This window comes from Nilaparvata lugens, chromosome 3 (genome assembly GCF_014356525.2).
Source record: "Nilaparvata lugens isolate BPH chromosome 3, ASM1435652v1, whole genome shotgun sequence".
In the NCBI taxonomy this organism is placed as follows: domain Eukaryota; kingdom Metazoa; phylum Arthropoda; class Insecta; order Hemiptera; family Delphacidae; genus Nilaparvata; species Nilaparvata lugens.
The window spans coordinates 97,153,759-97,225,847 of NC_052506.1; the positions used below are offsets into that span (position 1 = coordinate 97,153,759).

The 72,089-nt window shown below is 35.0% G+C and overlaps 2 protein-coding genes across 2 annotated transcripts in view; both read left to right on the forward strand.

The window, feature by feature from the left end:
* Positions 1-837: 837 nt before the first annotated feature.
* Positions 838-29,427, forward strand: LOC111052712 (PCI domain-containing protein 2). Its single transcript, XM_039422982.1, has 6 exons — positions 838-882; positions 1,956-2,197; positions 8,911-9,128; positions 13,785-13,885; positions 19,218-19,417; positions 27,188-29,427. Exons 1-6 carry the CDS (start codon positions 838-840, stop codon positions 27,399-27,401), a joined length of 1,020 nt encoding a protein of 339 aa, XP_039278916.1. The 3' UTR covers positions 27,402-29,427.
* Positions 29,428-33,745: 4,318 nt separating this feature from the next.
* LOC111052708 (adenylate cyclase type 9) overlaps positions 33,746-72,089 on the forward strand; it is a 76,485-nt gene continuing 38,141 nt past the window's right edge. The window contains 12 exon segments of the mRNA XM_039422983.1: positions 33,746-33,930; positions 35,053-35,272; positions 36,146-36,279; positions 41,930-42,255; positions 47,062-47,336; positions 49,111-49,296; positions 52,313-52,541; positions 63,582-63,845; positions 65,874-66,302; positions 68,034-68,123; positions 68,931-69,356; positions 71,062-71,147. Of these exon segments, the coding sequence (XP_039278917.1) occupies positions 35,099-35,272; positions 36,146-36,279; positions 41,930-42,255; positions 47,062-47,336; positions 49,111-49,296; positions 52,313-52,541; positions 63,582-63,845; positions 65,874-66,302; positions 68,034-68,123; positions 68,931-69,356; positions 71,062-71,147 (2,619 nt within the window). The 5' untranslated portion in view covers positions 33,746-33,930; positions 35,053-35,098.

The window sequence follows — 72,089 nt, forward strand, 5'->3', positions numbered from 1 at the left end:
ATTCCTTTGCCATTAGTAAGAGTACATTTCTATTATATAATTCACAAATCATATTAAAATCTATAATATTTCACAAATACAGAGTGAGCATAAATTATTGAACACATTTCATAGGTGAATAAAAAGTTACAAATAGCCTATAATTATCGGCTATATTTACGCCTACTTTGGTGGCAAACATTGGTGTAGCTTCTACAATCTGCGATGATCTTCAAAGATTTCGAAGAAACACAGTTGACTCAATTGTGTGGGGAGACAGAGCGCCAGGAGAAAGCTATGTGCGTTCTGTGATTTCAAGAAAGCAGATAATCGGCTATTACCGTTTTAAGACTTTTTTGTTTGGAGTATGGCCGTGAAAAATGAGTTGTATGCAAGGAAGGTATGTAATATTAATGAACTAAAACGAAAAATTGAAGACATCACTTTAGATGGACAATGTTTGGTGTGAAATTGAATATCGTCTAGATTTTTATTTTTATTTATACATTTCTAGTCCACTGACCACCTGTAAAAGGGGTATAAGAATTTGTCATTAATCAAACTGTAAACTGTTATCTACTTCTTAAACCACCATCTTGAGGTTTGTAAAAATCTTTGTACAGGGTCTTTCTAAATGATGGACCCATTTTCAAAAATTGGTATTAAAGTAAAAATGCAAAATGGACAACCTTTATACCAATGGAAAGAGAAAGTTTCAAGGTTTTTTTTAATACCTTACAAGTGTTCACTATGGTCTCCGGCTGCTGCACGATCTGCGGAACTGTATCACTGCTGCCGTGCACTCAATAACACCAGATACGCTTTCTCGCGTGTGGGACTAGTTTGGCTACCGCGTAGATGTTTGCCGTGCAGCAGCCGGAGGCCACATTGAACATTTGTAAGGTAACTTATTGAAAAAAACTTTGAAACTTTCTCCTTCCATTGGTATAAAAGTTGTCCATTTTGCATTTTTACTTTGATAAATACCAATTTTTGAAAATGGGTTCATCATTTAGAAAGACCCTGTATTCTTCCACTGAGTAGGCACATATGGATAGTAGCTCTTTTTCAATAAAAGTTTGAAAACTTTAGCTGACGTTTCTTTTATGTGAGAAGGCAATAAGTTGTACATCCGGATACCCGAACTCCTTACCCCTCGCTCATGCATAGTACTTCAGTGTGCATCATCTCTCAAATTATTTCTGTATCTGATCGTAGATATTCTATGAGCAACAGAAGGTGCAAACTTGAACTTGTTGAACTTGTCTTGTGTTATGAATAAAACTATTTGAATTTGGTTTTCAATAAATCAATATCCATGTAAGTACACTTATTCGTTAATTTTATTCTCCTATCAAATGTGTTCAATAATTTATGCTCATTCTTTATAATTCACAAATAATATTAAAATATATAATCATATTATATTAAGCGAGCAATTTCTGTATATCTGTTTATATTTTTATATCTGGTTATTTATGTTCAACGGATCTCGAAAACGGCTCTAACGATTTTCACGAAATTCGGAACATAGTAGGTTTATGATATAAGAATTCGATTGTACTAGGTCTCATCCCTGGGAAAACTCGCTGAAGGACATGCAAAGGATAACAATTATTCATCCTTGGAAAAACAGATGATAATTTCGTCGTCTGTCGAAACAGAAGATGAGTGTGTGGGAGAGAGACAGAATTATTTCCAGCTGTGTAATCATCAGCGAGAAATTTTAATCGACTTGATCAAAATAATCTGATTTGTTGACATGACATGATAATCATTCTAAACTAGAGTATATAATAATTTTCAAAGTTATTCATTATTTGACAATTTTAAGTGATTAGAGAGTGTTATTCAATTTGGTTTGTAAATAATCTAAACTAGAACTTTCTTGTTTTTAAATGTTTGGACTGAAAATTTAACCTGAATTCAAGTGTATGGGGAACATAACCTACTTTCTGGACTATTTATAGTGTCTAAATCAAAATTCGAGGAAGAAACAGTTTTGGGCAGCATGCAGCTACCAACAGGCCGTGATGCAAGCACTGGGCAAACAGTTGCAGCAGCTGAAGGACGACAACTGGCTGCTGCCCGTCATGGCCACCGTCTGCCTCGACCTGCGGCTGACCGCCATCAAGGCCGACCACAACAAACCGCCGCACTGCCTCGAGAAGGCCGCAGAGGCGCTCATGACCTGCTTCCGCATCTGTGCGGCTGACAAGTGAGTCACCAACACCATCCACATAACAACACATCCCATGGTGTCACTGTGTATCAAGTTGAGATGATACTGTTATGTATTATATTGTGGTGATTCTGTACATTTATACTGTGGTGATATCATACAGAAAAGATAGCTTAAGAAGACATCCCATGGTGTCATGTATCAAGTTGAGATACACAAGAGAAAAGGTAGCATAAGAAGATATCCCATGGTGTCGTTTATCAAGTTGAGATGATACTGTAAAATTTTTGGTTATACCATACATAATCTATATATATAAAAGCGAAATGGCACTCACTCACTGACTGACTGACTCACTCACTCACTCACTCGCAGAACTAATAATCTACCGGACCAAAAACGTTCAAATTTGGAGGGTATGTTCAGTTGGCCCTTTAGAGGCGCACTAAGAATTCTTTTGGCAATATTTTAACTATAAGGGTGGTTTTTAAGGGTTTAAAGTTCGTATTTAGCATGTATATTCTTCTTATTCTCTTAATTATAATTGAAAAATGTCCATACCATATGTTAATATAGAACTATAATCTAGAGAGAGTACCTCTTCGAAACAGTTGTCAACTGATAACTAAATTAATAATTTTGTCAGGTTGGCATTAAGTTGAGTTGACTTTGTTAGGTTGGCACCAAGTTGAAGATTGAAATGCATTTATCGCGGAAAAATTGATTGGGCACTGCTACTTCAATCAGAGCTATTCCTGGGAATATTATATTACTAGCCGTCAGGTTCGCTTCGCTCGCCATATCCGTTTAGCCAGACGTTTAGTCTGGACAACCGAATGAACATATGATAAAAATGCTCATTCGCTCGCCTGCTGATGGCTAGTGTATCATAAAATCACTTCACTTATGGGCTACTTTATTCAAATAAATAAATAAAATCTTGTAGTACCCTTTTTAAAGTTTTTAATAAAGGGTACTACTAGTAGTTCTGTGAACAGTAGACCTCGCGCAGTTATAAACCGCAGCCTCATCTTATACTGTCCATCAGAGTAAATCCTGTCTGTATGTCGTGTTGGTGAGATATGGGTTTCCCCAAATATGTCTCCTCAACAATAAAAATTGTACAGATACAAAAGAAAAATAATACGAAATTATGCAATAATAAATAATACAAACAACGAAAATACCACCTAATTCAAAAATGAAAAATACAAAGATTTCAAATACTTATGAAAAAAGTAAAAATAAAACAAATTGAGGATTCAAAATTCCAAAACTTATAAAAATCAAAGAATATAATAACAAACAATGAACAAAAATTTTATCAATATAATAAATAATAACATTTATAACTGAACGACATCCCAAACCATATGCACATATTATTATTATCAAACTGATACACCAACTATTTATTCGATCAGATCATGCTTACACAAGATTTAATTATTATCATAATAACGCTTTCCGGAATTTAGCGCGAGAAAACCAGAAAACATCTAGGCGCCCAGACAAGCTGTTATAAGTTCTTTGCATCCTATTTGATAGTGCAAAAAATTGCATTCATTGAGGCATGCAATTTATAGTCTACACAGCTGCGGATTTTTCATCAAGTTACATTGAGATATTGAATTGCATGCGTCATGGCATGCGATTTATAATCAACTCGACAGCTGATTTATGATGAATAATTCTATAGTCTTATTTTACTCTAATATTGGCGTATGAAGGTGGCTCCTTTTTCCTTTTATATTATCCTTGAAATGTAAAATTTCCAAAAACCTTGTATATACGTCGACGCGCAATCTAAAAAGGCACATAACTGTCAAATTTCATGAAAATCTATTACCGCGTTTCGCCGTAAATACGCAACATATAAACATTTGAACATTAAGAGAAATGCCAAACCGTCGACTTGAATCTTAGACCTCACTTCGCTCGGTCAACAAGTTTTTATATTGTTTTTATTGATAATGTATCATATTGTGGTGATACTGTATCATATTGTGGCTACTGTATCATTTGTGGTGATATCATAGACAAAAGATAGCTTAAGAAGATATCCCATGGTATCGTGTATCAAGTTGAGATGAAACTGTATCATGTTGTGGTGATACCAGAGAGAAAAGATAGCATAAAAAGGTATCCCATGGTAAAAGGCGTTTCTGTTCCAATTTCCACTGTTAACTCAAGCGATAGTCCTATAGTGAGGTCCACGTTATAATGGCAGTGGAAAAAGATAGGAGAAAAACGTTGCCAAACCTCTGTCTTGTCAATGCCTTTTATAGACGGTAGCTGATACAGGTTTATTGATGTAATATTAACTGTTCATTCTTGTTTAAAATAATCAATTATATTTTATTAAGCAAGAAATTATTTATCAATTTCATATTAATGAATTTACATAATTCAGATGAAATGTTTTGTTAATTATTAATTCTACATTGTTGAAAGACGATCTGGCAACAGAGCAAAGTGAGAAAGAGATAGCGCTATCCGCTGTGTTGAATGATAGACAAGGATAGCAATACCATTGTCAATCAAACACTATAACGTGAACATCACAAAATCGTGAAGCAATGTGACGCTGTAGTCTCTCATAGTGTGCGATTCTTCGATACACTCTCACCCGGCCAAAACAGTAATAATAGACAGTAGTCGACAGTGATCGGCTTGAGTTAACAAAACGTAAAGTAGACTTGATATTATTTGGGACATAAATAACAACTTATACTATGGGATATCTTCTAATGCAAAATGAGATATCTTTGCTCTATGACATAATCTATAAGTTCATCAGATTCGATGACACATTGGATTTTTATGTTCATTCCTTAGAACCAGTCATATCATAGTATATCATAGGTATCTATGGTGAGGTCCACGCTATAATGGCAGTGTTTGATTGGCAATGGTATTGCTATCCTTGTCTATCATTCAACAAAGCGGATAGCGCTATCTCTTTCTCGCTTTGCTCTGTTGCCAGATTATTTTTTAACAATGTAAAAATATGATTATTTAACAAAATATTCAATATTGATTATGAAAATTCATAATAAAAATATGATTTTTTATTGAAAAAATATAATTGATTATTTCCAAACGAGAATGAACAGTTAATATTACATCAATAAACCAATATCAGTTACCGTCTATAAAAGGCATTGACAAGACAGAGGTTTGGCAACGTTTTTCTCCTATCTTTTTCCACTGCCATTATAACATGGACCTTACTATATAGTGTGATTCACTTTATAAAGGACATAATGTGTGATAGATACGCTTCTAATTTCTGTGTTAGTACAATAATCCATCAAAGTAGATCCTTTCAAATACAAATTGGTTTATATAATAAGAGAGAGTAGGGTTGTGTTTGTTCGTTTGTTCGCATCAAAACATGTCAACTTGTGGATTGCATACCGGAAAAACGGGAATGATTTAGATCTCCAAATTTTTCACATAGATTCTAAAAATATCAATCTCGTGCACCTGGAAGCCCAAATTTTAATTTTCCTTCTAGATTCTTCAGAATTAATGTTTAAATTTCATTAATGGTACATTCGATTTCATTAAAAAATCACCAAATCGTATGGTCGAAATTGAAAAAGGAACATCTGTTTCTATATTGCTTTCTACCTGGAAAACATAGTTTTGAAACTTCGTTTTCCTGATGCAATGTTTAAGGCCATTCCACACAGCAGTAGTAGTGATAATGAGTTGGTTTTATTGTATTCGGTGACAGCACGGGACCAGTGGGTACATCCAATCAATAAAAAAAGGAAGACCTATGGCGAATTCCATCATTTAATGCGCGACCTTGAGGCTGACAATGATAGTATACGTTCTATACGATAGTATACGTCTAGTATACGTTCTGCGCATGCTCGGACCAAAACGTGGCCGGACACGTTTGAAAAGATCGCTCAGAGAGCCAACGGTAGCCACGCGTGGCTAGTATAGCAAGCGTTGCCGCGTGGCCGTGGCTGCTATGTGAATTGCTTCATTTGATTAGCTAGGAAGCGATGTTTTGAAAAGTAGCTAGCGTGCGTCCAGCCACGCACGCCACGTGCTGTGTGGAATGGCCTTTAGGCCTACATGTGGCATGGATTATTAATTTTTTAGCTACAACAATTTTTGAGACAAAGTGCTAAATAAACGTCTACAGTTTCATCAATCCTGTATCGGCAATATGAAAACGCATGCAGTTAATATGTCTTTGAATGAAGGTGTTGTTATTTACATAAAGAAATTGTATTCTTCCATTTTTATTTAATTAAAATTTCAAAATTGTTCGAGCCCTGATAGAATGACTGACTCACTGTACAGTCAGTCGAAAATTTTAATATTGGAATGAGGGGTATTTTGGCAAGCTGAGCAAAAAATAAGGTCATATATGTACCTTTTCGTTATATCTTCAAATTTTTTAGCTACAACAATTTTTGAGACAAAGTGCTAAATAAACGTCTACAGTTTCATCAATCCTGTATCGGCAATATGAAAACGCATGCAGTTAATATGTCTTTGAATGAAGGTGTTGTTATTTACATAAAGAAATTGTATTCTTCCATTTTTATTTAATTAAAATTTCAAAATTGTTCGAGCCCTGATAGAATGACTGACTCACTGTACAGTCAGTCGAAAATTTTAATATTGGAATGAGGGGTATTTTGGCAAGCTGAGCAAAAAATAAGGTCATATATGCACCTTTTCGTTATATCTTCAAATGAAAAATGAGTTTTGTGGGTTGTCAAAACTCCCTCTGAAAGGGAAACTATTCAACTTATTCTATATTTAGTGAAATAACAATGATCATCCATCCATGTATCATCTTCTATACTATAATAAAGGAAAGAACTGGATTATAAACGTAGCCTATACAGGTGTAAAGTATAGGGAAATTATGTTTGACGCATTATCACGTCAGAACTACTGGACTGATTAACTTGAAATTTTGCATATAGATTCTTGCTTAACCGAGGGTGGTTGTAGACCAATTTTAAAATCTTCAAGATTTGATTACATCAAGTTTTCAGTTTGTCAAGTTTTCAATTATTTGTCATGCTTCCAGTTAGTATGGAAGCAGCAGAAGATTTCTCTTACAAGGGAAATTAGAAGATAGATATGATTGGGGATCCTTTTCGAATGATAAAAACAGGTTTTCCGTCACACCCAAATTTTTTCCGCCATTTTGAATCTAACTTCTTTTTTTAATTGAAAGGTGGTCATACTGATTTACTTGAAATGCAGCATATAAGTTCTTAATCAACCGAGGATTCTTATAGGCCTATTTTGAATTCTTCTAGATTTCATTACGTCAAGTTTTAAGAAAGACCCTTGCGAAGCACGGGTCACCTGCTAGTATTCAATATATTGAACTTTTCACATTATTCCAATCAATATTGCTTAATAAAATATAATTTATTATTTAAAACGAGAATGAACAGTTGATATTACATCAGTAAACCTGTATCAGTTACCGTCTATAGAAGGCTTTGAAAAGACAGAGGATCGGCAACGTTGTTCTCCTACCTTTCTCCACTGCCATTATAACGTGGACCTCACTATAGTTGTTTGACTGTCAGATTTGATTGTGATAATATAAGTCATTCATGCTTCTTCTTTTGGTTACTTCTCCTATCGGAGGTATAGTGTTGTTTTTCTATTTGCCACTCAGCCAAGGCAAAATAGCACGGGACAATTTCACATCCAATGTTTTTACGTGACTATCTCACTTGACATTTCCCTGCAGATCTTCTTCTTCTTTTCCTAACCCAATGTGCCGTTTTCACAGCGTTGGGTGGTCGCATCGGATCCATCTTCTCCACTGCCTCTGTCCGTAGCCATTCTCTTCAACTTATTCACGGTCTTGCCTCTTTCTGCTGCTATCCGTGAAACAGTTGTCTCCCATGTCACCCGTGGTCTTCCTGTCGGTCGTCTGCCTTGTGCCCTGGCCTCCATGTATTGGCGAGGCTTTCTATTTTCATCCATTCTCAGGAGATGCCCATACCAGGAGAGTATCCGTTCATCGATTGTTCTTTCAACCGCTTTAATGTGCAATTCTTCTCTTATGCGGTCATTTCTCACTCTGTCTCGTCTTGTTTTTCCAACTATTCTTCGGAGACATTCCATTTGCACCGCATTTATTTGGCTCTTTTCTTTCTTATTGACTGTCCAACTTTCACTTCCATAAAACAGGATGGGCTCAATGATTGAAACATTAACTTTTGATTTTACTCTCCTACTCACCTCAGCCTTTCCGAAAATGCTTCTACTGAGTGAATAGTATGCCTGCTTAGCTTTCGAGTCCTTTGTCTCACTTCTTCTTGCAGCTTAGCAGTGCAGTTTATGTTTGTGCCCAAGTACTGTTAGTTGTCAGTCTGCTTTAATAGTTGGCCATCACACTCAATTTCGAATTCCTCCACCTGCTGTTCAGTTCTCCTTACCATCGTGACCTGGCTCTTCACTCTATTAACATGCATGCCTCTTTCCTTAAGAGTTTCATTCCATTTCATTTCATTGTAACCGCCATTTGCATCTTTTCAGCCGAATCTGTTATGAGGACTATGTCATCTGCATATGTCAGAGCCTGACACTGAACTGGCCTGAGGTTTCTCATGCCTATGGTTGACCTCCCTGTTCTTCTTTCCCTGCAGGTCAAAAGGGACCAATAGGGTGTTGAATGTTAGAGCTCACTTTGCTCTATTGATTGTGATTATTGCGAAAACATTGATGTAATGTAATGATTACAGCCGAGCATCGGACCGCAACACAAAGAAGTGGGGTATGCTGGCGCTGGTGAATCAGCTGTTCAAGGTGTACTTCCGCATCAACAAGCTGCACCTGATGAAGCCACTGATCCGCGCCATCGAGTCATCGCCGCTCAAGCACCGCTACCTCATCAGCCAGCAGATCACCTATCGCTACTATGTCGGCCGCAAGGCGCTCTTCGACAGCGACTACACTTCAGGTATCACCACTTCATTAGACTAGTTGACCGAGCGAAGTGAGGTCTAAGATTCAAGTCGACGGTTTGGCAACTCTCTTAATGTTTATATGTTGCGCATTTACGGCGAAACGCGGTTATAGATTTTCATGAAATTTGACAGGTATGTTCCTTTTTAATTGCGCGTCGACGTATATACAAGGTTTTTGGAAATTTTGCATTTCAAGGATAATATAAAAGGAAAAAGGAGCCTCATTCATACGCCAATATTAGACTAAAAATCAGACTATAGAATTATTCATCATAAATCAGCTGTCCAGAGGACTATAATACTACCCGTTCAAAAACATCGAACATCTTGAAAATGTATCTTTCCATCAACGTTGTAGACAGCAGTTGCAGCAGGACCTGATAACAGCGCTCACACTCACATTCCGGGACGACATGTCACGGTACGATAGGACAGAAAGCTCTATGTTCATTTAGGATTTTTTCTTGACATTTTAAATTGATAAATTATATATTATTTTTTTAAAAAACATAATAACAGGTCAATGTAACTTACTGAGCGCGAGTTCTACTGTTCACAGAACTACTAGTAGTTCTGTGAACAGTAGAGCTCGCGCAATTATAAACCACAGCCTCCTCTTTTACTGTCCATCACAGTAAATCCTGTCGGCAAGATATCGGTGTGAAAACGGCTTTGGTGTATCAAAAATGCTAACATCAAAAGCTAATCTCCTAAAGACATACTGGCAACAGGTCAGCCCGAGTTGAAATCAGAGAAAGGTCGAGAGAAATATGCTATTTTATTTATTCATTTATTTATACATTGAAACATACACTATCATTCTCAACTATGAATGATTGGGAGAGGAACAACAGGCTTGAAGCCCAAAACTGTTCCTTCCCCAAATTTAGATAGAAATTGTCCAAAAATAGGTTATGTTTACATGTCACGATTTTTGTACAATTTTGAGTCCAAAATATTTATAAACTAGAAATTTAGAATTTAGGAAAGTTGAAAACCAAATTAAATAAGAATACTTTACTAAATCATCACTAATAACTGAAATATACTGTATTAATAATTGAAAATTCTAAAACGTGAAAAGAAACTCAAACTTACTCCTAAAACAATAGCTGTCTATAGGTCTATGTTAGACTCTGTTGAGATGTTATTCTAGTTATTCTAGTTATTAATTGCATGCAATTATTAATAAGCCACTTGAGAGATAATTCCATAGTCTGATTAATCCTATCTTCAGAGTAGATGATATTTATACTATAGTGATATCGGAGTATGGAAGAAATTCCTTTTTCTTTCATATTATCCTTAAAATGCAACATTTCCAAAAACCTTGTGTATATACATCAACTCGCAGTTAAAAAGGAATACTCGTGCCAAATCTCATAGAATTCTACCAACGCGTTTGGCCGTAAATGCGTTACATACAGACAGACAGACAGGCGAAAGAAAATCCCAGTTAAAACATAGACCGCACTGTGTTCGGTCAACAAAGCACATGCTTTGTACAGTCCGGGTCCTGTAGCTTTGCCTATCGACGGAGGGCCACTATACTACAATACTACCCAGACAAAAACATCCAACATTTTTGAAAATGTATCTTTCCATAAGCAACATATGCTCCTCTGTATCTTCTCAAAAGCAACGTGTTGCATCCGAAAAGATACACAAGGAGCTTTAATGTATCTTTTCATAAGCAACATATGCTCTTCTGTATCTTCTCAAAAGCAACGTGTTGCATCCGAAAAGATACACAAGGAGCTCCAATGTATCTTTCCATAAGCAACAGTTGCACTTTTGTATCTTCTCAAAAGTAACGTGTTGCATCCAAAAAGATACACAAGAAGCTTTTTGAAGCTACGTCCTTTTAGCATAACACAGCCTATCAGCTGACATTTTCTTTCCATTGTTGGTGATACGTTGCAACTATCTCATTCATGAAGAATCCCTGTGTGTAGGGAGCTTCCTCCATCAAGGGATCTAGGGTCTCTGAAGCCTGATGTTTTTCAAAATTCCCCAGTGAACCATACCTTGCCTGTATGCCGTTTGAAAGTGACGGAGGCAAAGCTACGGGGCGCGTGCTGTACTTTATTTGACAAAGCAGATAGATCTACCACCGCACTGTTGCCAAATCGTTTGTTCACTATGAATCAACACAATGAACTACAGTAATATTTAATCTCAATAACTATGGAAATTTATTTTTAAATACTAAGAAAATATTATTTCAGGTATAATTATTGTTCCTCACACGGTAATGTAATACAGAGTGAGTCATATGCTTAGGAACCCTTCAATAAATTGGAGACTGTTGTTGACATAATACGGTAACTTTCAGGATAAGTAATTGGTCAAATTCAAATCAAATCAAATCAAATTCTTTTATTCCTCATCCAAAAAACAATACAACAAATAAATAAATTCTGTCACCCACACCATCAGAAAAATGTTTACAATACAATAATGTTACTTACAAAGCATAATCATAATAATAAATATAATAATAATAAAGCATAATAACATAAAGACTTTCTATTCTACCATTAATGTTTTATTATTCCTCTAATAGTGCAAGCTGACAGGCCGTACTTGAAGGAATTTATCCCTGCATGGACCTAAGGTCTGTGAGCAAGGATGAGCTCCCATCAGTCAGCCTGACGAGAATGAAATTTTATTATTAAATTACATATAAATTCATTAATTTATATTGGAAAAGGATGTTGACGTATCCTAAGATATTGAGAGGAGGACAGGGAAAACTCGAAATGAGAAACAAAGCACAAACCCCGACGATGTTGGATTTCAATTAGAAAAAAATAACTGTAGAGCTATTTTAGGAGTGATACCTTAATTGAGGTTCTAATAAATAATTATGAATTGAATGAGGAGCAAAAATTATCTTAAGTCTGATGCAAGACACTAAACTCATAAAAAGATTATGAAAAAAAAAACTATCTGTAGGATGAGATTATAAGTTCCTCTGATTCATCCAGACCGAGGACTGATAATAACCAGTGTGTGTTCTTTTTGAATGTGTCAATAGACAAAGATTCAAATAAGTTCAAGTTGGCAAATCTACTGGAAATGTTCCTATAAAGAATTTGTGAAATATATGAAGGGTTGGTAGTTGAGTAAGTTCTGTGCAAATAAGTGGATGAGACAGTTGTATTCTGTGAGTAACGGTGTTATAAGAGTGTGAGACTACTGAAAGATTGAGTTTTGATGTTTGTACATGTGAATAAGAAGAACTTTTATAAAAATTTGTCTTACTGTAAGAATAGATGTTTCATTAAATAATAAATCTGACGGATGAAATCTTGATTTCTTGAAGGCTACCTTTATGACTTCTCTCTGTACCACAGCAACGGGTTCGAGAACCGTTTTATAAGCTCCCCCCTAAGCAATGATGCCAAAATTCTCTACCTTTTGACGTACAACTGAATTTCAACCCCTCATAAGGGGGTGACTTAGGGGTTGTAACTCGAAGATTTCAAATATAAACACCTATAATTTGTGGTACATAATTTCAAAAGCCTTTTTGAAACAAGAAACAAGAAAGATAACATCAATTATAATGCTATATGATACTTGTATCCAAAATGGTGTCTGATTGAAGTTTTAGTTTTTAAAGAAATAATAATTGATAAAGCTCAATCAGCCGCCATTTTGGATAAACGCATCATAGAACATTTTTATTGATGTCATCTTTCTCGTTTTGAAAAGGTCTTTGAAATGATGTATCACACAATGGGTTTTCAAAATATTTGAGTTACAACCCTTAAATCACCCTCTTATGAGGGGTTGAAATTCAGTTGTACGTCAAAATGTGGAGTATACGACCAATAACTTATCCTGAAAGTTACAATAATATATCTACAACAGTCTCCAACTTATTGAAGGGTTTCCATACATATGACTCACTCTGTATAAACAAATAATTTAAAAAGAAATTTTAAAAATCAATTTTGCAACTTATTTATATTTACCGGTACTCTTTTATCATTCCTTTGTAAATCTATCTTTTATTCTCTTTCTATTATTCATTCTCTATTTTGTAATCGACTGGGGTAGATTACCGTGCTTGTGACTGTAGAGAGGTAGGCAAACGATGAATCATATCATACGAAATTTTAGCATTCGAGCCCATCAAGGCAGTTTGGATGATTTCAAAGCAGCTTCTCCACACGCTCCTTTGAAATCATCCAAACATTCAAATCACTTTTTTTGTTTTTCTAATGTGACGATTGCCATACAATTTTATTGTTGTACATGCAATGAACTCAAATTCATGCAGTAGCCTACATAAAAATGACCTCGACATTCAAGTTTGTTCCTTTTCTTCATTGCACTATTTTGTTGTTCATGTTTTCATTAGCATTTTATAGATAGTAAAATAGAATTACTTTACTTATATGGGCTACTGTATTCAAATTAATAAAAACAATATAAAACTTGTAGTGCCCTTTCATCAAAACATTTTAAAAGCTTGATAAAAAAGGGTACTACAAGTTTTATTTTGTTTTTATTAATAGTAAAATAGTTATCAATTTATTTTATATCAAGTTGGCGTAGTTCAATGATCTGAATATTTTTGTGAGTATGTGTGTTTATTTGCCATACGCTAATTATTTTATTTTTTCTGACATTTTCAGCTAACGAGTACTTATCATTTGCCTTTGAGAGATGCCACAGAATGTCGAAGAAAAACAAAAGATTGATCCTCATCTACCTTGTGCCTGTCAAGATACTGCTGGTAAGATATGAATTGCATTTCATCTTTTATATAACAGTAAATTAATTCCAGTTTGAAATTGTTACTTGAAAGATGAATAATAGACTGATAATAGTCTAATAATCGAATTGAATTGAATTGAATCAAGAGAACCCGAGTTCGAATCTCGATGGGAGCAAAAGTTTTTTGACCACAGCACAATCACATCAATATACGGCCACTCCCGTGTTATCGGATGGGCACGTTAAACTGTCGGTCCCGGCTGAAGTATGACAGTCGTAAGGCCCATTGACGGCTTAAATTATATATTCAGGCGGTGGGACCTTCCCGCAAGGGACTCCCCACCAACAAAAGCCATACGAATTTACTTTTTACGGCCACTCCGTCTTTCGGAGGAGACGATAAGCCGTCGGTCCCGTCCACCTAGAAAGTAGTCGTCATCTCTCATCATCATCATCATCCCTCTCACTCATTACCACGCACAAGCCTAAGAGCTTATGTGGACATCACCCTCAGTATTATCATTATTATTGAGACCGGGGCCCGCTAATTCTCATTGGCATGTGGTTAAATTGAAAGTGAATAAGTTACATCAATTTGATGCAAGTAATGATAAGCTGGGTATTACAATTACAGATGAAAACTCTCAAAACTATCTGGATCATTGCCTCATCACGCAATGAAGGCCAATGTCGACCTGTCGACCAGCGCCAGGTTAATCAGGTTGTGGCTTAATAAGATGATCTCACCATAGGTACAGTGGTTTATTGTTGAAACATAGCCTTATACAATGGAGAGCAATTAATCGATTATTGTGAATGAATGGCTTGTCATGATGTAGTATTATGTATGTTTGTATCTTCCAGTGGCGGCTGGTGTAAATATAGTTGCAGATATCAATCCTAACTTTCATTCTCTATTTTGTAATCGACTGGGGTAGATTACCGTGCTTGTGACTGTAGAGAGGTAGGCAAACGATAAATCATATCATACGAAATTTTAGCATTCGAGCCTATCAAGGCAGTTTGGATGATTTCAAAGCAGCTCCTCCACACGCTCCTTTGAAATCATCCAAACATTCAAAGCACTTTTTTTGTTTTTCTAATGTGACGATTGCCATACAATTTTATTGTTGTACATGCAATGAACTCAAATTCATGCAGTAGCCTACATAAAAAATGACCTCGACATTCAAGTTTGTTCCTTTTCTTCATTGCACTATTTTGTTGTTCATGTTTTCATTAGCATTTTATAGATAGTAAAATAGAATTACTTTACTTATATGGGCTACTGTATTCAAATTAATAAAAACAATATAAAACTTGTAGTGCCCTTTTATCAAAACATTTTAAAAGCTTGATAAAAAAGGGTACTACAAGTTTTATTTTGTTTTTATTAATAGTAAAATAATAAAATCAATTTATTTTATATCAAGTTGACGTATGTCAATGATCTGAATATTTTTGTGAGTATGTGTGTTTATTTGCCATACGCTAATTATTTTATTTTTCCTGACATTTTCAGCTAACGAGTACTTATCATTTGCCTTTGAGAGATGCCACAGAATGTCGAAGAAAAACAAAAGATTGATCCTCATCTACCTTGTGCCTGTCAAGATACTGCTGGTAAAATATGAATTGCATTTCATCTTTTATATAACAGTAAATTAATTCCAGTTTGAAATTGTTACTTGAAAGATAAACAAATAGACTTATGAATAATAGGGTGGCTCGTTGGAGTAAGTGATAACGCGCCGGTCTAATAACCAAGAGAACCCGAGTTCGAATCTTGACCGGGGCAAAAGTTTTTGACCACAGCACAATCACATAGATACGGCCACTCCGTCTTTCGGAGGAGACGATAAGCCGTCGGTCCCGTCTACCTAGAAATTAGTCGTCATCTCTCATTATCATCCCTCTCACTCATTACCACGCACAAGCCTAAGATCTTATGTGGACATCACCCTCAGTATTATCATTATTATTGAGACCGGGGCCCGCTAATTCTCATTGGCATGTGGTTAAATTGAAAGTGAATAAGTTACTCTTACATCAATTTGATGCAAGTAATGATAAGCTGGGTATTACAATTACAGATGAAAACTGTCAAAACTATCTGGATCATTGCCTCATCACCCAATGAAGGCCAATGTCGACCTGTCGACCAGCGCCAGGTTAATCAGGTTGTGGCTTAATAAGATGATCTCACCATAGATACAGTGGTTTATTGTTGAAACATAGCCTTATACAATGGAGAGCAATTAATCGATTATTGTGAATGAATGGCTTGTCATGATGTTTTATGTATGTTTGTATCTTTCAGTGGCGGCTGGTGTAAATATAGTTTGGAGGTTGCAGATATCAATCCTCACTTTCATAGTAAATAAGAGAGCAATAAATAGGGATTATTGACCGAGCGAAGATTCAAGTCGACGGTTTTGCATTTCTCTTTATGTTTATATGTTTTTGTGTTGCGCATTTACGGCGAAACGCGGTTATAGATTTTGACCGGTTTGTTCCTTTTTAAATTGCGCGTCGATGTATGTACAAGGTTTATGAAAATTTTGCATTTGAAGGATAATATCAAAGGAAAAGGAGCCTCCTTCATACGCCAATACTAGATTGAAAATCAGACAAAAGAATTATTCATCATTAATCAGCTGTCGAGTGGATTATAAGTTGGATGCCACGACGCATGCAATTCAATATCTCAATGTAACTTGTTAAAAAATCTGGTGTGGTACACTCACACAACTTTCCTTGCTCATTGAACTGGGAGCCTCATTTTTAAACGACAATAATTTAGAGAAATAACATAGTGACGATTGGCGGCAACATAATTATTTGAAACTACGATCAGACTACTGTATATGTGTGTATATAATTGTTTTCAGAGTACTTTTTCCTTTGTGTAAATTGTGTAATCCGATGATTTTTTAAAAGTCGTCAAAACAGCTGTTCTACAGATGAAATATCTCGACTATGTGTTATTTTTATAGACTGCTCTACCTACCTACCTCATGCACGTGAAGGAGGTTACAAAGACCATTTCTCAAGGATGGGGTGAACCCCCCATTAGTTTCCCAGAAAGGAGACTCATGCCAGTTGATGGAGCTGATAAATAACTATACAGAGTATGAATTTGAAATAAATCAGTCGAGTAATTTTTGAGAAAATCGTGAAAAACATGGTTTTTCAGTAATTATCCGCCATTTTTCTCGAGAATATTACGCAGCTCCTGCAATTTTCCTAGAAATGAGACTCATGTCAGTTGGGGCTTATAGATAGCTATTCATGGTATAAATTTGAAGAAAATCGTTAGAGCCGTTTTCGAAAAAACCGTGAAAAACATGGTTTTTTAGTAATCATCCGCCATTTTTCTCGAGAATATTACGCAGCTCCTGCAATTTTCCCAGAAATGAGACTCATGTCAGTTGATAGGGCTTATAAATAGCTATCCATGGTATAAATTTAAAGGAAATCGTTAGAGCCGTTTTTGAGAAAATCGTGAAAAACATGGTTTTTTAGTAATTATCCGCCATTTTTCCGCCATCTTGAATTGAATTTTATTGAATTTCTTATTGTCGGGTCCTCATGGTATAAGGACCTTGAGTTTAAAATTTCAAGTCAATCGGTTAATTAGGAATGGAGTTATCGTGTTCACAGACATACACACATACACACACACACACACACACACACAACACACACACACACACACACACACACCACACACACACACACACACACAACACACACACACACACACACACACACACACACACACACACACACACAACACACACACACACACACACACACACACACACACACACATACACACACACACACACACACAAAGACCAACACCCAAAAATCATGTTTTTGGACTCAGGGGACCTTGAAACGTATAGAAAACCTGAAATTGGGGTACCTTAATTTTTTTTGGAAAGCAATACTTTCCTTACCTATGGTAGTAGGGCAAGGAAAGTAAAAAAGCAGCTGTGTAGACTAATAATTGCATGCCTCATTGAATGCAATTTTTATGCACTATTGAATGAACTATTGATTGCGTGCAATAACGCATGCAATTAATTAACATAGATTGTCTCTCGACCTTTCTCTGCTTTGAACTCGGGCTGACTGTTGCCAGTATGTCTTGAAGGAGATTAGCATTTTTGATACACAAACCTCAACAGTCATTAGCCGTTTTCACGCCGATATCTCGCCGACACGACATACAGACAGGATTTACTCTGATGGACAGTATAAGAGGAGGCTGTGATTTATAAGTGCGCGAGGTCTACTGTTCACAGAACTACTGGTTAAGTTGTCATTATATAGAACTTGAATTATATCAGTTTTTCAACAAAATTACAAGTCACTGTAAGAGATAATAAGGAAATGAATAAGTTACAAGATTCAAACAATACAATAGAAATAGAAAGCCCAAAACTATTTCACATCTTTCAGTCTTAATATTATTAGCCTGGAAATACAATAGCACAAATATATTTTTTTCAACTACCGCTTGTACTTACGCGCTCACGCAAACCCTTATAGATTGTGTGGAATTTTCAAGATTTGGAGGTCCTACAATACAAACTTCCCAAGTTCAGTTTCATTCTCAATTTCTATTAAACTAAATAAATCATCCATTGAATTTTCAATATAATAAATATCCTATAGCTTTCGTTTATTCTATGATAACTCATATATCCTCGTTTATCAACACACGTTTATTACGCCATCACTAACAATCCTCAAATCAAAACAAACAAAACTTTTCAACGTGGTCTGTCGTCTGTAGTGTGATACTATCGAATATCGATACAAACTACGTCTTCATAGATCGATATTGTTGGTATTGTATCGTTAGATTCCATAAAATGACTGGTTGTAGGAACACTGCAACCATGCGATCCTCAAAAAGCCTTCCGTTGTCATAGCAACCAACTGGTTTGCCAGCACTTTAGGCTTCCAATGTTATTCTCCCATATAAGTGACGCGTGATAGGGGGTTGCAAATGCTATGCGTTCCTTCTTCGGACCGCGCAAATTCATAATGTTGGACTATCTGCTCTGGCTTTCTGCTGTATGAATTTTGTCGGTATTGAGAAAAAATCATTTTCAATGATATGACCATCAATTTGAGTTGTTATTCGAACGTTTTAAAAAAGGAAAGTCTCTTTGTATTGTCTAATTTGTTGGGGGTTGTGTACCCTTGCAGCGTTAAGAGGAGCCGTTTAATTATTAATTCATTAGCATTAGAATAATTGCAATATATGAGTAGTTTCCATCTGTAGTATAGCTTGATATCTGCATCGAATAATAAGTGTTGATTATTGGTTTCAGGGGTACATGCCGACGAAAGCAGTGCTGGAGAAGTACGAGCTGCTGCAGCTGTGGGAGGTGGTGGAAGCGGTGAAGTGCGGTAGGGTCCGCCAGCTGGTCCAAGCCATGCAGAACCATCAGGCCTTCTTCATCAAGTGCGGCATATTCCTCATCTTGGAAAAGTTGAAGATCATCACCTACCGCAATCTCTTCAAGAAAGTGTAAGTACTACTTCGATAATCGATATATCGAAAAATTCTATCATCGATATATCGATAAATATCGAGTATTTATATATCGATCAATCAATCGATAATTTTATTCAATTCAACACAAAATACATGGAAGAAATCAAAATACAAAAACTCACAATCAAAAATAAGTTTCTAATAAAATACAAAAACAGGCTTCATGGTGGGGTGTGCTGAAAAGAAAGAAAGGAGGAAAAATACCTAGCCAACTATGGTTTCCCATGAAATAGGCAGGTACCTAGAGGATATATAGCGAATGGCATTTTGCTTTTTTTTGTAAGTCCTTGTAATTTCGCACTGTTTACAAGTGCACGTCCAAATTTAAAATGTACTGGATCGCCTGAGGGCTTGCCACAGTGAAGTCATTAGGTAGAGGGTATAAAAGTAAGAAATGAAGGGTGGAGAGGAGTGGAAAAGGGGAATGTAGAAGACAGGGAAAAAGAGAGAAAAAATATGAGCAAAAATTGTAAGCGAGTCCACTTTCAACAAATGTATCTAAAAGAAAAGGCCTTGCAAACAGTAGTTAGAGCAGAAATCTCGAAACTCATACGTCGATATGAAAGAAAAACTACTAGGTCCAGGTTTTAATTTCGATAGGTAAGTTTGATTAATCAAATTTCAAGTTTTATTGGTTTTTTAATACTATAATCCACGTTACAATGGCAATGTTTGTTTCGCAATGGTATTGCTATCCTTGTCTATCTATCGACAAAGCAGATAGCGCTATCCTTTTCTAGCTCTGCAACGTTGTCAGATTGTTCTTTTAATTGTGCACGATAAATCGGGTGAATAAAAACGAGTAGAACAGGTTATTGACTATAGTGAGGTCCACATTATCATGGCAGTGCTTGATTAGCTAGCAATGGTATTGCTATCCTTGTCTATCATTCATCAAAGCGGATAGCGCTATCTCTTTCTCGCTTTGCTCTGTTGCCAGATCGTCTTTTAACAATGTAGAATTAATAATTAATTAACAAAATATTTCATCTCAATTATGAAATTATTGAAAAATATAAGTTCTTGCTTAATAAAATAAAATTTATTACTTGAAACAAAAATGAACAGTAATAGTCGATGAAAGCCAGAGTGGTGTAAGTCATATTAACCTTCTTCTGAGAAATTAGAGGTTTTAGTAGAAGCTATTCACTCAATTCCCAAGTGAGAAAGTGATGAATTTAATGTTTTCAGGGCCACAGGCATGTATTGTTCTCACTAATGACTATTGATTTGACCAAGAAAATAATCAATTAACATTTTTGTAGGTGTGTTAATTGCATGCACCACTCTGAACACTAAGATGAATATGACTCTCTCTCTCTCTCTCCGGACAGTTCCTTGAACCATATGACTTACACCACTCTTCTAGTAATAGATTTATAGTTCTAGAACCCTTAACTGGACTTAACTCGAAAATAATAAAGAAATTACTTCTACCACTCTGACTTTCACAGACTCTATGTAGTATTAGTTACAGTTTATAGAAGGAAATGACAAGACAGAGGATCGGCAACTTTGTTCTGCTATCTTCCTCCACTGCCATTATAACGTGGACCTCACTCTATCCATGGCATAGGTCGTTCAAAGGTATGTTCAAAAACTTCAAGCCGATTTTCTGTTAACTCAAGCCGATTACTGTCTATTATAACTGTTTTGGATGGGTGAGAGTGTAAGAACGGCACAGTATGAGAGACTAACAGCGTCACATGGCTTCATGAAAAAGATCTACTAGAACTATCGGCTTGAGTTAACATTGAAAATTGGAATATAAACGCCCTATCTCCTTTCCTTGTGCTATATTTTCTGTATGGTTCATCTGTAACACTGGAGTAACTAATAATCTACAATATAATAAAAGAAAGAACTGGCTTATACACGTACTGGACTCAACAACTTGAAATTTTGCATATAATTACCGAGGATGGTTATAGGACTGTTTTAAATTCTTCAATATTTCATTAGGTCATGTTTTCAGTTTGGTAAGTCCCCTGCTAGTCGAAAAAACAGACAACACAAGATAATCGGCACAACTGTTTAGATATATTCCCCTTTTTAATTTGAATAATAATTACATAATTTAATTCAACTAATTTCAATCATGACAATGGTCTTATATGCTTGTGTAATGTTATATTTGACCGAACGTTGTGAGGTCTATGTTTCAACTCGATTTGCTTTTGTCTGTCTGTATGTAACGCGATTACGGCCAAACGCGTTGATAGAATTCTATGATATTTGGCAGGAATATTCCTTTTTCAACTGCGCGTCGATTTATACACAAGGTTTTTTTTTTTAATTTTGCATTTTAAGGATAATATGAAAAGAAAAGGAATTCTTCCATACTCTGATATCACTATAAATATCATCTACTGTGAAGATAGGATCAATCACACTATAGAATTATTCATAATTAATCAGCTGACAATATTTAATTGCATGCATTAAACAGATATATGGCCGTGTCTATCCTTCACTATTAAACGAGCAATTTCTTTTTAGATATTTATATGTTTGTATTTCACCGGGTCTCGAAAACGGCTCTAACAATTCTCACGAAACTCAGACCATAGTATTTATAATTTAAAAATACGATTTCACTAGGTCTCATCCCTGGGGAAAACTCGCTGGAGGATAATTAAAAGGATAATTATTATTCATCCTTGGAAAACAGCTGTTAATAATTATTTCGTCGTCTGTTGATGATGGAAGTGAGTGAGCGAGTTCATGTGTGTGGGATTGTGTCAAAATTATGACTCAGCTGTTGAACTTTTGTAATCTTTCAATCAGGTACTTAGTGCCGGTTGCAAAAAAGCCGGGGTATTTTTAATTCTGATTAATTCCAGTAGAACCATCTTTTTGAAATGGTCTTCTCTGATTTGGTTCACGTGAAATTAATCAGGATTAAAATTTAACCGGATTTTGTGCAACCGGGCCTTTGTGAGGGGAATTTTTGCATTACTCTGAGAATTAATCTCAATTTACTGTGATTAGATAGAACATTTCTGTATGAACTATAAATATTATTATAATTTCTTCTTTCGTAATAAATTTGTTATGCTTTTGTACTCTAGAGCGAAGCTCGATCCTCGATATTTTTTATAAGTTAGGGTTTCAATATTTTTCATGATGCGTGCTCAACAATATCAATATTCTCACATTTGAAAAACTAATTTAATAGGTGATTGAAAATAAAATAGAAAATGATTAAATGAATTGAATAATGCTGAAGAAATTATGATATTCTTCATTGAAAAAAAAAATAATTTTAAAATAGTTAAGAAATATTTTTATCAGATGGAAAGATTATCTCGAAACTGGATAAATCATCATATGGGATACAAATTCAAGCGTGAACTGAGTTTATCAACATAAGTGAGTTTTTGATCTTGGAGAAAACAAAGAACAGTTTTTAAGAGTAAATTATGATTCAACTGAATCAACTAGAACAGCTGACATCAGATACTTGTGGATGAGAAAACTGCGTGAGGTCTACTGTTCACAGAACTGCTAGTGTTATATTGTAGATTATTAGTTACTCCAGTGTAACAGATGAACCATAGAGAAAATATAGCAGAAGGAGATAAGGCGTTTATTCTCAATGTTAACTCAAGCCGATAGTTCTAGTAGATATTTTTCTTGAAGCTATTTAATGCTGGTAGTCTCTCATCCGCTCTTACATTCTCTCCCGGCCAAAACAGTAATAATAGACAGTAATCGGCTTGAAATTTTTGAACATACCTTTGAACGACCTATGCCATGGGATATCCTCTTATGCGATATTTTTCTATGGTTTATCGCATATCTATTGTGAGATTTTTGTTATGAAGTCAACACCTGATCAACATTGATATGCTATTATTTTCTGTCATGTTCTATTCTGTAGGCCAATGAAGGCCAGCGCTGGTCCACACTCCACACTAGTCAACCAATGCATGCTGTTTTCAGTTTTGTCGTCCGCTCTGCTGGTTTTTCTGTGTAATTGAGTTGCTATTGCCTAATTGTTATTTATAATAACTATAGTGAGATCCTCGTTATAATGGCAGTGGAGAAAGATAGGCAACAACGTTGCCGAACCTCTGTCTTGTCAATGCCTTCTATAAACGGTAGCTGATACTCATGTTTATTGGTATAATATTAACTGTTCATTCTCATTTGAAATAATCAATTATATTCTATTAAGTAAGAAATTATATTTTTCAATAATTAATTTTTATAATAAAGATGAAATATTTCGTTAATTGTTAATTCTACATTGTTGAAAGATGATCTGACAACAGAGCAAAGCGAGAAAGAGATAGCGCCATCCGCTTTGTTGATTGATAGACAAGGATAGCAATACCATTGCTAATCAAACACTGCCATTATAACGTGGACCTCACTGTAGTATCCTTCATTCATTTTTTTCAAGTCACGTTCAATTTACAAATCTTCTTGTGGTATATTTTGTCTATGGTGAATCGTTGGTGGTGCATAAGTACTGTATTATTTCCCTTTTTTCTCATCACTTCTCTCTTCTCTTCTTTGCCTGCCTATTACATGGGAAACCATAGTTGACTAGGTATCTTCCTCTCTTTTTTTTCTCTTCTCTCTCTCACTCTATTATCATTTTTTTTTGTCATCTGAAACTGTATAATTTGAGCATAGCTCTAACAGTGTATTCTTTAAATGACACGTCAATTAAATAATATTAAATTACATCTAGTTTTCCCGGCCCTGAGGTCACAACAATTTCAAAAAAATCTTAATACTGAAACACTCCATTTACGCACGTTGCGCGCATCTTGTCCTGGCCCAAGACAAGCCCAACAAAGCCGCGGAGACCAGGGCGTGTTGCTAGATTTACAATTTTCACATTTATCCAGCAGCAAAACGCCCGGATAGAGCACTGTCTTCAAAGTCCACAAGCTATAATGAGTCATCCCGTTCCCCGACTGAAAGTACAACTAGTATTTCTGAAAGATATATTATTTATCTTCAACTAATAAAGGGCTTAAAAGTAAAATATTTAATTTGAGAAGAATCTTAACCAGTCACAGATAAATAGGTAAAGAAAAAAAATCTGGTGTGGCGCACTCACACTACTTTCCTTGCCGTTATGAAAATTGATCACCTGACGGCTAGTGTTCACGCGCATCTCAATTCAAAGATCTGAGCCAGCTGGTGTCAGGACAATAACGCTGGAGACACACGAAGTCTGCTCATAGTGAATGATTTAATAGAATCAACAGTTTGCAATTGAATAATCACATTTTCTCGAATTTCAAGCTTATTTTAAAATTTAGGTGAAAATGTTACTGAACATTACTTGTAGAGATTTTCATGCTTAGTCTATTCCACTTGAAATTTTTCGTTTAAATTATATCTGAAGCCTGATAATTGGGAATATAAAATCAAAATTTGCATAGATGGGGCGGAGCTCCTAAAATCTTTACAGATATGGGACTTGTGGCAATTGATAGTGCTTATCAATGACTATTTTAGGTATAAATTTGATCAAAATCGTTGGAACCGTTTTTGAGAAAATCGCGAAAAACCATGTTTTGGACAACATTTTCGCCATTTTAACTGCCATCTTAAATTGCATTTGATCGAAATTGTTTGTGTCGGATATTGTAAGGACCTTAAATTCCAAATTTCAAGTTATTCCGTTAATATTGGGAGATGAGATATCGTGTACACAGACACACACACACACACACACACACACACACACACACACACACACACACACACACACACACACACACACACACACACACACACACACACACACACACACACACACACACACACACACACACACACACACACAAACATACAGGCCAATACCCAAAATCCACTTTTTGGACTCAGGGGACCTTGAAACGTATAGAAATTCAGAAATTGGGGTACCTTAATTTTTTCGGAAAGCAATACTTTCCTTACCTATGGTAATAGGGCAAGGAAAGTGAAATATTTAAGGTGAGAAGAATCTCAACTAGTCACAGATAAGTAGCTAATGATAAATCTGAGTCGGCTTGATACTAACTGGCCTAATCATGATGAAGAGCTGGATATATAGTAGTCTCATTAGCTTGGTTTTATTGAATTGTTGACTTCAGGCGAAAATTAATTGGGAAATAAATTGTAGCACTCTCTTATTATACAGGGTTTCCCACCAAAGTTGTTACAGCCGTTGACCACACTTCATCTACTTTGAATTATTATTCTATGAATAAATTTTGTTGCATCTTGTAAAAGTGTATGATTAATATTATATAAAGGATTTAGGCCATATGCTACAAAAAATAATGCGAAAATCAGGCTATTTCACCCTTAGGATCACCACTTGATGCATGCTGTTTGTGAATTTCCTCATTTTGAAGGTGTTCATTCCAGATATTAGCATTTTTCAACACTTTATCATGGAACTTACCTTTTCGAATTTATACACACATTCGAAAGCTTATGAAATGGAGAAGTTTTTGAAATATTGAGAACACTATAATTACCTGGAGAAAAACCGAGAAAAAACTGTTTGAAATTTCACTTTGAATTTGAAGAATAGCATTTTTTCAAGTTTAAGCCCTAAAAAAAACCTACAAAATATCTCACAACAGATAAAATTACATTAATCTTATTTCATTAATCATGGTTGATTGTAACCTTAAGTGGGAGCCTCATATAGAATATATTTGTAATCGCTTAAATTTATTTCCTTTATCTTTTATAAAGTCCGTAAAATATTAGATATTAAATTACTTAGGGTCCTTTACTTTGCCTATGTTCAATCGGTGCTAAAATATGGGTTAGTGGTATGGGGAGGAGCGTATGATGTTTTCATGAATAAAATTTTTACAATTCAAAAAATGATAATAAAAGCAATTCTTAATAAGCCAAGGGCTTTTTCTAGTAGTGAAACATTTGCCGAATTTAAAGTGATGACAGTACGTCAAATTTATATAAAGAAACTTCTATATTATGCATGGATGAGGAAGGATGAATTTACAGTGAATAATAACGTTTCTATGTATAACCTGAGAGTTACATCTCATAACATTTATAATATCAACTATTCAGATTTGACAATAGTGCGAAGACAATTGGGGTATCTTAGCTCAAAAATAATAAATATCATGCCAAATGCATTGTCAGAATATCTTTCTAATAGGGGCAGACAGAGGATGGAACAGATAAATAAGTGGGTGATACAAAAATTTTTCTTCGACATCAGTCAAATATTATAATTACTAGTAATTTATTGTTAACTTCGATTTTTGTAGCTTTGATTATTAGTCAATAAATTTTTATATTGTCTAAACAGCTGATACTCTCACTCAGCGGTCAGGGTTTTGCCCTTGCTGGGTGGTGCCATGTAATTTTAATTTATTTGTAAAATAGCATAATATTATAATCTAGAATTTTCTTTTGTAAGTTTTTTATTTTGTATTTGTTTTTATGGGCAATAAAGATGTTAAAAAAAATCTTGTTTGATATGTTTTTCTATTTCCAACAATACCCTTGAAATTGAAATTCGACCAGTAGTTTTCGATTTATTGAGTATTTAATGACTGGAAATAGGCATATTCTGAAAATATCGAAAAATCTATATATCTCGAAAACTAAGTTTGATAGGAAAAAAGTTTACTAAACATTTTTTGTCAGAAATGTCGAGTAGAATCTATGGTCAATGGCTGTTACAACCTTGGTGGGACATTCTGTATAATACATTTCAATTTGCTAATAAGATTTATTTTGATTCAGGTCTTTGGCGCGCAAAACGACAGTGATCAACATGTTGGATCTGTTGGCAGCCCTGCGAATAATGGAGGGACCCGACATTGACCTGGAGGAAGCACACTGCATTCTTGCCAACCTCATCTACGAGGGCAAAGTGAAGGGTTACATCTCCTACGCGCATCAGAAGGTCGTGCTCAGCAAGACTGACCCGTTTCCCAAGCTCAGCACACTTGCCTAGCAAATTTACCACAATATTTACTTGATAAATAATTGTCAGGGCGCCATTACATAGCGTCAAAACTACGGCGAACCTTTAGTGAGGTTCACGTTATAATGGCAGTGAAGAAAGATACGTGAACTACGCTGCCAAATTGACTCCATTTTGCCACTGAGTGTACACAGCTGTTATTCAATTCATGCCATTAAATTTGATCTGATATTAATTTTAATTCCCTTGATAAAATAATCAATTTCATGTCAAATTGATTAAATTCATTAATAAAATATATTTCTTATAATTTGGTTCTAAACTTTGCTTTCATAACTGAGATCAGATTTACAAACCTGAAATGGCGGCTTTTTTGTAAAGCTGTGATACACCAATATGAACATCAAAACAATAGCAATTGAGTTATTCTATTCCAATTTCTTTCTAAAATAGTAGAAAAATAGAAATCTTATCTATTAAAATAAAATTTCAATGATAAATTCTGAAATACCCTTTCAATTTTATTTATACCGGTACCATTGTAGGCCCAACCTATTCTGGTAAACTGAAGCATGGACAATGTCTACGATGGTCTCAAAGTTATAAACTTTTAAAGTGTCATTTCAAGTATAATTTGTGTTTCTCATAAGGTAATATCTAGAAATTATTCCATGTATTCAAAAATATTTTCAAAATCAATTATACGACTCCTCTACTTCAGCATTTTGTTATAAATCAAAATAAAACATGGCGGCTGAGGATTGTTTGTCTTCTTCTGTACAGTCACTGTCAAAAGTGAAATAAAATATTTCTGGCCAACTGGCAACATTGCAAAGCTAGAGAGAGATAGCGCTATCTGTTTTGTTGCATGTTAGACAAGAATAACAACACTATTGACAATCGTACACTGCCATTATAACGTGGACCTCGCTATAGGGTAGAAGGGAGCGGAGACTTAGATACATAGACCCGGTTGCACAACTGCCGATTAAATTTTAACCGTGATTAATTTCACGAGAACCAATCAGAGAAGGCGTTTTTGAAAAGACGGCTTCTCTGATTGGTACTCGTGGAATTAATCACGGTTAAAATTTAACCGGCTATTGTGCAACTGGCACATAGAGTAAGTGTAGCATAAGAAGATATCCCATGGCACAGGTCGTTTATGTTCCAAATTTGAAGCCGATTTTTGTTAACTCAAGCCGATTTCTGTCTATTATTACTGTTTTGACCGGGTAAGAGTGAAAGAGCGGCACATCATGGTAGACTACCTGCGTCACATAGCTTCACAAAACAACGTTATAATGGCAGTGTTCGATTAGCAATAGTATTGCTATCCTTGTCTATCAGTCAACAAAGCGGGTAGCGCTATCTCCTTCTCCGTTTGCTCTTTTACCAGATCGTCTTTTAACAATGTAGAATTAATCATTAATCAACAAAATATTTCATCTTAATTATGAACATTTATTATGAAATTGTTGAAAAATTTAATTTCTTGCTTAATGAAATATAATTGATTATTTTAAATGAGAATGAACTGTTAATATTACATCAATAAACCTGTATCAGCTACAGTCTATAGAAGGCATTGACAAGACAGAGAGACTCGGTAACGTTGTTCTGCTATCTTTCTTCACTGCCATTATAACGTGGACCTCACTATAGGATTATCAACTTGAGTTAACATTGAAATTTGGAACATGAACGCTCTATACCATGGAATATCTTCTTGTGCTATATTTTTTCTATGATATAAATAAGAATGGAGCTGAGATATTTAGATATATTTTGTGCATCATTTCAACATTCTCAGCTACCTTCTCTGATACACTCTACCTTCGCCCCCCTCCACCTCTGTTTTTATCCATAATCATACATATCAACATAAATCAGATCTTAGATTTGTTTATTGAATAAACTAGTACCCTTCTTCCATTATTTTTCAAGTCACGTTCAATTTCGGCTTACTATGTGATTCTTAATTGTCAAAATAAATTAGACCATTTAAATTTATGTCGATAATTGAGAATGGCATAATCAGCCATAACTAGTCATGTCTTAAAAAAATAAACAGAATGTTACTTGTTTATTCAATTAAAAAACTAAGAAGTATTGTGAATATAAATCCGATCTCAGATATTTGACTAACCTTTTGTAACAAATTTATTCCCGTTTGAAGAATCTTAAAATTTTTTATAAGTACAACTGCTCGTAAAACACCTCTTTACGTACCGTATTAATAAGTCGTCGTAAAATATCTGAGTTTTGGTTGATAATCAATAATCTATTGCTCAGTACGTTTTTACTTTACCGCTCGCTAAAATAAAAAATGTGATATCACATTGGATGCGTTTATAATTATGCAAGTAAACAATGTTATGCATGTACTGCAGTTGTCGAAAACAAAATTTAATTTTTTGCCTTTGCAAAATTATCGATTTGCTCAAGCAATAAAGACTCGTTTTACAATCTCAATACATAAATATCTATTGTAGATTTATAAAATAGAATTATAGTAGGCCTACCCTTTTTTGAAAATAATAAATTAATAGAATAAGATTATTTTGGTATTATTTATGCTTAATTTTTATTTTAATTATTTTATACTTTTGATTATAAAATTATGTATTTTCTTTTATTATGTTTTGAATATGTATTTATTGTATGGCAAATAAATGATTTGATTTGATTTGAAGAACACATCATATTCTTATAGAATTGAGTAATGGAATAATCAGCCATAACTAGTCAAGTCTTAAAAAAATAAACAGAATGTTACTTGTTTATTCAATTAAAAAACTAAGAAGTATTGTGAATATAAATCCTATCTCAGATATTTGACTAACCTTTTGTAACAAATTTATTTCCGTTTGAAGAATCTTAAAATTTTTTATAATTACAACTGCTCGTAAAACACCTCTTTACGTACCGTATTAAAAAGTCGTCGTAAAATATCTGAGTTTTGGTTGGTAATCAATAATCTATTGCTCAGTACGTTTTTACTTTACCGCTCGCTAAAATAAATGTGATATCACATTGGATGCGTTTATAATTATGCAAGTAAACAATGTTATGCATGTACTGCAGTTGTCGAAAACAAAATTTAATTTTTGCCTTTGCAAAATTATCGATTTGCTTAAGCAATAAAGACACGTTTTACAATCTCAATACATAAATATCTATTGTAGATTTATAAAATAGAATTATAGTAGGCCTACCCTTTTTTGAAAAAAATAAATTAATAGAATAAGATTATTTTGGTATTATTTATGCTTAATTTTTATTTTAATTATTTTATACTTTTGATTATAAAATTATGTATTTTCTTTTATTATGTTTTGAATATGTATTTATTGTATGGCAAATAAATGATTTGATTTGATTTGAAGAACACATCATATTCTTATAGAATTGAGTAATTGTATAATCTAATAAAATAAGAATACAATTATTGTATTAATTTATTATTTTCAAAAAGGGTACTATAATTTATTCTAATTTATAAATAAAAATAAGCTGCCCTGATTTCATACGGTACATTTTAAAAACTATTGTAGACTATAAACGATCTATGATCTGATTTATGTCCATATATAAATGTGTAATGGATATAATTGGTGTAATTCTTTGTATTGTAAAGTAAACAAAATATTGTAATTAGTATTTATAGGTAAATAATATTTGTTACAACGAAAAATTGTTGAAATGGATGCAAATTTTTTATACTGTGAAATAAATATTGTTCATTTCTTATCATCGACCAGATTCATTACATTAATTATTACATCCATTACATTACATTAATATATTCGAAGAGACAAATTCACCTCATAACTCATCCTGTAAAGTAGCTAGTTGCGCTCCGACATTTCTCAGGTCAACATCTATCTATGGTGCTAATTTCAACCAAATCGCAGATACTTATGTTTTCCCCAAGAAACATAAAATAATTACAATCATAACATTTTCCCACTGAAACATAGAATGTTTCCTCCACTCTCAGATCAGAAAAATTACTCATCTTTAAATGCTTATAACTCAAGAATAGGAGTGAATTTTACCAATGTGATGGCATATTATTGATCCTCACGTCAAGTACTATCATTCCTGAGAGTTTGAGATATTTTAATTCTGGAACATTTTTGCAAAAATCCATTATGTATTCATGGATTTCATAAAAAATGCAAATCTCCCAGATTTGGTATATATGGATAAGAGGTTGACCTAACAAGTAGTGTGCTACAAAATGAGGCGTTTCGCTACTATACTGTACAGGTTTAGTTATTCACTGAAACAAAATCTTTCCACCAAAAAATCACTATATTCTCATTGATGCACAAATCTTCACAATCAAATAGAAAATTTAAAGATGAGAAATTGCATCTATGGAAATTCCATTTAGCTTTCAACCCCTGTTGATATTTGCAGTAGCAGAAGTCTTCATGGTGGTATAGGTTCTAAGCATTTAACTCTGGATTTTCTTTTAATAATAATTATCATTTATCGATTAGCATTTGAATGAATGCAATTTGTTATCAATTTCCATCTGTATAGACTCGCTGGAAGCTGTGAATAAAATGAGCGCTGCTATCCAGAGACTGTCAGTTTAGTGTAAGGGTGAGCATACCTGATTAGATAACGGGTTCGATTCCCGGGCTGGCAAATAATTTTTGAATTGTATCATCGAATTTCCATGTAGCTGTTGACTATGTTGTCAATATTTGTAGTAGCTGAAGTCTTCGGGAATGGTTTACAGCATTTAACGTTGGTTTTTCGTTTAATAATAATTATAAAATTTGAATTCTCTAAATTTTAAGAATGTCTGTATGTCAACCTTGGATGGACAGATGGATCATTGTTGCCTATTCTAACATGGGTTGAATTTTTAGCCACATCACATCTTGTTTTTGAACACCTGCAAAACTAAATTCAAATTTTGACCTGAAAAAACATCGAATTTGGTAGACTGTAACAAAATAAGTCGAAAATTCTAGCGTACTGACGTTACTGTAACAGACTTATTTTTCAACTATCCAATGACTTGAAAAGCACGTTTTTCAATAAGTTTGTGGCAGGTAATGCCGTTCGCCTAATTTGAATTATAGTGAGGTCCACGTTATAATGGCAGTACAGAAAGATAGCAGAACAACGTTGCCGATCCTCTGTCTTGTCGGTAGACGGTAGATGATACAAGTTTATTAATGTAATATTAACAGTTTATTCTCTTTCAAAATAATCAATTATATCTTATTAAACAAGAAATTATATTTTTCAATAATTTCATAATAAATGTTCATTGTTAAGATGAAATATTTTGTTGTTTGTTTTTTTTATTCCACAGAATTGGATGCAGTGCGTTGATAATATTTTTTCTTTTCCTATTTTCGTTGAAATATCTTCATTGTCTCTACCATTCTCCATAATATTGTAACGCCCAAGTGAAGATAATCCTTGACCATTTTTATAACTCCAAAATCTGTCTGTATGTCTTGCCCCATGCCTCCAATATTCAAATAATTTATTGTTATTTATGTTCTCTTCAATCCCCCCACTCTTAAAAATCCTTCATAATATGTATAATATCTATATCATAATATCCTGCTGGTCTTTTGCTAACACCACTTGATCATCTGCAAAGAGGATCGTAGGTATGTATACAGAGTGATTCTTAATTATGGTAAAATAATTTAATACGTGATAGTAGAGGTAAAAATAAGAAAAAAGCTCTTATAAACATATATCCATAAACGCTTCATTAGCAAGCTATACAGAATGAAAGATTTCGCCCGGAATTCAGTTCCTCTGGAGAAATACACCGATGCTGAATTGTTTGAGGGCTAGTTTTTGGAAAACTTATGGTGGATTCATATGGAAAATATCTGAAAAATTGAATAAAACTAGTCTGGAAGCTGTAGTGTGAGTAGTTTTTGAGAAAAAAGTTGAAATATGCAAAAAATCTAAGTAGAAAAACACAGACTTCTACGGTACCGGTACGCTTGTTGCCCAATAACTTTCTTTAATGACCAGTAAACAAATAATTTTTTGCAATAAAAATTGTAGAGAATTTTATTCTGAAAAGTATTATGTAAAGTATTATCTGAGAATATTATTAAAAACGAATTTGGCAACGTTGCAGAGCTATAGAAGGATAGTTCTATTTGTTTTGTCGAATGATAGACAAGGATAGCATCATCAATGTTATTATTCAATGTTATATGATAGCATCATCAAATACTACCATTATAACGTGGACCGTCATCACAAAGAACGTTACATTCAAAGAACTGATTAAATGGAACCGATATCTACGCAAGCGCATCACGGTTCACGGTGTAAGGTAAAGATGACTTTTTCGGTGGTGTGACAGTGTGAGTATTTGTGTTTATGTGTTAATTATTAACCTTGTAATTTTAATACACAATCTATGAACTCTAAAATCCTCTATCCTTGTCAAACTTATAATGTATATTTTTTATTTTGCTCAGTATGTTGAAGTTTTACCGACATTTATTTAGTTTAACTCCAATTCCAAAGTATAAGAGCTCATCATTCCAATAAGGTACATAGTTTGAGATTGTTAGAATAGAATTAAGTAGTTTATTACATAATTTGATAACAACTGTTTGCTAATTGATAATGGTATCACTTGAACCCTGCCTAGTTTTAAATCTTTCAGTAATCAAAGCACAGTGATTGGTGCAATAAAAATATTTTAATCTTAAATTTTAAACGGCTGTAGTTTTTCATGCAACAGAACTATTAAAATTTGGTTCAAGTTTTACTCCTCCACATGTTGTGCCTTTTTGAATAGCAAGTGTCTTGTCTTTGGGTCATCTAAATGGTTGAAATGATTAAGATTTTGTTTGCATTTGCGATTAACTTTTCTAATGAATTGCCCAAGTGAATAGTGTGTATGGTACCATATGAATAATCATAGTTTTTAATGTCCTAGGTAGCCTACCTACATAAACAAAGCCTTTTTGGCCTTAGCTCTTTCTTCCTATTAAAAAAAAACATGAGGCGATATCTCCAAAATTTATCTGAAATACTGAGCTCGTTCGTAGACTAGGTACTAAATTTAGCCCAATTACTCGAGTTTTAGATAAAATCTTATTTCAAAAGAATATTCTATCAAACATCATTTTTCATAAATAGACAAATAGCCTTCCACTACAGTATATTTCATGTTTTGATTCATTAATAGGAATAATAAGGTTTAGAGTAATAGCCTATGTAGGCCCTATATATGATGTATCAAAAGATAGTCCTACTTAAATAAGGTAAACAAATATCTACCTATCACTTACATTACTGAACTATTGCTTTCTACAAATCAATTTTTAAAACTTTAATTAATCCTATATTGAATAAATTGCACCTTCTAAATTGACACAAAGTTGACTCGATTTTACTTTTAGCCTCCCTTAATTGTCTTCCTAAATTCTATTTTGAGTGAACGTGTGAAATTGTTTCAAATTTGTAGGCCTACTCAGTGTCAGAGTAAGCTACAATGATGAGTCTTGACCTGACTAAGCATTTTATTTTTGATTGTATAGTATTAGTAATGACAAATTACCTATCAAATAGAATTGTTTCCAAAACATTGATGTAATGTAATGATTGTTTATTAATAAATAATTATATTTTATAATTAAATATGCAATTATCAATTGGTTTGTAGATGAGTTAAAAAGCGGGTGTGGTGATGTTGGAGACCGTTGTGATCAATGGCTGCGAAACACGGTCCCAGTCGGCTGACCGAACGTCGCGCCACTTCGGTCAGCTTTTCGCGCGAACGCGACGAGATCAATGTCACCGACAATGACGATGATGATGACATGCAAATTTCGCTGGCACCCCACATCCAGGCCTATCTGGCTCACAGCAGTCAGCGTGTCCAGGTAAATCACTTTCTCACGATCTCAGTTCGTCAATTGTCCGTTTTGATCTTATCCTGAGAGACCATAGTGAGGTCCACGTTATAATGGCAGTGGAGAAAGATAAGAGAACAACGTTGCCGAAACTCTGTCTTGTCAATGACTTCTATAGACGGTAGCTGATACAGGTTTATTGATGTAATATTAACGGTTCATTCTCGTTTAAAATGATATATATTTTATGAAGCAAGAAATGATATTTTTCAATAATTTCATAACGAATTTGCATAATTAAGATGAAATATTTTGTTTATTTACTAGTAGTTCTGTGAACCGTAGACCTCCCGCTCAGTAAGTTACATTGACCTGTTGTTATGTTTTCTCAAAAATTAATAAATTATTTATCAATTCAAAGTATCTAGAAAAAATCCTTAATAAACATAGAGCTTTCTGTCCTATCGTACCGTGACGTGTCGTCCCGGAAGGTGAGTGTGAGCGCTGTTATCAGGTCTGGCTGCCGTCGATACGCCAATCCAATAAACCCATCAGAGAACATTTTGTGTTGGCGAAAAATCGGTGTGTTGAAACTAACAAAATAAACTAACATAATGCTGATTTCCTACAAACTCCATTTATCACTTTTCATGATTTTAGAAATCAATTTCTTTTCAAGTGACCTTTGACAAAATGTGACCTGTATGGTCACGAACCATGGTCCTGTACCAAATAAAACTGTAGAATTTGACAACATATGTGTGTTTTTATCTCAAAATGAATTTGAATTATATGTGTAAAACTAGCCGTTCACACTCCGGATTTCACTCGAAATGACGTAAAAATGAATGCAGTTGATGAATGTTATGATAATGCAAAAGCTGTTGTTGATTATGATTGTAGGTTTGCGGCATCCTGGTCCCGGTTCCCTTTGAGCGAGCGGCTCGAAGCTCGTGGTGGAGTCCTCGGTTCGACTCGGAGGTACTCGAGAACCAGTACCAAGCCAGCGCCTTTCCCCAGATTCGTCTCCGATTTCGGTCAGTCTGTCTTCAAGTCAAAACATTGAGCGGTCCTCAGATCTGCAATATTAATGTACAATATAATATCTTAGAGAAAGCATAAAAAATATCCCATGGTATAGGGTGTTTTGTTGTAAATTTTTCTGTTAACTCAAACCGTCCTAGTGCCAGTAGGGCTAGGCGCACACCAGTTAGTCAAGACGACAAGATATGGCACACATTGTTGCTTATGACGCAACTCATACTGATTAGTCATTGCAAATAGACATGTCTTCATAAGCAACCATGTGAAGTATTGTGACTGAACGTGTCTGATCATGTCTTGTGTTGTCTTGACTAACTGGTGCGCGCCTAGCCTAATTATTTTTCGTGAAACTATGCAATGCTGGTAGTCTCTCATACTGAGCCGTTCTTATACTCTCACCTCAACAAAACAGAAATAATAGATAGTAGTCGGCTTGAGTTAATAAAAATCAGCTTGAAATTTGGAACTCAAACCACCTATACCTTGGGATATCTTAAGCTATCTTGTCTTTATGCCATAAGTTAGTAGCAAGTTAATGGGTATCATAGAGAAAATGTAGAATGCGAAGATATACCGCGTTTATGTTCCAAATTTCACTGTCAACTCAAGCCGATAGCCATACTAATATTTTTACTTTTCTTGCCCTATTACCATAGGTAAGGAAAGTATTGCTTTCCAAAAAAATTTAATGTACCCTAATTTCATGTTTTTTATACGTTTCAAGGTCCCCTGAGTCCAAAAACATGATTTTTGGGTGTTGGTCTGTGTGTGTGTGTGTGTGGTGTGTGTGTGTGTGGTGTGTGTGTGTGTGTCTGTGAACACGATAACTCAATTCCTAATTAACCGATTGACTTGAAATTTTAAACTTAAGGTCCTTATACCATGAGGATCCAACAATAAGAAATTCAATAAAATTCAATTCAAAATGGCGGAAAAAATGACGGATAATGGCTAAAAAACCATATTTTTCACGGTTTTCTCGAAAATGGCTCTAACGATTTTCTTCAAGTTTATACCCTAGATAGCTATTTATAAGCCCTATCAACTGACATGAGTCTCATTTCTGGGAAAATTGCAGGAGCTCCGTAATATTCCTGAGAAGAATGAATTTTGTTAAATTTCTATCACGATTTTCTCAAAAATGACTTGACCGATTTTTTTCAAATTCATACCCTGTATAGTTTATTCATCAGCTCTATTAACTGGCATGAGTCTCCTCCCTGGGAAACTAACAGGGGGTCCACCCCATCCCTGAGAAATTTACTTTGTAACCTCCTTCTCATGAGGTAGGTAGGAAGAGCAGTTTATTCAAAAGAACACATGTCGATATTTTATTTCTAGAACAGCTGTTTTGACAACTTTCAAAAAATCCTCAAATTTAATAATTCAAACAAAGGAAAATGTACTCAGAAAACAATAACAATAGTATAATCATAGTTTTAATTATTTAGCCGCCAATCGGCATAATGTTATTCCCCGAAATTATCCTCTTTTAAGAATGAGGCTTATAGATCAATGAGCAAGGAAAGTTGTGTGAGTGTATCACACCAGTTTTTTGGTGAAGCAATGCGACGCTGGTTGTCTCTCATACAGTAATAATAAACAAAACAGTAATAATATACAGTAAGTAATTGGCTTGAGTTTGTACAAAAATTCGGCTAGAAATTTGGAACATAAACGACCTATGGAACATAACGACCATGAAGCATATACCATTGTGCTGTTCTCACACTCTCACCCAGCCAAAACAGTAATAATAGACAGTAGTCGACAGTAATTGGCTTGAAATTTTAACTATAAACGACCTATACCATGGGATATCTTCTCAAGACATCTTGTGTCTCTGTCATAAATTAGTAGCCAGTTAATAAAGATATCATAGAGAAAAGATAGCATAAGAAGATATCCCATGGTATAAGATGTTTATGTTGCAAATCTCTCTGTTCACTCAAGACCATAGTTCTATGGTGAGGTCCACGTTATAATGGCAGTGAAGAAAGATAGGATAAAAACGTTGCTCCATTTTGCCACTGAGTGTACATTTCGTACATCACATTGTACATTTTTTCATAATTTGATTAAAAAATTTGCTTTCATAACTGAGATCAGATTTTTATTTTTTACAAACCTGAAATGGCGGCTAATTTAAAAATCTGGTGTGGCGCACTCACACAACTTTCCTTGCCGTTATGAAAATTTATCACCTGACGCTAGTGTTCCCGCGTATACTAGTTTACTATTCAAAGATCTGAGCCACCTGGTGACAGGACAATAACGCTGGATACACACGAGATCTGATATCTCTTCATAGTGAATGATTTAATAGAATCAACAGTTGCCAACAGTTTGCAATTATTGAATAATCACATTTTCTCAAATTTCAAGCTTATTTTCAATTCTACGTGAAAATGTTAGACTACTTGACATTAATTGAAGAGATTTTCATGCTCAATCTTTTCCACTCGAAATTTTTTGTTTAAATCATATCTGAGACCTGATAGTTGGAAATCTAAAATCAAACTTTGCATAGATGGGGTGGAGCTCTTAAAATTTTTACAGATATGGGACTTGTGGCAGTTGATATAGCTTATCAATGACTATTTTAGGTATGAATTTGATCAAAATCGTTGGAGCCATTTTCGAGAAAATCACGGAAAACCCTGTTTTCGACAACATTTTCGCCATTTTAGACGCCATCTTGAATTGCATTTGATTGAAATCGTTCGTGTCGGATCCTTATAGTTTAAGGACCTCTAGTTCCAAATTTCAAGTCATTACGTTAATTGGGAGATGAGATATCGTGTACACACACACACACACACACACACACCACACACACACACACACATATATATATATATATATATATAGACCATACCAAAAAAAAACACTTTTTTGGACTCAGGGGACCTTGAAACGTATAGAAATTTAGAAATTGGGGTACCTTAATTTTTTTCGGAAAGCAATACTTTCCTTACCTATGGTAATAGGGCAAGGAAAGTAAAAAGCTGTGATACAAAAATCTGAATTTCGAAACAACAGAAATTAAGTTATTTGGTACCTAGGTATTCTATTCCAATTTGTTTTAAAGATAATAGAAAAATAGAAATCCTATTCAAATTAAGTAATTTCAATGGAATAACCTTTCAATATTATTTATAACGGAAAGAGTAGGTAACTGAAGCATGGAAGAAGTCGAGGATGGTTAGTTATCAACTTTTAAAATGTAATTTCATGTATTTTAATTTGTTTCTCTCATATGGTAATGTCTAAAAATTATTTCATTGTTTCGAAAATACATTTTAAATCAATTATACGACTTGTATACTCAAGTATTTTGATAGAATGAAGAAAAAAAATGGCGGCTGAGAATTGTTTGTTTACTTTTATACAGACATTGTCAAAAGTAAAAATACTAGTAGTTCTGTGAACAGTAGACCTCACGCAGTATTTTCATCCACAAGTACCAGATGTCAACTGTTTTAAATGTTAACAAACTCAGTTCACGTTTGAATTTGTATTTCATATGATATAATCATAGAGAAAAATAGCGTAAGTAGATATCCCATGGTATAGAGAGTTTTTGTCGCAACTTTTACTGTTATCTCAAGCCGATTACTGTTTTGTTGGGGTGAGAGTGTATGAACGGCACAATATGAGAGACTACCAGCTTCACGGGAAAGAATTGCATGAACTATCGGCTTGAGATAACAGTAAAAGTTGCTACATAAACGTCCTATACCATGGGATATCTACTTATGCTATTGTTTCTCTATGATATAATTCATCCAGCTCCGTGATGATCTTTCTATCTGATGAAAATTATTTTTTTAGAATCAAAAATATTATAATCTCTCCAGCATTATTTAGTTCATTTTTTTATTTTTATTCACCTATTAAATTAGTTTTTTCGAATGTTAGAATTTTGATACTGATGGGCACGCATAATAATACCATGACTGCAAAACAAAATATTGAAACCAAAGACCTTAAAGCTGCGATTAGACCAAATTTATTTAAAAAATGTTAATAACTCAATCCTTTTAGATTATACTCTTCAATGTTCTATTCCATTACGAACTGCTTGTTAAATAATCACTTTGAACAATTAATTACGACATAGCAGTCAGGTATTTATATAAATAAAAGCTATTAGCTTCTACTTACATAAGTGTAGCGCTTTCGGACACTAGGCCCTTCATCAACACTCATGAGTGTTATAATATAAATTCCTGACTGCTATGTCGTAATTAATTGTTCAAAGTGACCTTTTAGATTATATTATATTGAACATAACTTATCATACACATGATGAACATATGTGCTTGTCAACTTCCGTTCAATCCAATAGAATCTATAAGAATCAAGTTATAACCATTTGTTAATAACTTTGGTGTAAACCCAGCTTAAAGATGCATACCTCTTTAATGTCTTTGATTGAAACTATAGACCTTACACAAATACAGTAATAGACTGGCTTCTCCACACATCTGTGTAATCACTTGTCAGCTGATTTATGATGAATAATTAGTCTGATTTATAATTAAAAAAATAGTCTGATTTTTACTATAATATTGGCGTATGTAGGAGGCTCCTTTTTCCTTTTATATCATCCTTGAAATGCAAAATTTCCAAAAACCTTGTATATACGTCGACGCGCAATTAAAAAAGGAACATACCTGTCAAATTTCATGAAAATCTATTACCGCGTTTCGCCATAAATGCGCAACATATAAATATATAAACATATAAACATTTAAACATTAAGAGAAATGCCAAACCGTCGACTTGACGACTCACTTTGTTCGGTCAAAAATATTCTGGCAAGCGGACAACATTGCAAAGCGAGAGAGAGATCTGTTTTGTTGTATGATAGAAAAGGACAGCAACAGTATTGTCAATCGTACACTGCCATTATAACGTGGACCTCACTATAGTAACTGGAATGAGATCTTGACTGATAGTTTTCTAGTTATTGACGGCCTTCAAAAATATCAAATAATTTATGTACCTTGAAAGCTAAGGCTAATATGAGATTATTGACCGAGTGAAGTGAGGTCTAAGATTCAAGTCGACGGTTTGGCATTTCTCTTAATGTTTATATGTTGTGCATTTACGGCGAAACGCGGTAATAGATTTTCATGAAATTTGACAGGTATGTTCCTTTTTCAATTGCGCGTCGACGTATTTACAAGGTTTTTGGAAATTTTGCATTTCAAGGATAATATAAAAGGAAAAAAGAGCCTCCTTCATACGCCAATAATAGAATAAAAATCAGACTATAGAATTATTCATCATAAATCAGCTCACAAGTGATTACACAGATGTGTGGAGAAGCCAGTCTATTGCTGTATTTCCATAAGGTCTATAGTTTCAATCAGGTACTTGTAGATGAGAATACTGCGTGAGGTCTACTGTTCACAGAACTACTAGTTGTATTACTGGACATTTTTTTTGCAAATCACATGAAAAATGTGTCTGTCCTCGGCTTTTCCAACTTTCGTGTCATATTCTGTGTTATTTGAGCTGTTGATGGGCCTCATGACTGTGAAAGTTTGAGGTTGAGTGGTAGAGAGAACTTGAAGAATATTTTCATTCCAAATTAGAATGTAGAAACTCAGTTAGAGAGTGTGTTGATTGCAGCTATTGCCTGCTGTACATGTGCCTGGTTTCACTGACATGGTGTGTGTACCTGATGAGCGGGGGCGTGTCCAGTCAACCGGTGGGCGTGGCCAGTCAACCAGAGGGCGTGGCCAGTCAACAGGTGGGCGTGGCTTACGGCCTGTTCACACTGGCCAGCTGTCTGGTGCTGGTGTCAACCGGCCTTGCCCGCTTCCAGCAGCTGCACCGTTTGGTCGCCCTACTGGCCACACTCCTCATGTACGGCCTCTCACTCTACGGGGCCACACCTCTCAGTCCGGCCTCTCAACTCGCGCTCTGTGTGCAGATCATCATGCTCGTCTACACAGGTACAAAAACTCCTTTCGTTCACAATTTGTCCTCTAATACTGGGTGCGGCAGCGAAACTTTCTTTTCGACCGAACGTAGTGAGGTCTATGTTTTAACTCGGATTTTCTTTTGTCTGTCTGTAACGCGATTATGGCCAAATGCGTTGATAGAATTCGACGAGATTTGGCAGGAATATTCCTTTTTCAACTGCGCGTCGATGTATACACAAGTTTTTTTTTAATTTTGCATTTTCAGGATAATATGGAAAGAAAAGGAATTCCTCCATAATCTGATATCACTATATATTATCATCTACTCTGAAGATAGGATTAATCAGACTATAGAATATTATTCATAATGAATCAGCTGACAAGTGATTACACAGATGTCTGGAGAAGCCAGTCTATTCCTGTATTTATATAAGGTCTATAGTTTTAATCGAAGACCTTGAAGAGGTATTCATTTTTAAGATCTTTTGTTTCAATATTTTGTTTTGCAGTCATGGTATTATTATGCGTGCCCATCAGTATCAATATTCTCGCATTTGAAAAAAACTAATTTAATAGGTGATTAAAAATAATCAAATGAACTAAATAATGCTGAAGAAATTATATTTTTGATTGTAAAAAATCAATTTCCATCAGATGGAAAGATTATCACGGTACTGGATTATTATATCATATGGAATTCAAATTCAAACGTGATTTCACGTGGTACCCCGATTTCAAGTTTTCTATACGTTTCAAGGTACCCCGAGTCCAAAAACATGATTTTTGGGTGTTGGACTGTGTGTGTGTGTGTGTGTGTATGTGTGTATGTCCGTGAACACCATAACTCCATTCCTAATCAATCGATTGACTTGAAATTTTAAACTTAAGGTCCTTATACCATGAGGATCTGACAATAAGAAATTGAATTCAAAATGGCGGATAATTACTAAAAAACCATGTTTTTCACGGTTTTCTCGAAAACGGCTTTAACGATTTTCTTCAAATTTCTACCATGGATAGCTATTTATAAGCCCTATCAACTGACATGAGTCTCATTTCTGGGAAAATTGCAGGAGCTCCGTAATATTCTTGAGAAAAATGGCGGATAATCACTAAAAAACCATGTTTTTCAAGGTTTTCTCGAAAACGGCTCTAACGATTTTCTTCAAATTTATACCATGGATAGCTTGATAAGCCCTATCAACTGACATGAGTCTCATTTCTGGGTAAATTGCAGGAGCTCCATAATATTCTTGAGAAAAATGGCGGATAATCACTAAAAAACCATGTTTTTCAAGGTTTTCTCTAAAACGGCTCTAATGATTTTCTTCAATTTATATCATGGATAGCTATTTATAAGCGCTATCCACTGACATGAGTCTCATTTCTGGGAAAATTGCAGGAGCTCCGTAATATTCTTGAGAAAAATGGCAGATAATTACTAAAAAACCATGTTTTTCAAGGTTTTCTCTAAAACGGCTCTAATGATTTTCTTCAAATTCATATCATGGATAGCTATTATAAGCCCTATCAACTGACATGAGTCTCATTTCTGGGAAAATTGCAGGAGCTCCGTAATATTCTTGAGAAAAATGGCGGATAATCACTAAAAAACCATGTTTTTCAAGGTTTTCTCGAAAACGGCTCTAACGATTTTCTTCAAATTTATACCATGGATAGCTTGATAAGCCCTATCAACTGACATGAGTCTCATTTCTGGGTAAATTGCAGGAGCTCCATAATATTCTTGAGAAAAATGGCGGATAATCACTAAAAAACCATGTTTTTCAAGGTTTTCTCTAAAACGGCTCTAATGATTTTCTTCAAATTTATATCATGGATAGCTATTTATAAGCGCTATCAACTGACATGAGTCTCATTTCTGGGAAAATTGCAGGAGCTCCGTAATATTCTTGAGAAAAATGGCAGATAATTACTAAAAAACCATGTTTTTCAAGGTTTTCTCTAAAACGGCTCTAATGATTTTCTTCAAATTCATATCATGGATAGCTATTTATAAGCCCTATCAACTGACATGAGTCACATTTCTGGGAAAATTGCAGAAGCTCCGTAATATTCTTGAGAAAAATGGCAGATAATTACTAAAAAACACATGTTTTTCACGATTTTCTCAAAATGACTTGACCGATTTTTTTCAAATTCATACCCTGTATAGTTATTTATCAGCTCTATTAACTGGCATGAGTCTCCTTTCTGGGAAACTAATAGGGGGTCCACCCCATCCTTGAGAAATGGTCTTTGTAACCTCCTTCTCGTGCATGAGGTAGGTAGGTAGAGCAGTTCATAAAAATCTGGTGTGGCGCACTCACACAACTTTCCTTGTCGTTATGAAAATTGATCACCTGACGCTAGTGTTCACGCCCTTCTCAAGTCTACTTATAAACAAAGATATGAGCCAGCTGGTGACAGAACAATAACGTTGGAGACATACGAGTTCTGCTATCTCTTCATAGTGAATCATTTAATGCAGTAGAATCAAAAGTTTCCAACAGTTTGCAATTAGATAATCACATTTTCTCGAATTTCGTGCTTATTTTCAATTTTAGGTGAAAATGTTACTGGACATTTATTGTAGAGATTTTAATGTTCAATCTTTTCCATTAGAATTTCCATTATAAAACACACACACACACACACACACACACACACACACACACACACACACACACACACACACACACACACACACACTCATTCATACATACATACATACAGACCAATACTGCCTCACTGTTCTCAGGTGACCTAATGAACCGAGGGACTCCAGTTCTTTGTCTTGTCGCGATTGCAGTTTATCTGAACGTAGTGACCCACGTAACAATTAATTTCCGGCCCGGGACAGTAGCCAAATGTGCTAAATAAAAGCGATCTCGAAATTCAAATTTATTTATTCCACACTCATAAATACATATACATAAATCAAACAAAGCTCAACATAACAACACAATCCAACCAAAATGTAATAATAATAAAAGGTAAGTGAAAAAGCCACTGGCATAAGAAGACTCCTGTTCGCCAGTGGGGGGAAATGTGCGCTGGGTTGTGATCACAGAACATCTGCTTGAAAAATATGTCTCAGCGGCAAATGCATGCTTTTCATTGTTCCAATGCATGATGGTGACTGGACATGTCGGGAAGAAAACTTTATGGTGTGACCTCTCTATCGAGACCAAATTTGCTCTACAACTGACTGAATGGCGTTCACTTTAAAAAAGAAAGTTTTGCTGCCGCACCCGGTAGAAAGAATCTTATTGCTGTTTATCGTTACTGTTTGGTTACTTATTATTAAGTTATCGCTTGATAATTTGACATCTTGTGGTACACGTCTACATATAAATATTGTGGGGAGTCCTATAATATACAGACTAGATTAGATTTCTTTATCTATGTATGTTACAATATTTACTGGCTTATACACTAATTTACATTAAATGACGATAATGCTGGTTATTCAACGAATTTCACAAAGTATAAATAATTAATCAATGAGAATAAATATAGAATGCAATTAAAAGAACGATAATATAATAATGTGATGTAACTCCATAAATCGGCGGTGTTTCAACAAATAATATTGTCGATTCTTTTAGAAGGATATAAAATATCCTTCTCATTAACACACGACACAGAGTGAGTCATATGTATGGGAACCCTTCAATAAGTTGGACAACCTTAGGTCGTTTTATTCTGTACATCCTGATATACTGTCTGTAGTTGCTAATCAATAGATGGCCGTACTTATCACTATAGTGAGGTCCACGTTATAATGGCAGTGTTTGATTAGCTATGGTATTGCTATCCTTGTCTATCATTCAACAAAGTGGATAGCGCTATCTCTTTCTCGCTTTGCTCTGTCGCCAGATCGTCTTTTGACAATGTATAATTGGTAATTAATCAACAAGTTATATTTTCTTAAGGCTGTGCAAAGGCTAAAAATAAGCTTTCTACTGGTGATATTTTTCAAAGTTTTTCGATATGTATATCATTAAGCTATAAAAATGGAAAAGTTTTCTCAGGAAAACATTTTTTTTCCAATCATTACTTGTCGAGATATGGGCGCCTAAAGTTTAAATTTTTGGGACAGAACATTTCAAATTCGGTTAGAGATAAATCCATGAGATTTAGAGGATGCATTTTTGATAAGACATAATTTTGATTAAGTAAAACAAAAATTTTCCTGAAAATATCAATTTCCGAGAAAGTTATTCAATTCTCTAAAAATGACCAAAAATAACTTTTAGTTGTGTTAATTTTGGTAATTTTTGGGTAATTGAATAACTTTCTCGAAAATTGATATATTCAGAAGATTTTTATTTTATTAAATCAACAATACCGTGAAGAATTTATCCCCTGAATATCATGAATTTATCTCTTACCAAATTTGAAATGTTCTGTCCCAAAAATTAAAATTTCAGGCGCTCATATCTCGAAAAGTAATGACTGGAAAGAAATGTTTCCCTGAGAAAACTATTTCATTTTGATAGCTTGATGACATACAAATCGAAAAACTTTGAAAAATATAACCAGTAAAAAGTTTATTTTTAGCATTTGCACAGCCTTTTGTGAAAATTCATTATGAAATTTTTGATAAAAATATAATTTCTTGCTTGATAAAATATAATTTATTATTTTAAACGAGAATGAATAGTTGATATTACATAAATAGACCTGTATCAGCTACCGTCTATAGAAGGCATTGGCAAGACAGAGGATCGGCAATGTTATTTTTCTATCTTTATCCACTGCCATTATAACGTGGACCTCACTATAATTATATTGATGACTATAATAAATAATGTGTGTTTGTGTAACCAGTGGTACCACTACCGTTGTACGCATGCGTGCTGCTGAACGCAGGCTACTCGGCCGCAGTGGAGTGGGTGGCAACCGCGACCGGAACCGGAAGTGGAACCGGAAGCGGCTGGCTGCCGCGACTGCTGTGTCACTGTGCGGTGCACATTGTCGGCGTCCACACTCTGGTGATGACCGATGTGCGCATGCGCGGCACCTTTATGAAGGTCGGGCAGTCGCTGTTGGTGCGCCGACAACTGGAGCTCGAGAAACAGCTGAAGGAGAAGATGATTCATTCGGTGAGTGGCAATTGCCCCATATTTCACATTTATTTTTATTTGTTACTAGAACGTTACCCCTGCTCCACAAGGGTCTAATTAAAAACTTGACAAACTGATATCTTGGAGAATTCAAAATAGACATTAATGACTATACTCGGTGATTTAAGAATCGATTATGCAGAATTTCAAGTTAATCAGTCCAGTAATTCAGATGTGATGATGCGTCATTCGTGTATCCCGTATTCCGTACATGTATAAACCAATTATTTCATTTATTATACTGTATTATAGACTAGCAGGTAACCCTTGCTCCGCATGGGTCTAAATATAAACTTGACAAACTGAAATCTTAAAGAATTGAAAATAGGCCTATAACCATTCTCGGTAAATAAATATAATCTATATGCAAAATTTCAAGTTAATCAGTCCACAAGTTCAGACGTGATGATGCGTCATTCGTGAATTTCCTATCCCGTACGTGTATGAGCCAGTTCTTTCCTTCATTATAGTATAGATTATTGCTGTTACTCTTAATTTTTTCACTTGTACTATACTTTTTACACAGAAGTAGTCAAATTTACAATCACCAGTGATTTCCTGGGTTGGAGAAATCGCTCATGAACTGTTGAATTGTAATCTTTGAAATCCGCAACTTTCAATTATTATACAAAATTGGTGAAAATAATTATGGAAACAGCTAAATATTTCTTTTACAAGAATAATTTGACAGTAGGTTTCATTGGGAATTACAAATAGCCTCAGCTGATGCTATGAATGAATGAATGAATGGAAAAACAGTAGTTGCAATGAATTCTTCAGCTGACTAAATGATAAATCTCAACAACTTTTTACTTTCCTTGCCCTATTACCATAGGTAAGGAAAGTATTGCTTTCCGAAAAAAATTAAGGTACCCCAATTTCTAAATTTCTATACGTTTTGGCGGCTAAAATGGTGAAAATGTTGTCAAAAACAGGGTTTTCGCGATTTTCTCGAAAATGGCTCCAGTGATTTTGATTAAATTCATAACTAAAATAGTCATTGATAAGCACTATCAACTGCCACAAGTCCCATATCTGTAAAAATTTCAGGAGCACCGCCCCATCTATCCAAAGTTTGATTTTAGATTCCCAATTATTAGGCTTCAGATACAATTTAAACAAAAAATTTCTAATGGAAAAGATTGAACATTAAAATCTCTACAATAAATGTCCAGTAACATTTTCACCTAAAATTGAAAATAAGCTCGAAATTCGAGAAAATGTGATTATCCAATTGCAAACTGTTGATTCTATTGAATGATTCATTATGAAGAGGTAGCAGACCTCGTATGTCTCCAGCGTTATTGTCCTGTCACCAGCTGGCTCAGATCTTTGTTTATAAGTAGACTTGAGATGCGCGTGAAGACTAGCGTCAGGTGATAAATTTTCATAACGGCAAGGAAAGTTGTGTGAGTGCGCCACACCAGATTTTTTCTTCTGCACTTTCAATTTAACTTTTATATTCTGGAAAATGACGAAGTAGTGAGTCAATTTTGTTGTCAAACAAACTTGACCTGTAAAAAGGTTTGAAGAATACGTGTTCAAAATTTGAAGCTGATTGATCAATTCTTTCTAAAGTTATTGTAGAATATACAAACAACGACAACGACGTTGGCCTTGAGTGAGTCAAAAGTGAGAACTAGCTAACGCTCGTTCAATTATAGTATTGCTGTTACTGTTTATTTTTTCATATGTGCTGCACTTTTTTACACAGAAATAAAGTCAAATTCATTAATATTATTGATTCGTTCAGGTGATGCCTCCAAAGGTAGCGGCTTGGTTGATGTCGGAAGCGGGGCGCAGCCGTCGGGAGAGTCGGCGGTCGAGGGACGACTCGGTCGGTACTGAGTCCGACTCGTCCGACACCGAATGCGATTCTGAGTCCGACTCCAGTGACATACACTCTCTGTTCCGGCCGTTCAATATGATGCAGATGGAGGTCAGTCTGCTCTGCCCAACTCCTCATCATTTTATAATAATTATTAAACGAAAATCCCAATTAAATGCTTTAAATCACCCCGAAGACTTCTGCTACTACAAGTATTGACAACAGGGTAAACAACTTGATGGAAATTCGATGAGCGCTACTATACAAAAATTATTTGCCAGCCCGGGAATGGAACCAGGTACCTCCTAATTACCGGTCAGGAATGCTTACCCTTACACCAAACTGACAATCTCTGGATAGCAGTGCTCATTTTATACAAAGCCATAGCGGCCAGATAGTCTACAGATGGAAATAAATTAGAAGTTGCATTTGTTCAAATGCTAATTAATTAATAATTTTATTAAACGAAAAGCAGAAGTCTTTCAAAATGAATTATAGTAGCAGAAGTCTTCGGGGTGATTTACAGCATTTAATTGGAAGTTTTCGTAATTATTCATTAATTAGCATTTGAAAAAATGCAACTTCCAATTTATTTCCACCCTCATCATTTTATTCTATAGTGAGATACTCGTTATAATGGCAGTATTTGATCAACATCGGTGTTGCTATCCTTGTCTATCATTCGACAAAGCAGATAGCGCTATCCTTTTCTAGCTCTGCAATGTTGCCAGATCGTTTTAAAACAATGTAGCTATAATTGATTAACAAAATATTAAATCTCAAACAAACACTATAGTGAGGTTCACGTTATAATAGCAGTATTTAATTAACGTCGGTGTTGCTATCCTTGTCTATAATTCAACAAAGCTGATAGCGCTATCTCTTTCTCGCTCTGCAATGTTGCCAGATCGTCTCTTAACAATGTATAAATAATAATTAATCAACAAAAAATGAAGCTCAGTTTTCGAAATTCATTATTCAATCATTATAGACTGGTATCTAATTATTTTTATTCATAACATGAAAACAATTTGCCAACGGTGCGGAGTTGGAAAGGGAAAGTTAACAAGCCAAAGTTAACTAGTAGCTCTGTGAACAGTAGACCTCACGCAGTTTTCTCATCCACAAATATCTGATGTCACCTGTTCTAGTTGATTCAATTGAATCATAATTTACTCTTAAAAACTGTTGTTTTCTCCAAGATCAAAAACTCACTTATGTTAATAAACTCAGTTCACGTTTGAATTTGTATCCCATATGTTGATTTATCCAGTTTCGTGATAATCTTTACATCTGATAAAACTAGTAGTTCTGTGTACAGTAGACCTCACGCAGTATTCTGATCTACAAGTACCTGATTGAAACTATAGTAGACCTTATGGAAATACAGCAATAGACTGGCTTCTCCACATATCTGTGTAATCACTTTTCAGCTGATTTTATGTTGAATAATTCTATAGTCTGATTTTTACTCTAATATTGGCGTTTTCCTTTTATATTATCCTTGAAATGCAAAATTTCCAAAAACCTTGTATATACGTCGACGCGCAATCAAAAAAGGAACATACCTCTCAAATTTCATGAAAATATATTACCGCGTTTCGCCGTAAATGCGCAACATATAAACATTTAAACATTAAGAGGAATGCCAAACCGTCGACTTGAATCTTAGACCTCACTTCGCTCGGTCAAATATTTCTCAACTATTTTGAAATAAATTTTTTTCAATCATGAATATTATAATTTCTTCGGCATTATCCAGTTAATTTAATCATTTTCTATTTTATATTCAATCACTTATTGATTTTGTTTTTCAAATGTGAGATTATTGATACTGATGGGCACGCATCATAGAAAATATTGAAACCCTACCTTATAGAAACAGACACGGCCAGACTATAGTACATCTGTGTAATGCATGCAATGAATAATCCACTTGTCAGCTGATTGATTATGAATAATTCTATAGTCTGATTGATCCTATCTTCAAAGTAAACTATTTATATAGTGATATCAGAGTATGGAGGAATTCCTTTTCATTTCATATTATCATTAAAAATGCGAAATTTCAAAAAACCTTGTGTATACATCGACACGCAGTTGAAAAAGGAATATTTCTGCCAAATCTTATCGAATTCTATCAACGCGTTTGGCCGTAATCGTGTTACATACAGACAGACAAAAGCAAATCAAGTTGAAACATAGACCTCACTACGTTCGGTCAATCAGGTACTGACTTTTCAACTTGAGTATATTTGTCACATTTATATTATTGTAATACCTCATTATAACTATACCAGTTTCAGCTTTCAAGCAATTTTTAAGTGTCATTTTACGAATAAAAATAGTTATTTGTATATCTAGAGTGAAAAGTACGACTTTTTCTCCCTGTGGGAAAAAGTTTGAAGCCCGAGGCGAAGCCGAGGGCAGCAATTTTCCTGAGGGAGAAAAAGTATTTTTCGCTCGTGATGTACACAACATTTTTCCTCCATCTACATTTTTTTATAGAAACTGCAAATAAAATCATTCTAATAACTTACGTATTGGTGACAATGATTCCTAACAACATAACCTAAATCTAAAACCTAAAAACCGGTCGTCTGATTGGCACTGCCGATTGCGCTATCTATCGGCAAAAGTTGTAACAATTATATCAGCTGAGCAGCTACCAAAAATGGCTGACTCCAGATCACGCGGTTCAGATTTGAATTGCAGATCAAAAATATTTGTTGGCTGGTATTTTGAATAGAATAAAATATTTTAAAAATTGTATAAATTTTTATCGTCTACTAATATTAAGAATATAATAATTATCATACAAACATATATTTCATGAGTTAATCAAATTTCTGGTTGTGGTATTGAATTCAGTTGACTCAATGACAGACACCTCTATTATGCTTTTTCATCTGAGCTTAGACCTTCTAACCTATTACAATGTAAGTTTCAAGATAGAGATGCTCCCCATGTTATTTAAATGGAGTCACTTTTACTCCCTAGTTTTTCCGTTTTTTACTACCGAGAGCGAAAAAGTGACACTTTAGCATTAGGTTTCAGGGAGTAAAGTAAGTACTTTAGACAGTAGGTGGAGGAAAAATTATTTTGTAATAATGTTTGTGTTTTGCAGAACGTGAGTATCCTGTTCGCGGATATAGTGGGGTTCACGCGGATGAGCTCGAGCAAGACGGCCGCCGAGTTGGTGGCTCTGCTCAACGACCTGTTCGAGCGCTTCGACGACGTGTGTGCGGCCACTGGCTGCGAGAAGATATCCACGCTGGGCGACTGCTACTACTGTGTGGCCGGCTGTCCCGAGCCACGCCCTGATCACGCCGTCTGTTGCATCGAGATGGGACTCAGTGAGTTCGTCCAACTACCTGTCTTACAGTCCGGCTCCTGTAGCTTTGCCTATCGGCGGAAGGCCACTAGACTATAGTGAGCTCCACTTTATAATGGCAGTGGAGAAAGATACAAGAACAATTTTGCCGATCCTCTGTCATGTCAATGCCTTCTATAGATGGTAGTCGATACAGGTTTATTCTTAAGTAATATTAACTGTTCATTCTCGTTTGAAATAATCAATTATACAGTATTTCATTAAGCAAAAAATTATATTTTTCAATAATTTCATAATGAATTTTCATAATAAACACTGAAGTATTTTCTTGATTAATTATCATTTCTACATTGTTGAAAGGCGATCTGGCAACAGAGCAAAGCGAGGAAGAAATATCGCTATAGCAAGGATAGCAATACCAAACGGTAATCAAACATTGCCATTATAACGTGGACCTCACTATAGACTACAATACTACCCATTCAAAAACATCCAACATTTTTGAAAAATCATCTTTCCATAAGCAACAGATGCCCTTTTTTTATTTTCTCAAAAGCAACGTGCTGCATCCGAAATGATACACGAAAAGTTTAATGTATCTTTCCATTAGCAACAGATGCTCTTCTGTATCTTCTCAAAAGCAACGTGTTGCATCCGAAAAGATACAGTTGTAGTTCTGTGAACAGTAGTCCTCGCGCAACCACAGCCTCCTCTTATACTGTCCATCAGAGTAAATCCTGTCTGTATGTCGTGTCGGCGAGATATCGGTGTTAAAACAGCTAATAGCTGTTGAGGTTGGTGTATCAAAAATTCTAACATCAAAAGCTTATCTCCACCAAGACATACAGGCAACAGGTCAGCCCGAGTTGAAAGCAGAGAAAGGTCGAGAGAAAAAATATTTATTATGTTACTTTCAGTTAATTGCATGCAATTGATAGTACATGGAAATGCATGCAATGACGCATGCAATTAATAGTCCACACGACAGCTGATTTTTTTACCAAGTTACATTGGGATATTATTTGCATTTAATAATCCACTCGACAGCTGATTTATGATTAATAATTCTTTCATTTTCCTTTTGTATTATCCTTAAAATGCAAAATTTCAAAAAAACATGTATACGTCGACGCGAAATTCAAAAAGGAACATGCCTGTCAAATTTCATAAAAATCAATTGCTGCGTTTCGCTGTAAATGCGGAACATTTAAACATAAATATAAACGAACATATAAGCATAAAGAGAAATGCAAAACCGTCGACTTGAATCTTAGACCTCACTTCGCTCGGTCAACAAGGCGCTTTAATGTATCTTTCCATAAGCAACAGAAGCTCTTCTGTATCTTCTCGAAAGCAACGTGTTGCATCCGAAACATCAAGGAGTTTTTTGGAGTTACGTCCTTTTAGCACAACACAGCCTATCAGCTGACATTCGTTCAACATGCTCTATCCATTGTTGGTGATACTTTGCAGCTCTCTCATTCATGAAGAATCCCTTTGTGTAGGGAGCTTCCTTCATCTAGGGATCTAGTGTCTCTGAAGCCTGATGTTTTTGCAAAGCCGTGAATATTACCTCGCTAACATTACCTTTCCTATATGCCGCTTCAAAGTAACTGAGGCAAAGCTACAGGACGCAGATTGTACATTTCTATTAACTTCAAAATCAAATCAAATAAAATAGTTCTTTATTCAACATAGCCTTCATACAATGTAAATAGTGTCGTGATAAAATGAAATAATAATTTACAATAATCAATTGAGAAAGTCTTGAAAGGAGACACATGAAGTGTTTTTGCACTGGCGGCAGACTAGTCGGCAGGCAGGAAGCTCTCCGATTGGCTGATATCAGCTGATTTCCGAAAGCCAACCCAATCAGCTGATTACAAGCCAATCGTAGATCTTTCTGCCCTGCTGACTCGTCCGCCGCCAATATAAAAACGCCTGTAAAAGTTAGTATTTCTTCTTTTTGGAGTAATGTGATGCTGGTAGTCTCTCATACTGTGACGTTCATACACTCTCACCTGCCAACACAGTAATAATAGACAGGAGTCGATAGTATAGAGAAAGGATAAGCATAAGCTTATTATATTGCAACATAATTGCTTATATATGCAGCATAATCTGCTATATTGCTTGTCTCTGTCGATAGTATTCGGCTTGAGTTACCAAAAATCGTCTTGAAATTTTGAGCATAAACTATCTATTCCATGGGATATTTTCTTATGCTATCTTTCCTCTATGGTAGAACTTATTATAAACTTCTGGAATATTCCATAAGATGTACTGAATTGTACACATTTTTCGAAATACCTCAATAACCAATGAAGATATCAACTTGAATCCGGTTCCATTGGACTCCAAATCTAATTTTACAATAGATTCGACCAACTTATAACTTGATGATGCCACCAAACATTTATTCAACCAATGGCTATTGAGATATTACAATAATTACTGAGATATCCAATGAATTTTATTTAATTGTGCAAGTTTTTCGAAATATCTCAATAACCATTTAAAATACCAACTTGAAATCAGTTGCATTGGACTTGAAATAAAATGTAAAAAGAGATTAATTTGACCAACCTATAACTTTGTGGTGCGACCAAAACGTTATTTAGCCAATAGTCATTGAGATATTACAATAACTTCTGAGATATTCCATGGAATGTACTGGATTGTGCACATTTCTCGGAAATTTCAATAACGACTTGAAATTTGAAATATAAACTACCTATACCATATCTGGAATATCTTCTGGGATACATCTTCTGGAATATCATATCTGGGATATCTTCTTATGCTATCTATCTTCTTTCTATGGTTTATACAATCATTCCAATCTGAACTATACTTTTTCTATAGTGAGGTCCACGTTATAATGGCAGTGTTTGATTAGCAATGGTATTGCTATCTTTGTCTATCATTCAACGAAGGGGATAGCGCTATATCTTTCTCGCTTAGCTCTGTTGCTAGATTTTCTTCTAACAATGTAGAATTAATCATTAATTAACAAAATATTTCATATCTTACTTATGAAAAATATAATTTCTTGCTTAATGAAATATAATTGATTATTTCAAACGAGAATAAACAGTTAATACTAGTAGTTCTGTGAACAGTAGACCTCACGCAGTATTCTCATCCACAAGTACCTGATTGAAACTATAGACCTTATGGAAATACAGCAATAGACTGGCTTCTCCACACATCTGTGTAATCACTTGTCAGCTGATTTATGATGAATAATTCTATAGTCTGATTGTTACTCTAATATTGGCGTATGAAGGAGGCTCCTTTTTCCTTTTATATTATCCTTGAATTGCAAAATTTCCAAAAAACCTTGTATATACGTCGACGCGCAATTAAAAAAGGAACATACCTGTCAAATTTCATGAAAATCTATTACCGCGTTTCGCCGTAAATGCGCAACATAAAAACATTTAAACATTCAAACATTTGAACATTAAGAGAAATACCAAACTGTCAACTTGATTCTTAGACCTCACTTCGCTCGGTCAATTACTTCAATAAACCTGTATCAGCTACCATCTATAGAAGGCATTAACAAGTGCCGTGCTACCAATTTTTCCTTAATCGGTTGGAATAGCATTTAACACCTATTAACCTAAGGATGGTTGTCGGCTCCAATGAAATAGATTCTTGATAAACTGTGAATGGATCTATCGCCTATGAATGAGAAATCCAGTTTTCAGAGCAAATTAACTTATAATCTTCAGATGAATTTATACAAATACACAAAGAACTATATCTTATAAGCTTAATTTTTTAGAGTAACTACGAACTAAAATACTTATCTAGTTTACAGTTGAAAAAACAGTGGCTATTGGCTTGAATACACAAATAGCAAATTATGAACAAAACAGAACACTAAAAATTGTCCAAAACTCAATTTAAAACATTAATAAACGAAAATGATTCAGAGCAAAATTTTACAACAACACACGTAGCCAGCCATTTTTCTAGAGAAGCAGAACAGGAAAAAACCTAAGTTACAAGTCACAGAGCCAACGCCTTGTTCGGTGTCGATTTTTACAGACACGTCACCAAAAAATTATAAATTACAAGTTTAGAATTCACATTCTACATCTGTTCTCAATAAAACTTTATTTTGAAACTGTTATTTTAAACTTTCATATATATTCTCTATTTAAATAAACTATTTATCTATTTCTCAGCCTCGGTGACACCATGAACAATGCAACAATCATTTACGATAAAAAATTCTCCGTCGAAAAGTTTGTCCGTCTATTGATGACTCTGATATTTACTATAAAGTTTCATAGATCTCGAATTGAAGATTCGATTCCAATGTGAGAAAAAAATGTAATATTACAAATACCCCCCTCTTGACATAAAAAAAATTTTACTGTTTGAAAATTAAAAAAAAAAAATTACATTGACCCTAAAGAAAATTGTTGAAAATTAAATTCGAGAACAGTAACAATTTTTTCTAGAAAAACATTACATGTCATCCAATAATATTGAAAATTATTATAAAAATTCATCAATAGCGTTTGTTATGTTTCCAAACAATATTTCAAAATATAGAATATCAATATTACTTTTGATTTAGTTTTATAATTTAAAGGAAAATATCTCAACAGAAAGTTTAATATGTAAAGAATAGTTTTTTGAAATTGCACATAAATTTAATAGATAGAAAAATTTAATTTTTATTGCATAAAAAAATTAGTATGTTGAATGAAAAATTTATTATTTTATTATTATTATTTTTTTTTTAAATGAATTGATGAATTGTTACATTTAATTTTCACATAAAATTTCAATAAATCAAAAAATGTTCATTTCTTTCACTATTGACGCGGTTGATTTATTGATGCACATTTTGGAAAACAGTCCGTTAAGGCACTCAGTATGATTTTCAGTTAAGTGTGACTCAATGTGATGACGTTAGTGTTGGGCTGATCTGGATGCACGTAGTGTTGGGCTGATACTTGTAGTCGACTGATGCATATCAAACTCGATACAGGTGACATCTCAGTTAGCATTGCTTCATGTTTGTAGTAGACGGCTGCATTCCAAATTCAATACAGAGTCACATAAATTTTGTATCATATTTGTAATTATACAATGTACATTTCAGGCTTGAAATGACAATGTAATTCGTTTTTTGGAAAAGAGATAGACGCTGCATACAGGATTAATTTAGGTGAGGATTAATTTAGGTAAGGTTTGGTTTTTTGATATTTTCAGCTTTCAAGGTTTAGAGTTCTGCATACAGGAATAATTTAGGAGAGGATTTTTGAATCAATTCTTTCATGATACTGTGACTGTTATTCTGAATTCAAAGTTGTGAATGTGAACATGGATGGCAATTACCTCCAGGTAATATAGTAGTGTTGAAGTTTGAGATACAAAGTCAGCAATAAGCATTGGCAATGCTATTGGCGTATGCTTTGGTGTCGGCTTTGATTTTGGCATTGGCATCAGCATTGGCGCAGGCATAGGCATTGGTATCAGCATTGGCGCAGGCATCGGCGTTGATTTTGGTGTTGGCATCAGCATTGGCGCAGGCATTGGCGTAGCTATTGGCATTGGCATCAGCATTGGCACAGATTTTGACATTGGCGCAGGCATTGGCGTAGCTATTGGCATTGGCGCAGGCATTGACATCAGCACAAGCATCGGCGTAGATTTTGGCGTAGTTATTAGTGTTGATATTGGCGTAGTTATTAGTGTAGGCATCAGCATTGATTTTGGCATAGTTATTGGCGTTGGCATCAGCATTGGCGCAGATTTTGGCATTGGCGCAGGCATTGGCATCAGCACAGGCATCGGCGTAGATTTTGGCATTTTGGCGTAGTTATTAGTGTTGATATTGGCGTAGTTATTAGTGTAGGCATCAGCGTAGATTTTGGCGTAGTTATTGGTGTAGATATTGGCGTAGTTATGTCACACTAGTTCGAAAATCACCCAAATGTTCTTAACACTCTTCATGGCGTTCACTTGTTGCTGATTTCGAGATTCACATGATAACTATTTCAATGTTAATGTCTGTGCTGTACCTGTTATCTTAAAATGCTTATAAACTAAGAAGAAAATCTTGATTAGGCTATCAATACAATCTAATACACATGAAAATTATTTTTAAATATATATGAAATTGAAATTTGTTAACATCTTATTATACAGTCAGCAATACATAAATTGTGAAATATGGACATATCAATGATAATTTAAAAAAAATTCATTTTCATCTATTCACTGTTCAATTATCAAAATTTAATCCATTCTTCAAAATAGAAATAGAATTTCATAACACCCTGTATCATTATCAAAATTGTAAAAAACATCAGATCATCACAACAAAAATTAATTTCAATATATATTTCAATAATTTCAGACAATTGGTCTTCTATTCACAATCATTTCATAATATATCTGCATTTCATTATCATTCAGTATAACATTTCATTTATAGCATTTATAGCAAGTTCATTTCACATTTATGATTTATCATTCAGGGTTTCAAAATTATTTAGTTTTAATTTTGTTCAAAAATTGTATAAAAAGCAAATTATTTAATATTGTTAATCATCGTTTGTTGGATACTATAGTTTATTTCGACTCTTCAATGTTCTAAACACAAACTACATTTCATGACAAAACTTTACTATCAATCATTAAACAAGAAACCATTCAAAACATCAATAATATTTTGCTTCAAAGGCAATCAATATTCATAAGTAATCTGCATCTATGGCAATCAACATTATTAATCATTATTTTGCATCTATGGCAATCAACATTATTAATCAACACAAAAATATTATCTCATTACTGCCTCTCTAAGTCATAACCTCTGTTATTCCTTCTTTAGGCAATAATGGGTTTCCATCTCAAAAAACAATCACATACCAGCAAAATTCTAATCAACAAACCCCACTAAAAATTCTACATACACTCCAGCATCCATTTCAAACGATAATCAATCATATCAAAATTTATAGAACAAACAGTTTTAAAATTTGAAAAAAAAATATCAATCACAAAAACTTATTTCAATTAATAATATAACAAAACGTTTTTATTCAATGAAAACATTATTATTCAAGCTAACTTTCATTAATACATCACATATATATGGCTACAGAATTCATTAATACTTTCAAATTTTGAAGTTTATTTATTATCATAACATAATTTATAATTAAAGACTGTATAATAAGTACAACATTTCAAGATTATAATACAAAGATGATCAAGATGAATAATGGGTAAATAAGTTCCCTAAAAAATACAAAAAGAGAAAAAGAAAACTGGGTAAATAAATTCCCTAAAACAATACAAAGAAGAGAAAGATTAATTAGAGCCTATCCTACATGTCAGTACTGAACTTTCATGAGGAAGTATATTTAATAAAATATACTACTATGGAATTTTGTAAATTCCAAGTATGACTCTAATTTGTTATAATTGTGAGCTATCACTCCCACAAAAACAACTGGTGAAGGAAAAAATGTTGACTATTGTGACTGGGTGGATAGTTCCTAGATGTCTGTAAGGCAATGTGATAGCAGACTCTAGTATCGGACCACAAAAACAAAAGTATGCAAAAGGTTTTACAAACATTGATGTTGCAGTCTTAAGGTTTTTATATCGCAAACAAGTAGGTCAGATAATCGAGTCCAGCCGTATGTGGTTCACGCCCACACCTCTAAAAGAATCACACCTACTTGTCTACCAAAAATCCAAGTATTGGACAGCAAAGAAAAAATAAAATGCAAAATGGGTTAAAAGCCCAGAAGAAAACTATAACCTAATTACATATGGCTTATGGCACAATATGCAATGAAAGATGAGAACATGGGACAAAATTGCTCTGAAAAACCTAATTACCTAATATAATACCTGAAAAAAAATAGACATGATTAAAATATGTAATACATGATGAAAAATATACCGCAAGCAAACAATTATTTACACTACAATGGATAGATTTTAGAAAAGTTAAGTTTTATCAGCAATTTAAAGATTAGGAAAATAAGCTACTATTTTAACTTCCAAAATTATTTCAGAAGAATACAAATTTAAATGACTATGGACAAGATTGGTTAAGATATGCATCATAGAAGAAATTTACTGAATATCACAAAGACAGGAAAGAATCGAAAATTGAAAAGATTAAGGGCCAAGAAAAATAGGCTACAGGAAAGAAAAAAGACACAATTATGGACTCTTACCATACACTGTGTAGCGATTATGCTATTCTGAAACCCGGCATAACACAGGATTCCTAATCATTGTGTGCTGGGGAATACCCTTTCATCATGTGATTCACAGTCATCATCTTGTAAGTAAGCAACTTGAAACAACCTTTGAATACTAACACATCAATGGTGACTTTGTGTTTTGTTTTCTTCAAGAACATGATTTTATTCATGGGTTCATTTGTTTTAACAAAGCCATTTTGCTCACAAAAGTCAGTCATGTTCACTTGAGAATGCATTGCATACACCTTTTCAATTCTCAGTTGAAAGTTGAACTCATCAACTTGACTCAAAGCAACATTCATTTTGTTTACATTGTTCCTAACCTCCACAGAAACCTGTCTCATGTAATCATTCACTTTGTTTATAGTTTTCCTAACCTTCAATGTAGCAATATTACTTTCATGATAGTTGACTTTCAGTGAAGACAACTCCCTACCTACTTCTTTATTCAATTCTACTATCTCACTAGGGTTGACTTTTTTAACAACAGTAACTAGGCCTACATTGTCAGAAACTTGAATGAGTTGATCTTGTATCTTAACACTACTATTATCATGCTTCAATTTGCTTTCATCTTTATGATTTTCACTCAATGTTTCATGTGCATTTTTCAATAGAAGGTTTATACTAACCTGCTCTAGTCTAATGCTAGCAAATTCTTGCTTCATCTCATCAAACCTAGCACTTTGATCTTGTTTCAAATCATCAAACTTTTGTGTTAAGAATGCTATAAGATTCAGATCATTTTTAATGTTTGCCATTTTGTAATATGCACTGATATCTATTCATTAAAACTTGATCTCTCTTGAACCGACTTCCCACTCAGCAACAAACCATTCACAACCTATCAAGATATCTATCCTACTAATAATTTTTCATAACCAGGGATTTCATGGTGTACCATTTGGGACATATTTATTTTGTAATTCGGTCCCACCACAGGGGTAACATTTGCTGTGCTACCAATTTTTCCTTAATCGGTTGGAATAGCATTTAACACCTATTAACCTAAGGATGGTTGTCGGCTCCAATGAAATAGATTCTTGATAAACTGTGAATGGATCTATCGCCTATGAATGAGAAATCCAGTTTTCAGAGCAAATTAACTTATAATCAGTGAAGACAACTCCCTACCTACTTCTTTATTCAATTCTACTATCTCACTAGGGTTCTACTAACTTTTTACAATAGGAGTGGACACCTTGTCAATCCACGGCGGGAAACTTGTGGACTCCGTTCAGCGGGAAATCTACTTCCCCCAAAACCAAACAAAGAATGCTTTCGTAGATTTTATTCCTATGTAGCCCCTAAAATATTCAACAACATACCAATCGTGGCAAGAAAGCAAACATGCTATCATAAACTCAAAAAAGAAATTAAAAAATGGCTGTTAACAATGGATGAGATCGAAGACCTATTTAAAAAAAATAGTTAAATTCACAAGCTAAGATTGCACCCATAAGCCACAATACACAAACAGAATTATAATTAAATAATAAAAGCTTGAAAGGTACGGAATGAGCTATTTTCTTTTCTTTCTTCTCACGCTTGCTTTTGTTTTTGACAATAACTGGCAGAGCCGCTTTTCATCATTCATCTCTCTCTTTTCATTTTCAACATAGATTAATGTTCATTGTCATAACCTCATTCTTCATATTCTCTGAAAAAAAAAAACTTTCAGTTTTACACTACAATATTCTACTAGACATAAGGTAGCACTGTCTCCATCATTCACTTTCATTTTTTATTCAAATATTAATAACTTTTGTAAAAATTCCGACTGTAAGCTCTTTGTTAGAATATTTACATTTCATGGTTTAAGTTAATTTATTTTTAATGATTGCATCAAATAAATTATACAAATGGACTTTGATGGCAACTCCCAAAATAGAATTTTCTCGGGAGTGTCTTCTCAATAGAATAATTATTCTTGTAGTAATGTTGTGTTTGTAATGAATGCTTATTGAGAAATAAAATTATTATTATTATATTATTATTATTATTATTATTATTATTATTATTAATCTTCAGATGAATTTATACAAATACACAAAGAACTATATCTTATAAGCTTAATTTTTTAGAGTAACTACGAACTAAAATACTTATCTAGTTTACAGTTGAAAAAACAGTGGCTATTGGCTTGAATACACAAATAGCAAATTATGAACAAAACAGAACACTAAAAATTGTCCAAAACTCAATTTAAAACATTAATAAACGAAAATGATTCAGAGCAAAATTTACAACAACACACGTAGCCAGCCATTTTTCTAGAGAAGCAGAACAGGAAAAAACCTAAGTTACAAGTCACAGAGCCAACGCCTTGTTCGGTGTCGATTTTTACAGACACGTCACCAAAAAATTATAAATTACAAGTTTAGAATTCACATTCTACATCTGTTCTCAATAAAACTTTATTTTGAAACTGTTATTTTAACTTTCATATATATTCTCTATTTAATAAACTATTTATCTATTTCTCAGCCTCGGTGACACCATGAACAATGCAACAATCATTTACGATAAAAATTCTCCGTCGAAAAGTTTGTCCGTCTATTGATGACTCTGATTTACTATAAAGTTTCATAGATCTCGAATTGAAGATTCGATTCCAATGTGAGAAAAAAATGTAATATTACACAAGACAGAGGATCGGCAACGTTGTTCTCCTATCTTTCTCCACTGCCATTATAACTTGGTCCTCATTATTGAAACATTATAATAATTTATTACTATTGTATATTGTGCATTGTTGGATTCTGTGTACTTGTATTGAAACGCTTTGCAAATTGTTTGTGCAGAAATGATAGTGGCGATAGGGGAGTTCGAGCGTGAACGGGGTGAGGAGGGTGCGGGGGTGAACATGCGCGTGGGCGTGCATACGGGCACTGTGCTGTGCGGCATAGTGGGCAGCAGACGGGTCAAGTTCGACGTGTGGAGCAATGACGTAAGGTTGGCCAACAAAATGGAGTCGACCGGACAGCCGGGGCGGGTGCATTTGTCGCAGGCCACCAGGGCGTTCCTCGGCGACCGCTACCTGCTCGAAGACGGGCCTTTAGTTGAAGGTTAGTCGTCATCCAATCACCTATTGATAACTGGTCAAAAACATGAACGATTAACATATCTGTATAGATAAAAATCGAGCCTCAAATTTTGACATTCAATAATTTTTTTATGTGTGCACCGAATTTGATGATTTTTGTTTAGTTGTGTTTGTTATGTTCAGGAGCAGGTTTATGGCCTATCAAGTTCATAATCAGACTTCAGGACTCTTTCCTACGGTCCTTCAAAGTTTACATGTAACCCTTATGGAAGAAGATTTGTGAGCTGGCCACACACAGAAATAAAAATCAGCTGTTATAATCATTGCGTCATCCAACAGCCGTCGGTAGATCTGTTTTTATTACTTTCCTTGCCCTATTACCATAGGTAAGGAAAGTATTGCTTTCCGAAAAAAATCTGGTGTGGCGCACTCACACAACTTTCCTTGCCGTTATGAAAATTGATCAACTGACGCTAGTGTTCCCGCGCATCTCAAGTCTACTTATAAACAAAGATCTGAGCCAGCTGGTGACAGGACAATAACGCTGGAGACATACTACCTCTTCATAATGAATCATTTAATAGAATCAACAGTTTGCAATTGGATAATCACATTTTCTCGAATTTCGAGCTTATTTTCAATTTTAGGTGAAAATTTTACTGGACATTAATATTGTAGAGATTTTAATGTTCAATCTTTTCCATTAGAAAATTTTTGTTTAAATTATATCTGAGACCAGATAATTGGAAATCTAAAATCAAACTTTGCATAGATGGGGCGGAGCTCCTGAAATTTTTACAGATATGGGACTTGTGGCAGTTGATATAGCTTATCAATAACTATTTTAGGTATGAATTTAATCAAAATCGTTGGAGCCATTTTCGAGAAAATCGCGAAAACCCTGTTTTTGACAACATTTTCGCCATTTTAGCCGCCATCTTGAATCGCATTTGATCGAAATTGTTCGTGTCGGATCCTTAAATTGTAAGGACCTTACGTTCCATATTTCAAGTCATTCCGTTGATTGGGAGATGAGATATCGTGCACACAGACGCACATACACTCATACACACACACACATACAGACCAATACCCTAAAACCTCTTTTTTGGACTCAGGGGACCTTGAAACGTATAGAAATTTACACATTGGGGTACCTTATTTTTTTCGGAAAGCAATACTTTCCTTACCTATGGTAATAGGGCAAGGAAAGTAAAAATTAAGGTACCCCAATTTCTAAATTTCTATACGTTTCAAGGTCCCCTGAGTCCAAAAAAGTGTTTTTTCTATTTTTTCTTTCTACTGATTCACAAAATTTTAATACTAATAATAATGCCGCGGTGCGAACGACGTCCAAACTTGGGTCGTAGAACTCGAAATGCTGTAAATTTAGAATATGCACGAGAAAATCAGCAGCAAGTAGATATGCCATTCAATTTCCCAGCAAGCTGCATTCAACTTTATCTAAAAATACAAACTGCAGTACAACTAACCAAGCATATAGGAAAGTCCATGTTGAGTTATAAAATACTGATTATTGGATAATTTTCATAAAAATATAGTGCATTTGATTAAGCTAAGACTAAGCACACCTGAGGAGGCGCGGCTTGGTGATACAAAGTGTTGATCTTATGGAGATTCCCCTATCACACCGTTCCACGCCATTTCCGGTTCAGTGTGTGTGAGTTCTTCCATTCAAACCAATATAAGCAAGGAGCACCTGGATGCAAAATGCCGCATCGCGCCTCCTAAGGTGTGCATCCAGCTAAAGTTTGTCATGAGATGCATTAACTATTTGGCGGTACGAAGTTCGCCGGGCCAGCTAGTTATCAATAATATAATGAAGGAAAGTACTGGCTTATACACACACGTACGGGATAGGGAATTCATAAATGACGCATCTCGTTCGTGTATAAGCCAATTCTTTCCTTTATTATATTATGGATTATCACATGTGTGGAATTGAGTCTTGTTTTCATGTATGTAAATGTTGTTAATTGATTTGGCAGTAAGTTTGATTTGAAAATAAATGTTGTTGTTTTGGTTACAGATTTGAAAACGTACTTTGTGCGGTGTCGCCGAGACGAGTGGCAACTGCAGCGGGCGGAGGAGAGGGTGGAAGCCACGCCCCCTTTCACAGTTGCCGCCTCCCTTCCCCCTCTCGTGCCCGTTGTCTGTTCCCGGCCCTCTACCCCCACCACGCCCACCGCAATTCCCCTCTCCGTCCACATCAAGCGCTCCTCGTTGGCCGAGGCGCTCTGCTACTCGCAGACGCTTGCCGAGCGACCGAAACGCAAGTCGCCGCGGTGTCGCTCGCCGTCGCTGCTGGCGTCGGGCGACAGTAGCAAGGCGTCGTCGCTGCCTAGCGTGTTTGTCGTCGTTGACGCCGAGGGCGACAAGCGACAGTCGATGGTGTTTGTCAAACGGCGCTCGCCCGGGAACCCAACGGTTGACTGCAAGTACTCAAAGCTCGCTACTGGTGAGTGATTATTTGTTTCCTAAAAAAATACACAATATTATCAATTTAATATCATTCAATAATTTCACAATCAATACAATTCTATAATGTCATCTATAATACAAGTTGGTGCAGAGGAAACGCATGTTTTTCGAACCTCTAGTACTCGGCGACGGGAGGGGGTATTGCCCTTGAACGAATGTTCGCAGACGGCCCATACTATGTCTTTGCAGTCGCTATGGAACGTTGGAACGTACAACATCGTGTGTTCGCTGTCGAGAAGTTTTTTAAGAAACAATGAATGTCTAGTCACAGTGCAACTTCTTTTTCGTCAATATTTTAGAGTTGGACGTCGAGGTGCAGTGCCTGATCGAATTACTGTACTCCGAAGAGTGGCAGCTTTTTGAAGTACTGGTTCTGTGATGAGAAAGAAACCACGTGGTTTTCCCCGTTCAGTTCGTACTCCGAAAAATGTAGACCGAGTAAGAACGGCAGTTGTTACTAGTTCTGGACTATCGACTAGACGACACTGACTCAGTCTACATTTTCCGGAGTACGAACTGAACGGGGAAGACCAGGTGGTCTATTTCTCATCACAGAACCAGTACTTCTAAAAGCTGCCACCCTTCGGAGTACAGTGATTCGATCAGGCACTGCACCTCGACGTCCAACTCTAAAATATTGACGGAAAAGAAGTTGCAATGTGACTACAGATTCATTGTATCTGAAAAAAACTGCTCGACAGCGAACACACGATGTTGTACGTTCCAACGCTCCATAGCGACTGCAACGGCTTAGGCCCGGTTGCACAAAAGCTGATTACATTTTAACTGTGATTAAATTCATGAGAACTAACCAAAGAAGGCCTTTTTGATAAGACCTCTTATTGGTTCTCGTGGAATTAATCACGGTTAAAATTTAACCGGCTTTTGTGCAACCGGCACATAGTATGTTAGAAGCTGCTGTCAATCATCTTTTTTCGTTCAAAGTCTGTTGACACAACATGCATGACGAACAAATACAAGAGCAAGACACATTTACTCTATAAAAATGAAAATAAAACACATTCTCATACTAAAGTGAATTGAAGGATTTAAGGCTGTTATCCTCCTTTAAAATATATCACTCATTTTCTTCAAACAATCGTCAAATAATAACGCTAAATATATAATAAATACACAATAATTGTTTCAAAGATTTATCAGTGAATGCGTAACACAAACAATGAGCCACATAACTGCTGAATGCTCATCCATTCATTTTAGGGAGACCTAAGAGAGCTGCATGAAGCCACAAACAGAGCTGTAGACTGGTTAAAGCAGCTAAGAATAGAATTGTGAGTGACTCTGGAAGAAGGACTGAGTATTTTCATTTTTTAGGCTAGGTCTGACACTGACATTTTATGTTTTGGAGACGAGGTTCAAGACCTGATTTTTATTTCCTGAAAAGAATTTCAAGGCTGATGTTGGCATCGGGACCATACGATTGAATGAATGAGTGAAATGCGTCAAGTTGAATTTCGTATCAAGTTTTTCTCTTATGTGTAGATCAAATTAAAACGTCTGAAGTGATTAAACATAACCTATTTTTCGCCTTTTTTTATCAAAATATGGGAGACGAACAGATTTGGGCTTTGAGCCTATTGTTTTTCCCCAATCATTCATAATAAGTTGAGAATGATATTGTATCTATGAATGTTTAAATAAATTAATTAAAGGTATGTGACTTATGATTTCACATTTTTATTTTTAGCTGACGTTGATCAAGCTAGCATAGAAGCTGCACACAAGTTGAATGACTCCGGTTCACTGTCAAGGCTCAGAACACCTTCACCCGAGGTCAGTGAATTTATTATACTTTCATCATTCATTCTTTTATATTCTTTGATGTTTTTACATTCATCCACATGATTCACAAAAATTTTAATACTAATAATAATGCCGCGGTGCGAACGACGTCCAAACTTGGGTCGTAGAACTCGAAATGCTGTAAATTTAGAATATGCACGAGAAAATCAGCAGCAAGTAGATATGCCATTCAATTTCCCAGCAAGCTGCATTCAACTTTATCTAAAAATACAAACTGCAGTACAACTAACCAAGCATATAGGAAGTCCATGTTGAGTTATAAAATACTGATTATTGGATAATTTTCATAAAAATATAGTGCATTTGATTAAGCTAAGACTAAGCACACCTGAGGAGGCGCGGCTTGGTGATACAAAGTGTTGATCTTATGGAGATTCCCTTATCACACCGTTCCACGCCATTTCCGGTTCAGTGTGTGGGAGTTCTTCCATTCAAACCAATATAAGCAGGAGCACCTGGATGCAAAATGCCGCATCGCGCCTCCTAAGGTGTGCATCCAGCTAAAGTTTGTCATGAGATGCATTAACTATTTGGCGGTACGAAGTTCGCCGGGCCAGCTAGTTATCAATAATGTAATGAAGGAAAGTACTGGCTTATACACACACGTACGGGATAGGGAATTCACAAATGACGCATCTCGTTCGTGTATAAGCCAATTCTTTCCTTATTATATTATGGATTATCACATGTGTGGAATTGAGTCTTTTTTCATGTATGTAAATGTGTTAATTGATTTGGCAGTAAGTTTGATTTGAAAATAACTGTTGTTGTTTTGGTACAGATTTGAAAACGTACTTTGTGCGGTGTCGCCGAGACGAGTGGCAACTGCAGCGGGCGGAGGAGAGGGTGGAAGCCACGCCCCCTTTCACAGTTGCCGCCTCCCTTCCCCCTCTCGTGCCCGTTGTCTGTTCCCGGCCCTCTACCCCCACCACGCCCACCGCAATTCCCCTCTCCGTCCACATCAGCGCTCCTCGTTGGCCGAGGCGCTCTGCTACTCGCAGACGCTTGCCGAGCGACCGAAACGCAAGTCGCCGCGGTGTCGCTCGTCGTCGCTGCTGGCGTCGGGCGACAGTAGCAAGGCGTCGTCGCTGCCTAGCGTGTTTGTCGTCGTTGACGCCGAGGGCGACAAGCGACAGTCGATGGTGTTGTCAAACGGCGCTCGCCCGGGACCCAACGGTTGACTGCAAGTACTCAAAGCTCGCTACTGGTGAGTGATTATTTGTTCCTAAAAAAATACACAATATTATCAATTAATATCATTCAATAATTTCACAATCAATACAATTCTATAATACAAGTTGGTGCAGAGGAAACGCATGTTTTTCGAACCTCTAGTACTCGGCGACGGGAGGGGGTATTGCCCTTGAACGAATGTTCGCAGACGGCCCATACTATGTCTTTGCAGTCGCTATGGAACTTTGGAACGTACAACATCGTGTGTTCGCTGTCGAGAAGTTTTTTAAGAAACAATGAATGTCTAGTCACAGTGCAACTTCTTTTTCGTCAATATTTTAGAGTTGGACGTCGAGGTGCAGTGCCTGATCGAATCACTGTACTCCGAAGAGTGGCAGCTTTTGAAGTACTGGTTCTGTGATGAGAAAGAAACCACGTGGTTTTCCCCGTTCAGTTCGTACTCCGAAAAATGTAGACCGAGTAAGAACGGCAGTTGTTACTAGTTCTGGACTATCGACTAGACGACACTGACTCAGTCTACATTTTCCGGAGTACGAACTGAACGGGGAAGACCAGGTAGTTTCTTTCTCATCACAGAACCAGTACTTCTAAAAGCTGCCACCCTTCGGAGTACAGTGATTCGATCAGGCACTGCACCTCGACGTCCAACTCTAAAATATTGACGGAAAGAAGTTGCAATGTGACTACAGATTCATTGTATCTGAAAAAAACTGCTCGACAGCGAACACACGATGTTGTACGTTCCAACGCTCCATAGCGACTGCAACGGCTTAGGCCCGGTTGCACAAAAGCTGATTATATTTTAACTGTGATTAATTCATGAGAACTAACCAAAGAAGCCTTTTTGATAAGACCTCTTATTGGTTCTCGTGGAATTAATCACGGTTAAAATTTAACCGGCTTTTGTGCAACGGCACATAGTATGTTAGAAGCTACTGTCAATCATCTTTTTTCGTTCAAAGTCTGTTGACACAACATGCATGACGAACAAATACAAGAGCAAGACACATTTACTCTATAAAAATGAAAATAAAACACATTCTCATACTAAAGTGGAATTAAGGCTGTTATCCTCCTTTAAAATATATCACTCATTTTCTTCAAACAATCCTCAAATAATAACGCTAAATATATAATAAATACACAATAATTGTTTCAAAGATTTATCAGTGAATGCGTAACACAAACAATTAGCCACATAACTGCTGAATGCTTATCCATTCATTTTAGGGAGACCTAAGAGAGCTGCATGAAGCCACAAACAGAGCTGTAGACTGGTTAAAGCAGCTAAGAATAGAATTGTGAGTGACTCTGGAAGAAGGACTGAGTATTTTCATTTTTTAGGCTAGGTCTGACACTGACTTTTTATGTTTTGGAGACGAGGTTCAAGACCTGATTTTTATTTCCTGAAAAGAATTTCAAGGCTGATGTTGGCATCGGGACCATACGATTGAATGAATGAGTGAAATGCGTCAAGTTGAATTTCTTATCAAGTTTTTCTCTTATGTGTAGATCAAATTAAAACGTCTGAAGTGATTAAACATAACCTATTTTTAGCCTTTTTTTTATCAAAATTTGGGAGACGAACAGATTTGGGCTTTGAGCCTATTGTTTTTCCCCAATCATTCATAATAAGTTGAGAATGATATTGTATCTATGAATGTTTAAATAAATTAATTAAAGGTATGAGACTTATGATTTCACATTTTTATTTTTAGCTGACGTTGATCAAGCTAGCATAGAAGCTGCACACAAGTTGAATGACTCCGGTTCACTGTCAAGGCTCAGAACACCTTCACCCGAGGTCAGTGAATCTATTATACTTTCATCATTCATTCTTTTATATTCTTTGATGTTTTTACATTCATCCACATGTTTGTCAATTCTAAATCTCTTTATATAAAAATAAATGTCTGTTTGTGTGTTAGTTTGTTTGTTTCTTCCCTACATACTCAAAAACTACTTGACAGAACGGCATGAAACTTTGGGGATATGTTGTGTGAATATTGGGGATGGTTTCTGGCCAGAAATTTCAATAGGGGGGGCTAATAATAATTATTTATTAATCGTTTTTACAGACCTATGTTTTCGAAATTTTGGGCCGAGCGTCTACCGATAATAATTATTTAGCATCTAAAGTTACCAGCTGTGTAATAAACACGTCACCTTGTGATGAATTGTGTACTGGTATTAAAACGGTAGTTTGGAGTTGAAGTAAGTGTAGTTAATTGGTACGGAACCAGCTGTAGATAATCGTTCCTCAGAAGACCTATACAAATAATTATCACTCCCCTATCATTGAGAAACTGGAAAATGTTGGAAAAATTATTCATCTCATGAAAGAGTGTTGTTCATATTGCATTCATCAATTACTGAAGAATGACAGAGTAAATTAATTTTTTTTGCGTTTAGCTCAGCTTATATTCATCCTAAAATGGAAGATGTAAAGAATATGGAATTCTGTGTAATTCATCGTACATCGCATATTTCCTGGACCATCTATTGACAATCAACAACTATGAAAGCACCAAACTCATCTTTGAAACACTGATTTAATCTATCTACTTTTCTTAATTCAACACTACTGATAGATATTATTACCAATTGATTGAGAAGAATATGTTTTCGGAATAATAAATGCTGCATGACTAAGCACATAGGAAGTCCGTATTGAGATGTAAATGAAAATATTGATTGTCAGATAAATTTCATGATTCACCATGAGATTTAATGACTTTTTGGCTGT

Bases quoted from the DNA above. Each gene is read 5' to 3' on its own strand.
- LOC111052712 (XM_039422982.1), top strand. From the start codon at position 838: ATGTTTGCCGTGCAGCAGCCGGAGGCCACATTGAACATTTGTAAG. The intron at 2,198-8,910 runs GTGAGTCACCAA...TAATGATTACAG, and splicing joins CGCATCTGTGCGGCTGACAA to CCGAGCATCGGACCGCAACA. The intron at 13,886-19,217 runs GTAAGATATGAA...TATTGGTTTCAG, and splicing joins TGCCTGTCAAGATACTGCTG to GGGTACATGCCGACGAAAGC.